Genomic DNA, 54,863 nt, shown 5'->3' with positions numbered 1-54,863 from the left:
GCTCTGGCTCTGGCTCCGGCTCGGCACTCACGGCCACAAGGTAGAGGGCCACCAGGGCAGCGACAGCCTGAGGAGATACAACGTAGTTAAAAATCCACTAAGGAGACAATAACGATGAAATTCATCTGGTTAAAATGTATACTTGAAAATATAAATGAAACCAACAATTAAAGAAATGAATAGACGTGAGATCAACATAACTTTTCTCTTGATTTCCTTGATCGTACCTCGAATGACGAATTTTGTATTTTACTATTGCTTCATCCAGACAACTTTTTTTTGCTTAGTAGAGACTTATCAAGTTGAAAGTTTAAACATAATTTCCAGTAACACCTGCACTGCAGGAATGTCCACGAAGACGAAGAAATTCATTTACCGGTAGGAAACCTAACTATAGCCTTCCGTTAATTAAACCGTGACTCACCAGGATCTTCATGTCGACCGGAGTTGTGCTGAGTCGTGTGTGATGAAGTCCCCCGCCGCCTCTCTCCTTATATACTCACAAGACGGTGGTAACGCACGCTACGAAAGTACGTCCACCTCGCTCAATGACTCCAGTTTTGTTACCCCGATATGATTCAGACAGGGGGATGCAGCTGTAGTGGTTACACTCATGTGGCTGTGTTGATACTGCTCTGATGTAGGCTGTGTTATGAACATGATGTTCATATAGTCTGTATTGGGGATACTGTTTAGATATAGGTTGCTCTGAAGACACTGCCTGGATGTTGGTGGTGTTGATGATACTATATTGCCGAATCTTTGCTGATGTACATACACACACTCACTCACACACACACACACACACACACACACACACACACACACACACACACACACACACACACACACACACACACACACACACACACACACACACACACACACACACACACACAAACATACATTTGATGTATCTTTTACTTGCTGAGATGGCTACACCCTTGACTGTTATTCCATTATGTGTTACATGAAATCTCAGATTATTCAAGATTCAGTTATATTTTTTATAGTACTTACACTGCTTGGATGTAATTAAATTATTAGGCTTTATCAATAATGATATGAATATTCTCATAAGAGACCACTGCTTTCTTTGTAATATAGTTATCATTTGAAAGAAAAAATGAAGGTAGAATGAGGCGATTTTCTACTAGACATTTCAAACTGGTTATCATCAAGAATTTTCAGGTAAGATCAACAGTGACAGTTGTACTTTGATCTCCTATATGGTAACTGGTACTTGTCATAGCGTTCTTGGATATAAGTGCAAGAAGAATTTATCAGTGAAATACCTGTGCGGCGGCTTGAGCCCGGCACCGCCACCCCAGGAGGAGGGTACAGGAAGGTGACCCCCACCCTACAAGGAGATGACTGGGAGGCTGTTTCACCTCATGAGCCTTCCAGGCAGGAACGACGTATCTCTCCCGTGACCCGACGCCCCGTTTTCCCGCTGCCAGACACCGGGTAGTGTGCAGCTGAGTGCACACACTCCAGCGGATGAAGTACTCTCCAGAATCACCGTGGGACTTGTAACTACACAGTCCCAAGCAAGCCCTTGGACGCCTTGTCCACCAGATCGGCCTCCATAACAGGAGAGGACTCTACTAGAGCCTCCAGTCTTGCTACACCCCAGGGGAGCAGCGGCACAGTAGTGCCCAACGGGTCTACTGTGGGTGGAGTGACCATCGGTTCTCCATCCTCTACCACCCACCTTCGGAAACCAGCACTTCGGCACGTCCTACGGACGACCTTTGCTGGGACTCCCCAGGAGGGAGGCGGGCCCAGGGGTAGACTGCACTGGAGCTACGTACACGGGACAGACCACAGGTCGTCCCCCAAGCTGCCCTAGCCACGACAGCCAAAGGACAGATTCCGCCGGAGCTGCTGCCTAGGCCAGGAGAGCCCACCGGGCTTTGCCCTCCCGTCGTCCCCAAGACAGGTGCCCCAGTCCCGACGGCAGAAGAACAGACTCCACCGGAGCAGTGGCAGTAGCCAGGAGAACCCACCCGGCCTCTCCTTCCTGCCGTCATCAGGTTCCACGGCACCTGGAGGAGTGCACTCAGGTTCTCCTTCCACCTCTGTCCCGAGTAGGAACTCAGGCAGTGCCCACCTGGTCTGTCTGGCCGAAGGGGCACCCACCAGGTCTCCCTCTCGCGCCCCAGGCCGGAGTTTCAGCAGGGACCGTCAGGCCCACCAAGCTGGGGAGCAGACCACCGGTCGCTCCCCCTCTGCGACCTCTGGAGTTCCTACCGAGGGCAACACCTCTTGCTCAGCCCGCCCTTCCTTTGGCAGAGCGAAGCACCCCTCTCCCTGCCTCTCTCCCCTGGAGGGTGGGAACTGCTCCCCCAAAGGTACTGTACCCTGTCAGAGACCAGCCAGGGCGAGATGATCCCAAGGCCAGGTGTCCTATCACTGCAGCCCCTCCTTCACCACCCACGGGCGTTGCCAGATTCCCCCGGAGCGAGAGGCTGCGGTCAGCTCCTGAAGGCCTCCTCCCCCAGGCGAAGCCACACTCCCCGGAGCCGAAGGAGCACCTCCGACGCCCATCGCAGCCTCCAGACCTCTCCCGGCGTAGGTGGCTGCAGCCTGCCCCTGACGGCCGTCCCTACCGAACAGGACTGCGGCCCCGCTAGGGTGCCGCCCTCACCGCAGCCGACCCTCTGCCCGGGCCAAGCCAGGTCCGCCCCTTGGACTCCGACCACGACGAAGGGCAGGCGCTGTGCTGCGCGCCTCCTGGGCCTATTCAGCACTAGTCCAGAGGGCCCCATCTCACCAAGGGTCCCTAAATAAAGAGGGCCACCCATCACGCCGCCCACCAGCTCCCGTATGATCCGTGGCGACCTCAAAGACGACCTACACCCAGAATACACTCCTGACGGCCCGCCCCCAACGCCCGGCCGCCAACTGCAGCTACTGGTGTAGGGGCCTCCTTCCCAGCGCGCCCTAGCGCCCCTCTCTGCCTGCCCCGTGAGTAGAAAAACCATGCAGTTGTTGGTTTGTCCCCTAGTGACCTAAAGACACGATCCCCAGTGAACCAGCCCCCCCCCCCAGTATCCCCAGTGCTACCCCCCTTGCCCCCCTTCCCCCTTGCAGAATAGTGAACTTGCCACCACAGGGGAAACCCACGTACAGGGTATGAGGTTAGAGGCCCCGGGCTGTCCTCCATTGTGAACCCCTTCCCCAGTGCAGTACACGACAGACTCTCTTTCAGTATCAGAGTCGTGCCCCCTCACCTGTCCCCGTAATTGTTGTATGCCCCCCCCCCCATTGACCAGTCTAATTCTGTGTACGCCGAGCTCATATAAATGAGATATACTTACTGTGACTGACCCCCGTAGAGATACTGTGTAACGATAGCTCCCCTCCGTCCCTGTCACACGAGCAGACACAAAGTGATATATTCTTCCGTTCCCTGTTACGCGCACGTAACATAAGGCATCTAGGATATCGCCCATGTCAAGCGGATGCATATAACTAGCATAGGGTGCCGTCCATGTCACGCGACCGTGTATGGGAATAAGACTATACTTTCGTGTATGTCACGCGCTGTATGTACTGAAGCAGACTGTATTGAGAATGTTATACACACGGGAACAGAGCACACCTGGTATATTGTATGAGACGTATGTGTATTACTATGTGGGAAATGTCCTGTATAAGTAGAGACATATCACAGTGTGTTGGTCAAACTCTCTATGAACTAGGTGGAGATATTTAGTGTAGAATATAGTCTTCTGTGCCATATTAATATTCTGTATCATTTAGGTTTGGTCACGGACTATAGTGTGTAAATGGTTATTGTTAATATATACGTGTGCCTTTGATCAGTCGTGTTTGGACTTCCCTTCCTTGTCTGTACAGTCTTACCCGGTCGAGAACAAAGAACCCAAGGCTGCACGATACCTGGACCCGAAGAGTTGGGGCTCAGGCAACGCTGCATAACAGTCAGGAAAAGAAAGAAACAGATAATGAAGAGAATGAATATCAATCCTTTGAATAGCAAATATTACGGAAACGACAGTAGGATAGGCAATGATAAAAGGTTCTCTAACGTGTTGGTTTACATGCTAAACAAAATGAAAAAGTTAATCTCTCTCTTTCTCTCTCTCTCTCTCTCTCTGAAGCTTAATATTTTTTATGTTGCCAATGATGTCTTCCCTAATGAACGTCATTGTCATAAATGACTTTGTGTCATAAAAGACTTTGTATTTACTTGTAGAGAAGTTATATATATATATATATATATATATATATATATATATATATATATATGACTTGTGGACGAGCGGTCTTTATATCTTGGAGTAGCTTCCCATTTGTCATGTAGTGACAGGAGAGGTAAAGAATAGTATGGGACTATTTTTATTTGTCTTGGAAATATTAACAAGTCTCTCACACGGAACGAAGTATAAGTCCCGGGTAGCTACCTCCCTGTCTCGCTATCTGTCTCTCTCTCTCAAATTGCCAAGCCCTTCTCCCCGTGACTTGTCTCCTCTAAGGCCTGTCTCCTTCTCTCTTGCCTGTTCTGTGGCTAACCTCCGTCTGCCGCTCTCTTTCCTAAATTCTGGTGTAGCAGGGGTGTGTCACGTGTGTTCCTCGTGGATGGAAAGTTCTAGCAGCCTGTGTGTATGTGTGTGTATGGTCACTAGGCGCTGTCGTGTGCCTATCAAGCATTCCTTGCATTAAGGGTGTGTAAGGATGTTTAGCATTGCTCGATTCTTGCAGACACAATACCTTCTCATCATCTGACTCCCTGCTTCTATCTGTCTCTCTATCTATCTATTTATCTATCTATCTATTATGATTTGCAATTATAATATGTAGTCCTATCATACTGCTCGGCAGCGCGAAAATGGCGTACCATCGACAGTTAATAGTCATAACATATTAATACATATTATATATACATTATAATGAACTTATAAGCTAATTAAGTGAAATACATAATATTGCAAAAGTAACATAATTGTATGAATATTGTATACATATAATATTCATAGTAAATAGTGATTATTCAGTAATATTACATTTTAAACAAGTTGTATACATATTTGAATAAATGCAATCGTTGTTGTATAACACTTTGTAAGACGTGCATGTACAACAGACGTACGCATATAATTGTGCAATGGTAATACTGCTAGGTTATACATTACATAGAGTTATCACTTTAGTAATGTCTAATATTTCACCTAACTTGTATGATGATACTGGTAATACAGAATTGTGCTATAACTGTATGACTTATGTTGTGTTAATGCATAATTGTGTTGGCCTTATATAAGTGTCTTGGCCTTATAATTGTAGTTAAAGTTACATAAAAGTTACATCTTGTTAATGCAACTGTTAATTGGCAAAGTGTAACAATGCAATCGTTTGTCGTTACATAATTGTTACATATCGTTTGTAGTTACATTATTGTAGTTAAAGTTACATAAAAGTTACATCTTGTTAATGCAACTGTCACAGAAATGGTACATATTGTTTGTAGTATTGTTTGTAGTTACATAATTGTAGTTAAGGTTACATAAAAGTTACATCTTTTTAATGCAACTTTCACATAAATTGGTACATATTGTTTGTAGTTACATAATTGTAGCAAGTGTAACATAATGTAATCGTTTGTCGTTACATAATTATAATATGGAGTTACATAATTGTAATAATTACAGTCCTAACATATGCTGCGGTCGATGATAGTGATGATGTGCCGTGCCACTTGTTTGTGGAGACAACAATTTGCTTTTTTGTTTGTAGTTTATGTGGTATTTTGACATATGTAGTAACACTTACATTTATTTTCATTTGTTTGTTATGTGATCTTACTCTATTTCTCTTTTTTCTTTCTTACTTTTCTTTCTTTCTTTTTCTTTTTTTTTTTTTTTTGTATGTATTGATTTTCTATAGTTTGTTTTTCTTCGCTTGTGTACGCTTTTTCCATGTTGTTCATGGTTGCATAATTACTGGCTAATTTCCTTGGGATACTTTATTAAAGTTTAGTGTATATTGCACAGGTATTACTGAAAATGATATTATATAGTCCCATATTTTGTTATTTTATATAAAATATATATATATATATATATATATATATATATATATATATATATATATATATATATATATATATATATATATACACTATATACAGTATTAACTATACACACTGACTTGTTGTTCACCTGTACCTATCGTGAGTAATATGTGTGTCAGCACTGTGTGGAAATCATTGTCTTCACGATTGTGTTGAAGATGTTCACTCTTGCTAACGTCATTTGTGTTGGCCATTTTTTTTTTCTAGTTTACCTTGTAACTTAATTTATATGTTTCCACTAGGTAGCTTTAATTAATAAATGTTTAATGCAGTTCTTTTAATTGCGCACTGAGTAACTGTGATGGTATATTTTCTTTATTACTTTGTAGATGCAATAATGTATAGTTGTATATATGAAACACGTATTTTATGTAGGTATAAATGGTAACACTCGTTGGTAGTAACTAAATGTTATAATAAATGAATGAATATATACAGTGTAGAGTATTTATTGTTGGTGATTATTTAGTGTTTGAGTTATGCAGATAACTGAAGTAAGTATGTGTATTTAAGCTGTAACTATACAGCACGTTTTATATGTTTGTGAAGAAGCTTATTGTCTATCACTGTGTATTGTATAAATGAAGTAATTATGTAACTCACTAATTTTTACCGTGGAGGAAATGGTGTGAGTGGTGTTGCACGTGGTGATAGCGTTGTTCTTCACGGGTTGATTGGCGTGTTGTCGTCTCAGCACATGGTGACGTCGGCTTCCCACCCTGGTAGCTGTGGTGAGTGAATGAGTAGCGATGAGTAACTTGAGTGAAGACGGGTGAGTAAGACGAGTTGTGAATATGGACTTGGTGTTTTGTTGCGTGTCTTGACCTCTGGGTCAGCATAGGCGGAAGAGAGTGGTGGGGGCTTGTGTGCTTGTTGCTTCGGCGTTTCCTCTTCTTTACTTGCTTTGTTTTATATTCTTCTTGTTGCTGCTTGAAGTTACGTGAAGATTATAGAGTTGTATCGTAGACTTGTAGACTATTTACATTGTAGGCTGTATTTTGTCGGGATTCACTGTAGACTGAAGCTAATCTTGTAGAGTCTCGCCTGCTTTTGTAGAAATTTGCTTTTAATTCGGAGACGATGTCCGTAGATTCGCTGGTTCGTCGTAGAAATTGCAAGATCGTATCAATGTTTTGTTAAACTACTTGCAAGGCGTCGTGTGATCTCTTGACCTCTGCATCAGCATGATGATCAGGGAGATGGAGGGGGCTGGTTGGAGAGAAGTGTCAGGAGCTGGTTGGAGAGAAGTGTCAGGAGCTGGTTGTAAGTTGTTGGTTGTGAGAGGTATTCTTTTTGTTTTCAATCTTGATATTTTGTAGGAATTCAATGTTGATTCGTAGACGAGGTTCGTATACGTTCGCTGCTACCAAATGTCATAAATGACTTTGTGTCATAAAAGACTGTGTAGGTTCCTTTGCGGTTGAGTTATATATATATTTTAGATTTGTGGACGAGCGGTTTTTATATCTTGGAGTAGCTTCCCATTTGTCATGTAGTGACAGGAGAGGTAAAGAATAGTATGGGACTATTTTTATTTGTCTTGGAAATATTAACAAGTCTCTCACACGGAACGAAGTATAAGTCCCGGGTAGCTACCTCCCTGTCTCGCTATCTGTCTCTCTCTCTCAAATTGCCAAGCCCTTCTCCCCGTGACCTGTCTCCTCTAAGGCCTGTCTCCTTCTCTCTTGCCTGTTCTGTGGCTAACCTCCATCTGCTGCTCTCTTTCCTAAATTCTGGTGTAGCAGGGGTGTGTCACGTGTGTTCCTCGTGGATGGAAAGTTCTAGCAGCCTGTGTGTATGTGTGTGTATGGTCACTAGGCGCTGTCGTGTGCCTATCAAGCATTTCTTGCATTAAGGGTGTGTAAGGATGTTTAGCATTGCTCGATTCTTGCAGACACAATACCTTCTCATCATCTGACTCCCTGCTTCTATCTGTCTCTCTATCTATCTATTTATCTATCTATCTATTATGATTTGCAATTATAATATGTAGTCCTACCACATCATTATTTCATATAAAACTGTACAAGAACATCTTTAAAAATCCGCAAACATCTTTATCAATTAAATTATTTACTCTCTAACAGGCAGAGGTTTACAGTAGCAAGCGTTTATTTTTTTATATTACCCCCCCTGTGGCGGGGGGGACACAACCTGGCCGCACTATGGGGTGGTACTACTACTCTGCGGCCAGGTTGTGTTAGGAAGAATACTGCCACCGTATTCCCTGCGTGTCGTAAAAGGCGACTAAAAGGGGCGGGGTGAGGGGACTAGGGACCCCCTCCTCTGTTTTTTAGTTCCTAAAAAGAGACAGGCCAGAGAAAGGGATGGGGGATGGAGTTATCCCCGTACCCTGAAGATTGGGTCTATGAATGTGCGTGGATGTAGTACGATTGAGGCTAAAAGGGAGGAGATTGGGAGAATGTTTGTGAGAAGAAAGTTGGATGTGTTAGCTTTGAGTGAAACGAAGATGAAAGGGAAGGGGGAATCTATGTTTGGAAGTGTGAATGGAAGATTGTCAGGTGTTGATAGAGGAAGGGCAAGAGAAGGTGTGGCCTTGTTAGTGAGTCCGGAAGTTCAGCAATGTGTGATTGAATGGAAGGAGGTGTCATCGAGACTGATGTGGGTGAAAGCGAAATTTGAACGTGAGTTGTGGGTGTTTGTGAGTGCATATGGGCCTGGTAGTGAAAGGGATGAACAAGAGAGGGAGTCTTTCTGGAATGATGTTGATGAGTGTCTGCAGAGTTTTGAAGCGAATGTGAATGTGGTAATGATGGGAGATCTGAATGCTAGAGTGGGAAATGTAGCAGTTGAAGGCGTAGTTGGTATGCATGGTGTGCCTGGAAGAAATGAAAATGGGGAACGAATGATAGCGATGTGTGTTGAGCGAGAGATGGTGATTGGGAATACGCTGTTTGAGAAGAAAGATATTTATAAGTATACATGGGTGAGACAGGAGGGTGGAAGGGTTGTTGATAGAGCCTTGATGGACTATGTGGTTGTGTCTAGGAATGTAATAGGAAGATTGTTGGATGTGAGAGTTCTGAGAGGGGAGGGTGGAGGTATGTCTGACCACTACCTGGTGGAGGGAAAGTTAAGAGTAGGTAAGAGATGGATGAGAGCTAGGAGGGTTAGGTGTGGCAGGGAGGTTTTGAAAGTGAGTGAGTTGGATAAAAGAGAGAAAAAGATAGAGTATCAGGAGAAATTGAAAGATGAGTGGAACGCAGTGAAAGATCGGGAAAATGGCAGCGTGGAGGAGGAATGGCAGTTGTTTAAGAGTGCTGTGGTGGGGCATGCAGAAGAGGTGTGTGGTGTGAGACGTGTGGGTGGTGGTGTAAGAAAAGGAAGTGAATGGTGGTGCGAGGAAGTAAGTATGGCTGTGGCTGAGAAGAGACGTGCATATGAAGTGTGGCTGCAGAGGAAGGATGAGATGTCATATGAAAGGTATAAGGAGAAGAGGAATAGAGCGAGAAGGGCTGTGCGTGATGCTAAAGTGGCAGCAGATGAGAGGTGGGGTAGGCGGCTGACAGAGAATTTTCAGCAGAACAAGAAAATGTTTTGGAAGGAGGTGAAAAGGGTGCGAAAGGGAGAGTCTGGGAAGGAAGAACGAGTAAAAGCAGAGGATGGAAGGATGTTAATTGAGATGGATGCAGTAAGGAAGAGATGGGCAGAGTATTTTGAAAGATTGTTAAATGTAGAGGAGGAAAGGGTGGCTGAGATTGTGGCGGATGGAAGGGTGCAAGGAATAAATGTGTTGGGAGAGTTGAATGATTCTTTGATCACGAAGGAGGAAGTGGAGAAGGCAGTAAAAGAGATGAAAGCAGGGAAAGCTGCAGGTATGGATGGGTGTGCTGTGGAATGCCTGAAGGGTGGTGGAGTGACTATTGTTGACTGGTTAGTAAGATTGTTGAATGTGTGCTTTGAGAAAGGTATGGTGCCAATTGACTGGGCAAGTGCTTGTGTGGTCCCGTTGTATAAAGGCAAGGGTGATAAGTATGAATGTACTAGGTTTAGGGGTATAAGTCTGTTGAGTGTTGTAGGTAAGGTGTATGGTAGAGTGTTAATTATGAGAGTTAGAGAGGGTACAGAGGGAGTAATTAGTGATGAGCAGTGTGGCTTTAGGAGAGGGAGGGGATGCGTTGATCAGGTGTTTGCTGTGAGACAAGTGTGTGAAAAGTATTTAGCGAAAGGCAAGGATGTGTTTTGGGCATTTATGGATTTAGAGAAAGCGTATGATAGAATTGATAGGGAGGCTTTGTGGACTGTTTTAAGATTGTATGGACTTGATGGTAGGTTACTAAAAGGGGTGAAAAGTTTTTATGTAAATAGTAGAGCGTGTGTAAGAGTGGGAAATGCTGTGAGTGATTGGTTTCCCGTGAGAGTGGGGCTGCGACAGGGATGTGTGATGTCGCCTTGGTTGTTTAATATTTACATGGATGGTGTTGTAAGGGAGGTGAATGCAAGAGTTTTAGGTGGTCTGAGTCTGGTAAATGTTGATGGAGGAGAGTGGAATCTGAAGCAGCTGCTGTTTGCAGATGATACTGCACTGGTGACTGATTCAGAGGAGAGATTAAGACAGTTGGTAGAGGAGTTTGGAAGGGTGTGTGAAAGGAGGAAATTGAAAGTAAATGAGAATAAGAGTAAAGTGATGAAGTGTACGAGGTTGATAGATGGTAGGGGGATGAATATAGTTTTGAATGGTGAGTTGCTTGAGGAGGTAGATTGTTTTAAATATCTAGGGTCACATGTTGCTGTGGATGGAAGAATAGATGCAGAAGTGAAGTTTAGAATAAATGAAGTAGGAAAGGTGCTGGGAGGAATGAAAAAAGTGTTTAAATGTCGTTCGCTTAGAATGGATGTAAAGAGAAGGCTGTATGAGGGTGTTGTGGTACCGACTGCATTATATGGGTCTGAAACATGGAATATGGGTGTAGCAGAGAGGAAAAGTTCGAATGTAATGGAGATGAGATGTCTGAGGAGTATGTGTGGAGTGACGCGTATGGATCGGGTGCGAAATGATGAAGTGCGAAGGAGAACTGGAGTTGTTCGGGAGATGGCTGGTAGAGTTGAGCAGAGGGTGTTGCAATGGTTTGGGCATATGGAGAGAATGGATAATGAGCGATTGGTGAAAAAGATAACTAGATCTGATGTGAGAGGTGTAAGGCTGAGAGGAAGACCACGAATAGGATGGATGGACAGTGTGAAGAGAGCGCTGGATGCGAGAGGGATGTCTGTTGAGCAAGGAAGAGTGGCTGTGCGTGACAGAAATAAATGGAGAGAAATTGTGAATGAATAAGTGATGACGCAGCCCTGAGGGGATATTCTCCCGCATTTGGTCTGATCAGCTAGTCAGGTCAGGTGCGGGTAAGGGGATGGGTCTGTTATGATGTGGCAGGGGTAAACCAGTTCTGCCGTCGGGCCCTGCTGCGGATGTCACTGATTGCATTGCCCAGTTGACCCTTGTGCGGTGTGGTGCGGTGAGGATCTGTCCGTTCTCCCCTTTGGGGCTAAGATGCGAATGAATGTGTTTGAATGGATGAGTAAATGGAGAGTGAGTCGTCCTGTCTCGGCTACCTCCCTTTCCTTGGGGGAAGCAGCCTAGGTATATAGATAGATAGATAGATAGTCTTACACATCTCTCTCTCTCTCTCTCTCTCTCTCTCTCTCTCTCTCTCTCTGCAGCTAAAAACAATGTTTTTTATATTCTTAGTTAAAGACTAACTTGATGCATGTCAGTATTTCATAGAATATGAAAGTGTAGAAGAATGTATTTTAAGAAAATTAAACAAAGGTTTTTCTTTATAAACTAAATAATGTAGTCTCTAAGAGGCAGAGGTTTCCAGACGCAAACAGTCGCCAACAGGTATTTCCCAAATGATGTTAATATATGTTTGTAACACCCCGGGGAGAAGATATGATAATTCTATTTCTTAATGTTGATCTGAGCCTTTTGAACTCACGACTGCGACCCAGCGCACATTCTGCACAAAATACAAACGTTTGCAACCTACTGTATTATATCTGCCATGATTAATACTAGCATGTTGTACATAGGCATGTTAATGGAGATAAAGATGAAGTGAGTATTAAAAAATAAGATCTTACCATAAACTAATTTTAAGATAAGCCAGTCCTTTATACACGAAATTATATTCCCAAGAAGCCACTTGTATTCATAATCCAGTGGGTAAATGTATTTCTTTACGTTCACGCTCAAATTTGGAAAAAATTGTATACATATGTTTTACTGTATGCATCCCGTGATATGTAAGTTAGATTTCCACACACACACACACACACACACACACACACACACACACACACACACACACACACACAGAATCAAATACGCAATGATACACACTCGCCACAGTTCACAGGATGTATTGGATGCGCTCCAGTAAGGTTGCATGCCTGACTGATATTCAACAGTGTGTTACACGAAAAATGAAATTATGCCTTTTATCTGTGATAATATTGTCTATTACCTTCGCTGCTTGAAAATAATCGAGTTATTACATTCTGTCCATAGTGTGATGAATATTTCAGTAAGACACCACAGTTTATAGGCAATATACTTTTTCAGGTAAAAGTATAATTATGTGTGGAATAAGGCGGTGCTCTGCTAGATATTTCGACACGAATGTCATAGTGAATTTTCATGTAAGATTAACAGTCACATTTGTAACTTTATCTCCTATTGGTTTTTGGTGCATGTTATACTGCTTGCTTGGTAATATGAAAAGATAATTTATCTAGAAAGGAAGGAAGAATACGAAATGGTAGCAGTAAATAAATCGGGAACGAGAGTAGGATTGGCAGTTACAGAAGGCTGTATCACGTCTCGGTTCAATCGAAATTCGAAACCAGTTTCTGCAAAATCTCTCTCTCTCTCTCTCTCTCTCTCTCTCTCTCTCTCTCTCTCTCTGAAGCTAAACAACTTTTTTTTATGTTGTCAGATGGACTTACTTGATGCAAGTCAGTGTTTCATAGGATATAAAAGTGTTCAAGAATGTGTTAGAAAAAACTGCACAAAATTGTTTATATGTCAAGTAAACTATCCAGTTTTTAACAGCCGGAGGTTTCAAATCGGAAAGATCTTGCATTTTGTTTTACCGAAATGGTGTTGAAATACATGGCATGTCACACTGGTGACCAGGTACAGTACCTACAGTACTTAGCCTACACCCGAGGCTCTCTAACTTCTCACTGATACCATACCCACATTTTGAATAAGATGCAACATTTGCAACTCATAATTTCTAAAATGATTAATAACAGCATCGTTTATACATAGCCAAGTTAATGGAGATAATGATGAATTGAATTTGAAGTAATTAGGCCTTACCATGAACTAATTATAATATATGCCGGTCGTTTATACATGGAATTATACTCCAAATAGGCCACTTATAGTCATAATCCAGTGGGAAAGAATTCCATTATGCTGATGCTCAAATTTGAAAGAAAGAAAAAACGTTCATATGTCTTTTAATTTATTTATCCAGTCATATGGAAGTTTTCACACACACACACACACACACACACACACACACACACACACACACACACACTATTTGCAGTTACTCATAGTTCTATGGTTAACTTATGATTCACGTTATAGGCAAGTCGTAGATGCAGAAGAAGTCATGCTGCTGAGAACTATATTCATCTTTCAATCAAATTTAGCTTTTTGAAATTTTCACGAAACATCCACAGCGTTCTTTTAATGCACTACGCAAAAAAAAAAACGCGTTGTATGCAGTCTATAATAAAAAAGTAGTTTTGTCACACTTCAGAAATTTCTGTCGTTATACCGGTATGTTTACAGTTTCAAACCTAAGTTAATTTATATAGATCTATATTTACAGATTCAAACAGTTCGAAAGTTAATATCTCAACAAATAATGGAGAAAATTTGTTTCCTCAAATTGTCATCTCGTAATTCCATAGCTACTAATCACTTTCCCATACTTATCATCAGTATATTACTTGCAGGAAGTAAACAGAAACCTTCGTTAACATTTCAGTTTTATTTTTGTTTGCGTGTATCGACATTAATAGTTTATGACCCATCGGTGGGGAATGACTGGACAAGAGCTCACCCGAGGTATCCATGTCGGTAGCCTCTGTAGTCACGAAAGCCACCAAAAACGGTGGCCTCCATAGCCACGAGGATAGCCAGGCTCAGGCTCAGGTTCAGCACTCCTCTTCCATCGTCCATATGTACCGTAGGCGCCAGGATACCTGCGACCGTACCCGATACCGTAAATACCATAGGGCAGGAAACCAGGCTCGGGCTCGGGTTCGGGCTCGGCGCTCCTCTTCTTGCGGCAGATGCCATAGCCTCCACCAAAGCCTCCCCTGTATAAGCCAATACCCCTATGGCCGCCACGGAGGAAACCAGGCTCTGGCTCTGGCTCCGGCTCGGCACTCACGGCCACAAGGTAGAGGGCCACCAGGGCAGCGACAGCCTGAGGAGATACAACGTAGTTAAAAATCCACTAAGGAGACAATAACGATGAAATTCATCTGGTTAAAATGTATGATTGAAAATATAAATGAAACCAACAATTATAGAAATAAATAGTCGTGAGGTCATCATAACTTTTCTCTTGATTTCCTTGATCGTCACTCGAATGACGAATTTTGTGTTTTACTCTTGCTGCATCCAAACGGCTTTTTTTTGCTTAGTAATGACTTATCAAGTAGAAGGTTTAAACATAACTTCCATTATCACCTGCACTGCAGAAATCTCCGCGAAGATGAAGAAATTCATTTACCGGTAGGAAACCTAACCACAACCTTCCGTTAGTTAAACCGTGACTCACCAGGATCTTCATGTCGAACAGAGTTGTGCTGAGTCGAGTGTGATGAAGTCCCCCGCCGCCTCTCTCCTTATATACTCACAAGACGGTGGTAACGCACGATACGAACGTACGTACACCTTGCTTAAGGACTCCAGCATTTGTTACCCCGATATGATTTCAATGAACCGTGGTCAGGCAGCGGGAAGCAGCGGCAGTGGTGGTACTGATGTGCTGGTGTCGATACTGTTTTCATGTAGGTTGTGTTGCAGACACAGTTTTCATATAGTCTGTATTGCAGATACTGTTTAGATATAGGTTGTGTTGAAGACACTGTCGGGATATCGGTAGTGTTGATGATACTGTATTGCCGAATCTTTGCTGATGTACACACACACACACACACACACACACACATTCGATGTGTCTTATACTTGTTGAGATGGCTACACCATTGACTGTTATTCTTTTATGTGTTATAAGAAATCTCTGATTATTCAAGATTGTTATATTTTTTATACTACCTACACTGCTTGGATATAATGAAATTATTAGTCTGCGTCAGCGATGTGATAAATAATCCCATAAGAGTCCACTGATTTCTTTTTAATACACGTTATCATTTGAAAGAAAAAAATTAAGGTAGAGTAAGGTGATTCTCTACTAGATACTTCAAGTTGAATATCATAGGGAAATTTCACGAAGATCAACAGTGAGAGCTGTACTTTGATCTCCTGTAAGGTGCTTGGTGCCTGTCATAGCGTTCTTGGATATAAGTGCAAGATGAATTTATCAGGAAAGGAAAGAAACACATAATGAAGAGAATGAATATCAGTCCTTTGAAGAGCAAGTTTTACGCCAACGACAGTAGGATAGGCTGTTATACAGTAGAAGGTTGTCCTACGTGTTGGTGTACAAGCTAGACAAATCGAAAAAGGTTTATATAAGAGTTAATTCGCCCTCTCTCTCTCTCTCTCTCTCTCTCTCTCTCTGAAACTAAACAACATTTTTTGATGTCAGTGACGTCTAACTTAATGAACGTCATTATATAATGGTATGTATAACTGTACAAGAATATATTTTTAAAAATCCGTAAAATTGTTTAATTATCATTTAAACTATTTACTCTTTAAACAACAATGATAACAGGCAGTTGGTTAGTACCTGTAATTCAAAATATAAATTAAGGTAATAACGAAATAAATGAACAGACGAGAGATCAATATAACTTTCCTCTTGATTTCCTTCATTTCTTCTGCAGTGAGAAAATCAGTTCTATTACACGATTCAAAATACAACCTTGCTTAACATAGCGTAAAGCGAACAAAGGCAACGCTTGTGATGTATTACTGTCAGTTTTGTACAATGAATAGCCACAGTGTAAAACAAACTCATGATCAACTTCAAGAGACTGTCACCTGCACGACAGAAATCTCACCTAAGATGAGGAAATTCATCTGCAGGTTGTAGAAATTAAGCACTGCATTCCGTGGGTTAAATTGTGACTCACCAGGGTCTTCATGTCAAACAGTGTTGTCCTGTGTCCCGTGTGATGGTGCTCCACGCCTCCTGCCTCCTTTAAATACTCATTGGACGGTGTTAACGCACGCTATGATCGAACGCCCTGCTCAAGAACCCCATTTTTTTTGGCCTAATATGCTTTCCACAAAACTTTATCGGGCAGCAGGAAGGAACCGTAGCGGTGGCATTGTTGTGATGGCAGTGTTACTGCGATGATAATTACTGTTACAGATACTGTGCTAATGCAGGCTCTGTTGCAGATGCTATTTTAATCGGCTGTGTTGCAATCGCAATTTTGATAGGCTGTGTTGTAGATACTATTAATGTAGTTGCATGGCAGATACTGTTTTCATTCGGGTATTTTAATGATACTGTTATGTTTGGGATTATTGGTAATGTAAATTCACACACACACACACACACACACACACACACACACACACGGGGTGTACTGTATTCGTGTCGATATGGCTGTGTTCTTTTCTGTTTTCCGAGGATTTATAATAAGAAATATGAATGTATTCATGATTCACTGATAATTTTTTATATTACTGTGCTTCTTGAATGTAATAGAATTATTAATGTAATGCTAGGTGTTTTAGGGTCGGCTTCCCGTCCCTCTAACGCCTAGTGTGTAGCTTGGTTCCCTTTCTAGACCGGAGCTTAGATAAATAAGAGAGAGGCAGGACACAAAAACTCAAGGCAACAACCTTACATATGTATTGCTAAATTCTACAAGTGGAACGGGTAGATGTCACAAAAGTAATTATGCTGAACAATTATAAACCTTAAGCCTAGATTGTGGGTGTTAGTATCACGCAGGATACCATTCGGGACAAGATCAGGTAAAGTGAATAGCACTATGATCAGGAGTCCTAGGGCAGGGAGACAAAATACTATCACTTAGGGGAAGTCCAGGTTTTATCTATCGGGTGGAGTTCTGTTCACTAGGGCCGTGGCACTGTTTTCACTGTTGGCAGTCTCTTGTTTATCCGTCGTGTCATTAATTATTGTTATTACACTGAAAGCCTCCGTATGATCTCGGTGTGAGGCTATATCACTAAGACGGTATCGTGTTCACTCAGACAGACACTTATTCCACTGCTTGGCCGTATTCACTGTCTCACTGTTACTTTATTTATTCCACATTTCTTTAACACTGACGCTTTTATTTCTGACTTCCCGTATTCTGATAATTCACTGTTCTGCCCTTGCTTCACTGTATCACTTTCACTGTGCTTTTACTGTCATTCACTTTCGGGACTGGGCGTAGTGGCGGTCAGGTACAAGGGCGGCTGGAACAACTCAGCCTAACTACTGACGGGGCTGAATTCCGCCGGGGGCCTCCGTATTCAGGGGCCACGGGATCACGCATAGAGGCGTCCTCTCTCGTCCGACGCTGCTGGTGGCGAAGGGTCCCGCACTCTCGGGGCTCGGGGCGGGGGTCTGGCCCTCTGGGCTGGGGCCGAACAGCTGTCTGAATCTCTAGCTCAGGCGCCTGATGGAGGACGAGGGTCTCCGGCGTCAGGGTGTAGGGATGTCTACCGGCTGTCGCAAAGGCCCGGCTACTGGCTGTGGCCTGGGGAAGGGAGCAACTACGGGCTGACTCGAGGGCACCTTCGGAGTGGCTACCGGCCGTCTCCTGACGAAGGTGGGAGCGGCTACCGGCCATCTCCTGCAGGAGGGTCGAGTGGCTACAGGCCGTCTTTCATAGGGCACCTTTGGAGGTGGCTACTGGCCGTCTCCTGACGAAGGCGGGAGCGGCTACTGGCCGTCTCCTTATTACCTCTAGAGCAGCTACCGGCCATCTCCTGTAGGAGGGTCGAGCGGCTACAGACCGTCTTTCATAGGGCACCTTTGGAGTGGCTACCGGCCGTCTCCTGAGAAAGGCAGGAGCGGCTACTTGCCGTCTCCTTATTACCCCTCAAGTGGCTACCGGCTGTCTCCTGTAGGAGGGTCAAGCGGCTATAGGCAGTCTCTGTTAGGGCACCTTCGGAGCAGCTTCTGGCCGTCTCCTGACAAAGGCGGAAGAAGCTACAGGCCGTCTCCTTATTACCTCCAGAGCAGCTGCAGGCAGTCTCCTGTAGGAGGGTTGAGCGGCTACCGGCCGTCTCAGGGGTGCTGACTAGAGCTAGAGTAATAGCTCCACCTCGATCTTTTCAGTGGTCGGCTCGCCCGGAAGGCAGTCTCGTTTTCCTGCTATGGTGGCGCCGGGCGAGTTCCGGGTCATAGGGGCACACGGCCCGGGCGGACTTATCCCTGTCGCCCAGAGTCAAGTCGCTCTCTATTCATCCCTCCGTAGGCTCCTTCTGGGGGTGTTGGGCTGTCCTCCATAAGACTATTCAGCATTTTAATTAGATTCCATCCACAATGTGATTAATAATATCGCGAGAGACAATTGTTTTAATACAATATACGTTACTACATGAAAGTGTAAATGAATGTAGAATCGGGTGGGTCTGTACTAAACATTTGAAAATGAATATCATAGTGGATTCTCGTGTAAAGTTAACAGTAACCGTTGTGCTTTGATCTCCTACATGGTGCTTGATGCATTTCATAGCTCATCTTGGTTATAAATGCAAAAAGAATTTACTGGGAAACGAAAGAAGTAGAGTTAAGGATGAGAAGGTATATCAGTCCTTGAAGAAGAAAATATTATGGAAACGATAGTAGAACAGGCAGTTATATAAGGCTGTATTACCTGTTAGTTTAAATGCTAGATAAGTTGAAACCGGTTTATATAAGTTATTCTCTCTCTCTCTCTCTCTCTCTCTCTCTCTCTCTCTCTCTCTCTCTCTCTCTCTCTCTCTCTCTTATTTATGCAACATGATTTTCGATGTTCTCAGTGATATCCATACTCAATACAAGTAAGTATTTCGCAACATGTAAAACTGAAAAAGAATGGTTTTTTTTTTTTTTTAATATTACTCGAACTTGTTTCAACTAAACTATTTAGTCTTTAACAGGCAGAGATTTCCAAGTGCAATGAGTCAGCATCTTCTCTTATTGAAATAATAATGATTTACATGTGTTTGACACCCCGGAGAGCATATACAGTAACTATATTGTTTAGTCTAGACCCAGGGTTATCTCACTTCCGACTGCAACAAAGCTCACATTACGGATAAGGTGCAACATCTGCAAACCCAGAACTTCTGACATGATTACTACTAGCATCAGTTATATCAGTGAGGAGTAGACTGTAGCACTAGTCGAGCAGGGCAGTACTCCCAAGGTGGATGAAAAGCTGATGACAGGGAGAGCTGGAGCTGCTGTTTCATCAGCCCTCGGGATTAGTTCCTGACCAGCCCCCTTTGCTGAACTTTTTCAGTGTTTCAGTAACACAGAGAGTAGGCCAGCATGCTCTCCAATTCAAGTTTCTTTAACTGTCAACACCAAAATACATGCACAGTACACACTACACTTACTCATCAAAATGAAAAAGAAAAAAAAAAAAAGATTGCACAGAATAACCAGGCTTCGGAGTCCCCAGGGGAGGAGGACCATAAATGCCCCCATCCGCCCCTCTCCTGGCGACGTCTTAGCGAGATGTCTTGAACCACTGGCTGACTCACTTCTTCATTTCTGCAACATTCGCGGCCTTTCCTCTAACTTTCTCTCTGTCGAACACCACCTCTCATCCTCTAAACCTCACCTTCTCTTCCTGACACACACTCCTCTGTTTGATGCAACTGACAGCAAACCATTTTCCGTTTCCTCCTACTTTCTCTATACTCATTTCAAAGCCAAAGGTGGCTGTTGTGTGTATGTACGCAACGACTTATCTTGCTCTCATGTTCCTGAATTTGATTCTTCTGAATTCTCAACTCTCTGGCTTCTACTTTCCTGTCATTCTCTGACTAAATATATCTGCGCAGTTTACTTAGCTCATTCTACTGACTATGAAAAATTCGACTTACTTTTATTTTTAACATGTTCGACTCTGAGCAAAGGCTTTAGGGCCTATTCTCAAGTCCCAGTAGTCTACTTGGGGCCCAGTAGTCCTCCTACATCTCCACATGTCACCACTTCGGCATTAACACCCACCATCCATACTGAATACATGCAAGGACTGTCTCATACAGGACTGGTGTATTGGTATTAGCACGGGGTACTTTTATGACATGTCGGCGGGTCATCTGGTAGATCAGAAAAGTCTGCTTTTTATTAAATTCAAACCCTCAGACTGTTCCCTGCCCCAGCCGGGATTCGAACCTGGGTCCATCAGGACTGCAGGCCGCCTCTCTACCAATTCTGCCATTTCTCCTTTCTCTGAAATCTTCATTCTAGGAGATTTCGATGTTCACCACCACCTTTGGTTCTCCTTTCCTTTCACTGATCCACCTGGTGAACAAGCCTACATCTTTTCTATCCTTAATGACCTCGAGTAGCTTATACAGCACCATACCCGTATCCCTGACTGCCTTGGAGAGAGCTCCAACATACAGTACTTGACCTCTTCCATACAACTAATCCTTCTGCTTATGCCGTTAATCTTTGCTCTCCATTGGGCTCCTCCAATAACAACCTCATTACCTTGACCTGTGCTATCGCTCCAGTACGGCCTGTGGACCCCCCCGATGAAACGTCGTCTGTGGCACTTTGGAGCTGTGGATTGAGAGGCTCTCAGGCAGTACTTCTATTGCTTCCATGGCTGGGAGCCATCTGAGTGTGCTTTGCACATTATGGAGGTTATTCTCTCGGGCATGGAAGCATACATTACCTTCTCATATCCTTTTACTAATGCAAGAAAGCCTTCATTTAATCACGCATGATCTAATGCTGTCCGCAACAGGGAGAGGGCCTATAAATGGTACCAGAGCCAAACCACCCCCGAATCACATCTTGTTTATGTTTCTGCCAGGAATCGTGCTAAGTCTGTTCTTTGCACTGCTAAAAATTATTTCATCCATACTAAATGCTCTCAACTCTCCAACTCGAACTCCTCCCACTCCTTCTGGCAACTTGCCAAAAACCTTTCTAACAACTTTAACTCATCATCCTTCCCTCCTCTTTTCTATTCTGATGGCTTTGTAGCTATTTCTTCTACTGATAAAGTAGATCTTTTTGCTCAGACTTTCTCCTCCAATTCCACCTTAGACGATTCTGGTGCTCTTCCTCCATCACTTCCCCCACTGACTTCCTCATGGCTGACATTAATAATTCTTCAGCTGATGTTTTTTCTGCCATCAATGGCCTTAATACTAACAAGGCATATGGGCCTGATAGAGTCCCTCCTGTTGTCCTCAAGAACTGTGCTTCTGTGCTTACACGCTGCCTAGGCAAACTCTTTCGCCTTTGTCTATCAACTTGAACCTTGTTGGAAGTTTGCTCTCATTCAGCCAGTCCCAAAGAAGGGTGACCACTCCCAACCCTCTAACTATTGTCCAATTGCTTTAACATCCTGTGTCTCAAAAGTCTTCGAGTCAGTTCTTAACAAAAACATTTTAAAGCATCATTCCTATCACAACCTTCCTTCTGATCGTCAGCATGTGTTCCATCAGGGACGCTCCATTGGCGATCTTCTCACCTACCTTTCAGACTCCTGGTCATCCTCCTTTCGGGACTTCGGTGAAAGCTTTGCCTTAGCATTTGACATCTCAATGGCTTTCGATCGAGTCTGGCATAAATCTTTAATTTCCAAACTGCCCTCCTATGGTTTCTGTGCTTCTATCTTTGCTTTCATCTGTAGATTACTTTCTGGTCATTCTATAGCAGCTGTTGTAGACAGCCATCGTTCTTCTAGATCTATCAAGAGTGGTGTTCCTCAGGGCTCTGTCCTTTCACCAACTCTCTTTTGTTCATCAATGATCTAAGCTGTACATCTAACCCTATCCACTCGTACACTGATGATTCCACCCTTCACCTTTCCATTCGGTTCTCCCAACGTCCATCTCACCATTTACATCAACAAACAAGGGATGAGGCTATGGCACATTTAATGTATGACTTGGCTCGTATCTCTGACTGGGGTAAAAATAATCTGGTTATTTTTAATGCATCTGAGACTCACTTCTTACACCTATCAACCAGACAAAATCCTCCACAGGTATACCCACTAATGTTTATTAATATTCAGCTTAATCCTGGATCATCCTTGAACATGCTTGGGGTTTCATTTACTCAGGACTTATCTTGGAAAGATCGTATTATATCTCTTGTAAAATCTGCTTCCAAAAGATTGGGTGTGCTAAGCCGACTCCGTTCCTTCTTTACCCCTGCACAATTGTTGACTCTATACAGGGGTTTTATCCGCCCCTGTGTGGAGTACAACTCTCATGTGCGGAGAGGCTCCCCACATACAGCTCTTCTCAATAGGGTGGAGTCAAAGGCTTTTCGTCTCAATAACTCTCCTCCTCTTATTGACTCCCTTCAACGTCTGTCTCTTCGCCGCACTGTTGCATCTCTATCTCTTTTCTATCGCTACTTTAATGGTCACTGTTCCTCTGAACTGTCTGCTTGCATTCCTCCACCTCTACGACGGGCGCGTAACACCCGACTAGCAGCAAACTCTCATCCCTTTTCTGTCCAACTCTCTAATGCAAGAGTTAACCGTTACTCCCAGCCCTTCATTTATGCAACAGGTCAACTCTGGAACAGTCTCCCTCTGTCTGTATTTCCTGCTGCCTATGATCTCCTGTCTTTCAAATGCAGTGTGTCCAGGCATCTCGAAATGATCGGATCTTGAATTTGGCTCTCTCTTGTATTTTGTTTTTCTCTTGGAGGGAACTGTTATTGTGGGCTCATGGCCTTGGTTCCTTCTTCCTCGCATAAAAAAACAAAAAAAAAAATAAAAAAAATCATTTAAATGGAACGTTTCAGCTTTTCTCCAGCCGTCATCAGCCTCAAAATTGTTATATATCATAGTTTTACAAAAGATTACAAAGAATTCTTTTATATTCATTTGTGGAACTAAATTACATTTTTATTTTTAGGCTGAGGACAGCTCGAGTAAAGCTGAAAAGATCTATCTATCTATCTATCTCTTGCCAGACGCCTCAATCCCGTTTGGGGTGGCCACAAACAAATCGCCTCCAAGTCACCCTGTCCCCCGCCATTTCACTGCCCTGCTCCCAACTCACACCCCCCTCTCTCATATACCTCTCCACCCCATCCCTCCATCTCATCCTCGGCCTCCCCCTCCCTCTTCCCCCCTCCACCTCACTCACATACACTCTCTTCGTCAGTCTTTCACCCTCCATCCTCTCCACATGGCCAAACTATGAAAGATCAATTTAAATAAACAAGATGTTCATCCACGCGCTGGTATTCATGTTTCTTAACTATTTAGTTATATCTGTACCAATATATATATATATATATATATATATATATATATATATATATATATATATATATATATATATATATATATATGTATATATATATATATATATATATCATCATCAGCCGTTTGAGTATTCACTGTAGGACCGGCCTATTCCGACCGAAGTCAGGACGATACAGCCAATGTATCTCCACCAAGTGGCTTAGGCTGTCTGGTAGAGATTGTATGTAAAGTGAGAAGTGCTTGTAAGTGTAATTGTAGTGTTGGAGTGGCTTTGGATGTGTGTGTTGTCTGTGAACCAAGTGTAATCAACCCGCGCAAGCCGACTGGGTGCAAGCATACTTTACAGTAAGCGACACTGGTTGAACCACAGCACCCCTTGTGTCCGTCAATGCAGTACGTGGCCGTGTGTGTGTGTGTGTGTGTGTGTGTGTGTGTGTGTGTGTGTGTGTGTGTGTGTGTGTGTGTGTGTGTGTGTGTAGTGTGTTTGTGTATGTATGTATGTGTGTGTGTGTGTGTGTGTGTGTGTGTGTGTGTGTGTGTGTGTGTGTGTGTGTTTTCCACGGCTAGCCGTTAGTGTCCCCCAATGTGGTACAACGCCAAACCCTGAAGGGGTGTCATTAGGGCACTTATATGAGGTGGGGCCATTAGGGCCTGGTTATAGGAAGCGTTGGGGGCAGCTTTTCTGTTAGATTTGGATAAGTCCCTCACAGGGCAGTGGTGGGTCTCCTACCTTGCCATTTAGAGGGCGGGGAGAATAGGTCCCCACTACTATAGGGCCTTTTTTTTTTTTGCCGTGTTTTTCTTTTCTTTTTTTTGTGGCATTGGGTGTCTCTGTTTTTGTGTGTGTGTGTGGCATATGTGTCTGAGTGTGAGTGTCTGTCTGTGTCATGAAGGGATTCAGAATCCCTAGGTCCTCAGGGCCTACTCGTCCCCCTCTCCCTTCTGCTAAGCCCTCCACTGCCAAGTCCGATGTCAGGGCGAAGCATGAGCGCCGACTCTCCTTGGGGATCTCGCACTCATCGTTAGGGGAATCCCCTACTGCTCCCCCATCCTCTGGGTCTAAGGGGACTGCTCCCCTCCCCCATTATGCCACCTCCACTGCTTCCTCTTTGGTCAGATCAGTTAAGGTGGCCCGAGTTAACGAGGCGATAGAAGAGGCACCTCCATCCATGTCCTCTCCTCCCTCCGTCCCTGGCACACATGCTCCTGCCAATGCCATGCACGGCAGCGCCTCTTGTTTTAGGGCGTCCCAGTACTCTACACTGCCCGTCGCTGTGCCACTTCCTGCTGCCTACCGTGCTGACGGCTCGGGCACTCCTGCCACTAGGGCACCCCTACCTCCTGCTCCACCTGCTCAGGCTACTGCCCCTGCAACTCCCACTGCTACTGCTGCTGATGATGGCTGGGTCCTGGTGACGTGAAAAACACGACGAGCGTCACCGGGAAACGCCCCATCACCAGCGCCCCCCCCAGCAGCTCCTCGGACACCACCAGCTCCTCGCCCTTCTGTTTCTGTCGCCACTCCTCCTCCACCCCATTCTGCTTTCCCTGCCCTCTGTGTCCCTTCTCAGCCAGGTTTCAGCGAGAGCTATGATGCGGTCGTCTCCCTGGAACGCCCTCTGCCAGGTCTTGCGGTGACAAACCACTACGGCCACAATGACAGTTGTGTGCTGATCCCATCGGAGGAGGACGCATATCTGCGCTTGAAAGCGTTGGCAGAGGAGGAGTCCCCGATAGTGAAGATTGTGTAGCTGCCTCGGGGGGGACAGCTGACCAAGGCAACGGTGATAGGGTATCCTCGCTGTATGCCGGTCGAGATCTTGCTCAAACATGACCTTGTTGAGGAGGCGACAAGGTGTCAAAACATGCGCACAAGGGAGGAAACACAGCAGGTATGTGTTACCCTGCGGGGTCCACTTGTTGAGAGCCTCGACCTGGGGAACTGGGGAACCTACTGGCTCTGTCCCTTCATGCCTGAGCCACTGCCGTGCTACCGCTGCCAGCGGTACGGCCACCACTGCGCCAGTTGCCATCACCCCGTTGTTTGTGGTATTTGCAGTAGGGGCCACGAGATGGAGATTTGCCTTAAAAAATTCAAGGCGAAGGAGCCTGTGACATCCCGGTGCCCCAACTGTGCAGGATCACACCACGCCTGGCAACCCGGCTGTCCTGTGCAAGTGAAGTGGGTGGAACAGGGTCAAGAGTGGCAAGCAGAGTGGGTGAGGGATTGGCAGCGAGTGAGTGCTACCCCTGCACCCCCGAGTACTTTCTTTCGTCTGGGGCCAGCAACACCACCCCACTGCCTGCACCAAGTCCCCCCTCCCCGCTCGACGAAGCAGCCTTCCCGCCCCTGCCATCATCCATAGTAAGGGGGAGAGACCACCACCGAGGTCTACCAACCGGCACCGCCTGCTTGTCAGGATGACATTCACAGCTCCACATTTCGTCCACCCTCCGGTGCCCACCAAGACGACCCTGCTCTTCTTGGTGGAGGACTTGTGGACAATTGGACAGGAACTGGCCTTGGGGATCGTCATGATGATCGCCCAAATGACAGGGTTTAAAGCTGGACACGACCCCAGCTGTGGCTTTGGTGGACCAGATCCTCGAGGCAATGTTCGAGAAGAAATGACAGATCAGCTCCCCTGGCCCCCTTCAACCTTGCGAACAGCCTTGCCAGGCTCAGGGAGCAGACAGTCAGGTTTCTTCAGTCCTGCCACCAGCTGATCGAACGCTCCACCCTCCATCACCATCTGCGATGCCCCCATCGCCATGTCACAGCAGCACAGTGACCCAGCTTCCGCTGGAGAACGCCTCAGGGTGGGCCCCGCCCACGTGCGGGATGTCAACACTCGACTCCACATCCTCCAGTGAAATCGTGTAGGGGCCAGGGGAAAGCTGCCGCTCTTACTGGAGGCTGCTATGAGGGTTCGTCCTCATGTCTTCCAACTTCAGGAGACGCTACTGCTGCAGCAGGCAGCTTTCCATATTCCTGGCTACACTACTCACCTCCTCCCGTATGTTCGTGGAGTCACACAGGGCTGTGCTGTCCTGGTTCAGGATCAAATCAAGTGCACAGATTGTGACCCTTCTCCCTTCTGTGGGGCCGGTGTGGAGGTACAGGGTGTGGTTCTCCACTTGGCAACATCGCCCCTCACAGTGTACAATGTATACCGGAGCCACAGGGGCACCTTGGAGTTGGGAGACCTGTTCTCCCAGGCTGCCAGGGGAGCCATGTATATAGGGGGCAACACCATGCCCTTCTATCTTGGCCTCTTCAGTCCAATGAAGCAGGGTGGCTCATCTCTTTGGTTCTGCAGGAGATGGGTGGTGTCTTCCTATTAAATGACATGGCAGAGCCCACCCATATAGGGGAAGGTCGCCTCGATCTCTCTTTTGTCTCAGCCGCCCTCGTGGGCTTGGCTACTTGGTCACTCCACCCCCACCTCACGAGTGACCATTTTGCCCTTACGAGAGATCAATATAATTTTCCTCTTGATTTCCTCCATTTCTGGCAAAACGAGATAATCGGTTGTATCACATGATCCAAAATACATTCTTGCTTCATACACCGCAAGGCATACAAGGGCAACACTTCTAATATTAATGTTAATTTTCGTACCACGAGTAGCCATAGTTAATAATAAACTCATGATCTCTTTCAAGACACTCACCCTCGTCACGAGAATGATGGATTTTGAATTTTATTACTGCTGCATCCAGACGACTTTAGCTTAGTTGGGATTTATGGACACATTAGATATAGCTTTCAGTACACCTGCACGACAAAAATCCCCGCTAAGATGAGGATATTCATCTGCAAGTTGTAGAAATTAAGCAATGCATTCCGTGGGTTAAACGATGACTCACCAGGGTCTTCATGTCGACCAGTGTTGTGCTGTGTCCAGTGTCATGGTCCTCCACGTCTCCTGTCTCCTTATATACCCACGAGACGGTGTTAACGACGAACGAACGTCTCGCTCAAGGACCCCATATTTTTCGCCCTATACGCTTTCCACGAAACTTTGTCAGGCAGCGGGAAGGAGCCGTAGTGGTGATATTGTTATGATGGAACTGATACTGCGATGATAATTACTGTTACAGATGGTGTGTTGATGCAGGCTGTGTTGCAGTTGATATTTTGATCTGCTGTGTTGTTGATAGAGTTAAATGTAGGCTGCGTAGCAGATACTGTTTTGATTTCGGCTGTTTTAATGATACTGGTGTGTTGCTGATTTTTTTTCCTGAAGTAAATAATTAAACACACACACACACACACACACACACACACACACACACACACACACACACACGCACGCACAAAAACTCAAAAGCACACACACACACAGGGTGTACTGTATACAGCTCGAAATGACTGTGCTATTTTCTGCTTTTCTGGTGTTACACGAAATATGAATTTACTCAAGATTCCCTGATAATTGTTTATATTACTGTGCTTCTCGATATTCATCGAAGTATTAGATTCTATCCACAGTGTGATGAATAATATCGCGAGAGACAATTGTTTTAATACAATATACGTTACCACATGAAAGTATAAATTAATGTAGAATAGTGTGGTTCTGTACTAAACATTTGAAGGTGAATATCACTGTAAATTTTCATGCAAGGTTAACAGCGACAGTTGTCCTTTGATCTCCTACATGGTGCTTGATGCATTTCATTGCTCATGTTTGTTATAAGTGCAAAGAGAATTTACCGGGAAAGGAAAGAAGTAGAGATAATGAAGAGAAGGGATATAAGTCCTTGTAGAAGAAAATATTATGGAAATGATATTAGAATAAGCAGTTATAGAAGGCTGTATTACCTGTTACATTACATGCTACATAAATCGAAACCTTTTTATATAAATTATTCTCTCTCTCTCTCTCTCTCTCTCTCTCTCTCTCTCTCTCTCTCTCTCTCTCTCTCTCTCTCTCTCTCTCTCTCTCCCTCTCTCTGAAATTAAACATGTTTCGTTTTTTCATTTTAACAGTGCTAGTCTTACTTAAATCGTCAGTTTTTCATAGCAAGTAACAGTTTAAAAGAATGTATTTGAAAAACTGTACTAACTTCATTATCTTGTAAACTATTTAGTCTGTAAAAGTCAGAGGTTTCCAATGGTAAATTAGACTCTTGTATAACCCAAATGATGTTAATATATATATATGTGGGACACGTCGGAGAATATGCTCTCTTACTTCTAACTTCGACCAACCCACATTATGGATAAGAAACATCTGCAACCCATAACGTCTAACATGATTAACACTATCATCAGTTATACATAGGCACATTAATGGAGATAATGATGAAATGCATTTGAAATAATAAGAAAGTCTTACCATAAACTAATCATAATTTTTGCCAGTCCTTTATACATGTATCGCTAATTAGACCACTGTATTCATAATCCCGTGGGTAAAGCATTCTTTACGTTCTAGCACAACTTTGCAATAATATGTACGTAAGTGTATTACTTAATGCATGCAGGCATATGTAAGTTGTTTTCACACACACACACACACACACACACACACACACACACACACACACACACACACACACACACACACACACACACACACACACACACACACACACACACACACACACACACACACACACACACACACAGAGATAGATAGATAGTTTTTGACCACAGCTAATATTAATATAACAAAACACAAATAGGATATTATGTAACAACTCTGGACTTCTCGACACTTAATGAAACGACAAAACTTCTTACACATCTGTAGTCCACCAAATAGACTTTCTTGGAACAAATAACTTTTTTAAGAGCAGTAGATGAAACTGGAGTACAGAGTCAAAATCTTGAGTTAGTAAAACATATTCCAAAGCAAAAAACATATCCATAAATACATACACACATACAAACACACATACATACACATATACATATACACATAAATATACATATACATATACCGGTACACATATTTGTGCACACACATACAAACACATACATACAAACATATACACATATACATAAATATCAACCCAAGAGAACAAATACAGGGTTAGCATCAATTATCATTCAATGAAGAGCAGATCCAATGACAACTCGAATTAAACTATAAATGTTATTTAAAACACATATTATTTAGAACACACACACACAAACACACACACACACACACACACACACACACACACACACACACACACACACACACACACACACACACACATTTATCGCAGTTACTCATAGTCCCATGGTAAACTTACGTTTTAGCTTTACAGGCAGGTAGTAGCTACCGTAGGACTCATGCTACACTTAACAATTTTCATTTTTCAGCCACGGTTTGCGTTTTCAAAACATCAGAGAACAGCCACAATGTTCCTTTTAATGTATTACGGAAAATATACGTTATTCCCAGTCTGTGAAACAAAATATACTTCGGCCATATTTCAGAAATTTGTGTTGTTATATGTTTTCATATTCATCCACGAGCTTGTTCAGTTGAAAATATAAAATCTATAAAAACAGTCTAGGAAACATCTGGGAAAATTAATAATGCAAAGCCTGTTAGAAGTCAAATATTCGATTTTATCCTGACTTTAGAGTCGCCAATTACTTTTCCATAGTTATGATAAATATATGTTTTTAGGAAGTAATCATAGGCATTCCATAACATTTCGAGAGTATTTATTTTTGTTTGTATACATCGACGTTTCTAGTTTATGACTCATCGGTGACGGACGACTGAACAAGAGCTCACCCATGGTAGCCATAGCCGTAGCCTCCATAGCCACCAAAACCTCCGAAACGGTGGCCTCCATAGCCACGAAGAAAGCCAGACTCAGGCTCGGGTTCAGCACTCCTCTTCCAGCGTCCATATCCACCGTATCCGCCACCGTACCCGACCCCGTATCTGCCACCATAGCCGCCGTAGGACAGGAAGCCAGGCTCGGGTTCGGGTTCGGGCTCGGCTCTCCTCTTATAGCGTCCATAGCCACCATAGACTCCGTAGCCTCCACGAAAGCCTCCTCTGTGGAATCCAATACCTCTATGGCCGCCATGGAGGAAGCCAGGCTCTGGCTCCGGCTCGCCACTCACAGCAACAAGGCAGAGGGCCGCCAGGCAACGACAGTCTGAGAGGAGACAGTGTATGTAACTATGCACGAATTAAATAATAACGATGACAGGCAATGTTAATATCTGTGATTCAAAATATAAATGAAACAAATAACTAAATAAATGAACAGACGAGAGATCAATATAACTTTCCTCGTCATTTCTCTCACTTTTCGTGAAATGAGATAATTCGTTGTCTCACATGATCCAAATTACATCCTTGCTTTATATAGCGTAAAGAAAACAAAGGCAACACTTCTGATATTACTGTTAAATTTCGTACCATGAATCGCCACAGTTAATAACAAACTCATGATCTCCTTCAAGGCCCTATCACCCTCGTCACATGAATGATGGATATTGTATTTTATTACTGCTCCATGCAGACTAGTTTAGCTTAGTTGGGATTTATGGAAGCATTAGATATAGCTTTCAGTAACACCTGCACGATAGAAATCCCACCTAAGATGAGGAAATTCATCTGCATGTTGTAGAAATTATGCACTGCATTCCGTGGGTTAAAATGTGACTCACCAGGGTCTTCATGTCGACCAGTGTTGTGATGTGTCCGGTGTGATGGTGCTCCACGCCTCCTGTCTTCTTATATATCCACGAGACGCTGTTAACGCACGATACGAACGAAAGTCTCTCTCAAGGACCCCACTTTTTTGGCCCTGTACGCTTTCCACAAAACTTTGTCAGGCAGAGGAAATGAACCGTAGTGGCAACATTGTTGTGATGGCACTGGAACTGCGATGATAATTATTGCTACAGTTAATGTTCTTTTGCAGGCTGTGTTGCAGATGATATTTTGATCGGTTGTGTTGTTGATACTGTTAAATTTAGGCTGCGTGGAAGATATTGTTTTGATTTCGGGTGTCTTAGTGTTACACACACACACACACACACACACACACACACACACACACACACACACACACACACACACAGGGTGTACTCTATACTTCTCGATATGGCTGTGCTATTTTCTGTTATTCAGGTATGTGTTAAACGAAATATGAATTTATTCAAGATTCACCAGTAATTGTTTATATTATACTGCTTCTCGAAATTCATCGAATTATTAGATTATATTCAAAGTGTAATTAATAATATCGCGAGAGACAGTTGCTTGGATACAATATACTTTACCACATAAAAATATAAATAAATGTAGAATAGGGTGGTTCTATACTAAACAATCGAAGGTGAATATCATTGTGAATTTTCATACAGGGTTAACAGTGACAGCTGTCCCTTGATCTCCTACATGGTGCTTGACGCATTTCATTGCTCATCTTGGTTACAAGTGCAAAGAGAATTTACCGGGAAACGAAAGAAGTAGAGATAATGAAGAGAAGACATATCAGTCCTTGTGGAAGAAAATATTATGGAAATGATATTAGAATAAGCAGTTATAGAACTCTGTATTACCTGTTAGATTACATGCTACATAAATTGAAACCTGTTTATATAAGTTATTCTCTCTCTCTCTCTCTCTCTCTCTCTCTGAAACTAAACATGTTTCGTTTTTTTTCATTTTGACAGTGATAGTCTTACTTAAATCAAGTCAGTTTTTCATAGCAAGTAACAGTTTAAAAGAATATATTTGAAAAACTGCACTAACTTCTTTATCTTATAAACTATTTAGTCTGTAACAGGCAGAGGTTTCCAATGGTAAATTAGACTCTTGTATAACCCAAATGATATTAATATATATATGTTTGGGACACGTCGGAGAATAAGTCCAGTGTCCTTTTTGCCTTCACTAGACTCGAGGTTCTGTTACTTTTAACTTGAACCAACCCACATTATGGATAAGAAACATCTGCAACCCATAACGTCTGACGTGATTAACACTAACATCAGATATACATAGGCACATTAATGGAGATAATGATGAAATGTATTTGAAATAATAAGAAAGTCTTACCATAAACTAATGATAATTTTTGCCGGTCCTTTATATATGTGTCGCTAATAGGCCACCTTATTCATAATCCCGTGGGTAAAGCATTTTTTACGTTCTCGCACAACTTTGCAAAAATATGTACGTAAGTGTATTACTTAATGCATGCAGGCATGTGTAACTTGTTTTCACACACACACACACACACACACACACACACACACACACATATATATATATATATATATATATATATATAGATAGATAGATAGATAGATAGATAGATAGATAGATATTTTCTGACCACAGGTTAAATTTATATAACGAAATATAAATAGGATATTATGTATCAACTCTGGACTTCTCGACACTGAATGAAAGGACAAAACTTGTTACACATCAGTAGTCCACCAAATACACTATCTTATAACAAATATCTTTTTTAAGTGCAGTAGATGAAACTGGAGTACAGAGTCAAAATATTAAGTTAGTAAAACATTTTCCAAAGCAAATAATATATACATAAATACATACACACATAAACACACATACATACACATATACATATACTGTACACATACATATACATATATATGTCCACACACATACACACATGCATACAAACATACACACATATACACATATATTGTACATAAATATCAACCCAAGAGAACAAATACAGGCTTGGCATCAATTATCGGTCACTGAACATCAGATCCACTGACAACTCGAATTAAACTCTACATGTTAATTAAAACACACATTATTTACAACACACACACACACACACACACACACACACACACACACACACACACACACACACACACACACACATTTATCGCAGTTACTCATAGTCCCATCGTAAACTTACGTTTTAGCTTTACAGGCAGGTAGTAGCCACCGTAGGACTCATGCTACAGGTAACAATTTTCATTTTTTAGCCACGGGTTTCGTTTTCAAAACATCAGAGAACAACCACAATGTTCCTTTTAATGTATTACGGAAAATTTACATTGTTCCCAGTATATGAAACAAAATATGCTTCGGCCGTATTCAGAAATTTGTGTTGTTATATTTTTTCATATTCAGCCACGAGTTTGTTAAGTTGAAATATAACATCTATAGAAAACTCCAGGAAACATCTGGAAAAATTAATAATGCAAAGTCTGTTTGAAGTCAAATATTCGATTTTGTCCTGACTTCATAGTCGTCAGTCACGTTTGCATACAGTTATGATAAATATATGTTTTTAGGAAGTAATCATAGGCATTCCATAACATTTCGAGAGTATTTATTTTTGTTTGTATAAATCGACGTTTCTAGTTTATGACCCATCGGTGATGGACGACTGGACAAGAGCTCACCCATGGTAGCCATAGCCGTAGCCTCCGTAGCCACCAAAACTTCCGAAACGGTGGCCTCCATAGCCACGAAGAAAGCCAGGCTCAGGCTCGGGTTCAGCACTCCTCTTCCAGCGTCCATATCCACCGTAGCCGCCACCATACCCACCACCGTACCCAATACCGTACCCGCCGTAGGACAGGAAGCCGGGCTCGGGTTCGGGTTCGGGCTCGGCACTCCTCTTATAGCGTCCGTAGCCACCATAGCCTCCGTAACCTCCGTATCCACCACCGAATGAGACGAGCCTCCTTCTGAAGCCAGGCTCGGGCTCAGGTTCGGGCTCGGCGCTTCTCTTCCAGCGTCCGTAGCCACCATAACCTCCATAGCCGCCGTATCCACCACCGATTGACAGGAAGCTCCTTCTGTATCCTGGCTCGGGCTCGGGCTCAGGATCGGGCTCGGCGCTCCTCCTCTTGCGTCCGTAGCCACCATAGCCTCCGTAGCCTCCACGAAAGCCTCCTCTGTGGAAGCCAATACCTCTGTGGCCGCCATGGAGGAAGCCAGGCTCTGGCTCTGGCTCTGGCTCGGCACTCACGGCCACCAGGCAGAGGGCCGCCAGGGCAGCGACAGTCTGAGGAGAGACAGTGTAGTTAACTATGCACTAATTGGACAATAACGATAACAGGCAATTGGTTAATACGTGAGGTTCAAAATATTCATGAAACAAATCACTAAGTAAATGAACAGACGAGAGATCAGTATACCTATCCTCTTGATTTCCTTCAGTTGTGTTACAATTAGAAGATCATTATTTTGTATTACATGAATCAAAATACAACCTTGCTTTATATCGCGTAATGGAAACAAAGACAACCCTTCTGATGTTACTGTTAATTTTCATACCATGAATACCTACAGTTAACAACAAACTCATGATCTCCTTCAAGATACTGTCATCCTCGTCACTTGAGTGATGGATTCTGTATTTTATTACTGCTGCATCCAGACGACTTTATTAAGCTTAGTTGGGATTTATGGAGACGTTAGATATAGCTTTTAGTAACACCTGCACGACAGAAATCGCACCTAAGATGAGGAAATTCATCTGCATGTTGTAGAAATTAAGAACTGCATTCCGTGGGTTAAACTGTGACTCACCAGGGTCTTCATGTCGACCAGTGTTGTGCTGTGTCCCGTGTGATGGTGCTCCACGACTCCTGTCTCCTTATATATCCACGAGACTCTGTTAACGCACGCTACGAACGAACGTCTCGCTCAAGGACCCCACTTTATTGGCCCTTATACGCTTCCCACAAAACTTTGTCAGGCAGCGGGAAGGAGCTGTAGTGGTAACATTGTTGTGATGGCACTGGTACTGTGATGATAATTATTGCTACAGTTAATGTGCTGATGGAGGCTGTGTTGCAGATCATATTTTGATCGGCTGTATTGTTGATACCCTTAAAAGTAGGCTGCGTGGAAGGTACTGTTTTGATTTCGGCTGTTTTAGTGATACTGTTGTCTTGCTGATTTTTTTGCTGATATAAATTAACACACACAAACACACATACATACACACACACACACACACACACACACACACACACACACACACACACACACAGGGTGTACTCTATTCGTGTCAATAAGGCTGTGCTATTTTCTGTTATTCAGGTATGTGTTACACGAAATATGAATTTATTCAAGATTCACTAATAATTGTTTATATTAGTATGCTTCTCGAAATTCATCGAATTATTAGACTCTATCCATAATGTGATTAATAATATCGCGAGAGGCAGTTATTTTGATACAATATACGTTACCACATGAAAATATAAGTAAATGTAGAATAGGGAGGTTCTCTGCTAAACAATCGATGGTCAATATCATTGTGAATTTTCATACAGGGTTAACAGTGACAGTTGTCCTTTGATCTCCTACATGGTGCTTGATGCATTTCATTGCTCATCTTGGTTATAAGTGCAAAGAGAATTTACCTGGAAAGGAAAAAAGTAGAGATAATGAAGAGAAGGGATATAAGTCCTTGTAGAAGAAAATATTATGGAAATGATATTAGAATAGGCAGTTATAGAAGGTTGTTTTACGTGTTAGCTTACATGCTCAATAAATCGAAACCTATTTATATAAGTTACTCTCTCTCTCTCTCTCTCTCTCTCTCTCTGAAATTAAACATGTTTCGTTTTTTTTGATTTTGACAGTGCTAGTCTTACTTAAATTAAGTCAGTATTTCCTCGCAAGTAACAGTTTAAAAGAATGTATTTGAAAAACTGTACTAACTTCATTATCTTGTAAACCATTTAGTCTTTAACAGGCAGAGGATTCCAATGGTAAATTAGACTCTTGTATAACCCAAATGATGTTAATATATATATGTGTGGGACACGTCGGAGAATAGGTCCAGTGCCATTTTTTCCTTGACTAGACTCGATGCTCTCTAACTTCTAACTTGGACCAACCCACATTATGGATAAGAAACATCTGCAACCCATAACGTCTGACATGATTAACACTATCATCAGTTATACATAGGCACATTAATGGAGATAATGATGAAATGTATTTGAAATAATAAGAAAGTCTTACCATAAACTTATCATAATTTCATCCAGTCCTTTATACATGTATCGCTAATTAGACCACCTAATTCATAATCCCGTGGGTAAAGCATTATTTACGTTGTCGCACAACTTTGCAATAATATGTACGTAAGTGTATTACTTAATGCATACAGGCATATGTAAGTTGTTTTCACACACACACACACACACACACACACACACACACACATATATATATATATATATATATATATATATATATATATATATATATATATATATATATATATATATATATATAGATAGATAGATAGATAGATAGATAGATAGATAGATAGTTTTTGACCACAGCTTCCAATTATATAACAAAACACAAATAGGATATTATGTAACAACTCTGGACTTCTCGACACTTAATGAAACGACAAAACTTCTTACACATCTGTAGTCCACCAAATACACTTTCTTCTAACAAATAACTTTTTTAAGATCAGTAGATGAAATTGGAGTATAGAGTCAAAATCTTGAGTTAGGAAAACAAATTCCTAAGCAAAAAACATATACATAAATACATACACACATACAAACACACATACATACACATATACATATACACATAAATATACATATACATATACCGGTACACATATTTGTGCACACACATACAAACACATACATACAAACATATACATAAATATCAACCCAAGAGAGCAAATACAGGGTTAGCATCAATTATCATTCAATGAACAGCTGATCCAATGACAACTCGAATTAAACTATAAATGTTATTTAAAACACATATCATTTAGAACACACACACACACACACACACACACACACACACACACACACACACACACACACACACATACACACATTTATCGCAGTGACTCATAGTCCCATGGTAAACTTACGTTTTAGCTTTACAGGCAGGTAGTAGCTACCGTAGGACTCATGCTACAGGTAACAATTTTCATTTTTCAACCACGGTTTGCGTTTTCAAAACATCAGAGAACAGCCACAATGTTCCTTTTAATGTACTACGGAAAATATACGTTATTCCCAGTCTATGAAACAAAATATACATCGGCCATACTTCAGAAATTTGTGTTGTTATATGTTTTCATATTCAGCCACGAGCTAATTCATTTGAAAATACAACATCAATAAAAACCGTCCAGGAAACATATGGGAAAATTAATAATGCAAAGCCTGTTAGAAGCCAAATATTCTATTTTGTCCTGACTTTAGAGTCGCCAATCACTTTTCAATACTTATGATAAATATATGTTTTTAGGAAGTAATCATAGGCATTCCATAACATTTCGAGAGTATTTATTTTTGTTTCTGTACATCGACGTTTCTAGTTTATGACTCATCGGTGACGGACGACTGGACAAGAGCTCACCCATGGTAACCATAGCCGTAGCCTCCATAGCCACCAAAAACCTCCTAAACGGTGGCCTCCATAGCCACGAAGAAAGCCAGGCTCAGGCTCGGGTTCAGCACTCCTCTTCCAGCGTCCATATCCACCGTATCCGCCACCGTATCAGACCCCGTATCTGCCACCATAGCCGCCGTAGGACAGGAAGCCAGGCTCGGGTTCGGGTTCGGGCTCGGCACTCCTCTTTCAGCGTCCGTAGCCACCATAACCTCCGTAGCCTCCACGAAAGCCTCCTCTGTGGAATCCAATACCTCTATGGCCGCCATGGAGGAAGCCAGGCTCTGGCTCCGACTCGGCACTCACGGCCACAAGGCAGAGGGCCGCCAGGGCAACGACAGTCTGAGAGGAGACAGTGTATGTAACTATGCACCAATTAAATAATAACGATGACAGGCAATGTTAATATCTGTGATTCAAAATATAAATGAAACAAATAACTAAATAAATGAACAGACGAGAGATCAGTATAACTTTCCTCGTCATTTCCCTCACTTTCCGTGAAATGAGATAATTCGTTGTCTCACATGATCCAAATTACATCCTTGCTTTATATAGCGTCAAGAAAACAAAGGCAACACTTCTGATATTACTGTTAAATTTCGTACCATGAATCGCCACAGTTAATAACAAACTCATGATCTCCTTCAAGACACTGTCACCCTCGTCACATGAATGATGGATATTGTATTTTATTACTGCTGCATCCAGACTAGTTTAGCTTAGTTTGGACTTATGGAAGCATTAGATATAGCTTTCAGTAACACCTGCACGATAGAAATCCCACCTAAGATGAGGAAATTCATCTACAGGTTGTAGAAATTAAACCCTGCATTCCGTGGGTTAAAATGTGACTCACCAGGGTCTTCATGTCGACCAGTGTTGTGATGTGTCCGGTGTGATGTTGCTCCACGCCTCCTGTCTCATTATATATCCACGAGACGCTGTTAACGCACGCTACGAACGAACGTATCGCTCCAGGACCCCACTTTTTTGGCCCTATACACTTTCCACAAAATTTTGTCAGGCAGCGGGAAGGAGCCGTGGTGGCAACATTGTTGTGATGGCACTGGAACTGCGATGATAATTACTGCTACAGTTAATGTGCTGATGCAGGCTTTGTTGCAGATGATATTTTGATCGGTTGTGTTGTTGATACTGTTAAATTTAGGCTGCGTGGAAGATACTGTTTTGATTTCGGGTGTTTTAGTGATACTACTGTGTTGCTGATTTTTTTCCTGATGTAAATTCACAACCACACACACACACACACACACACACACACACACACACACACACACACACACACACACACACACACACACACACACACACAGATAGATAAATAGATAGTTTTTGACCACAGCTTACATTTACATAATAAATTAGAAATAGGATATTATGTAACAACTCTAGACCTCTCGACACTGAATGAAAGGACAAAACTTTACACTTTCTTATAACAAATAACTTTTTTAAAGGCAGTAGATGAAACTGGAGTACACAGTCAAAATACTGAGTTAGTAAAACATATTCCAAAGCAAAAAAAAAAAAAAAAATCATACTACATACACACATACAAATACACATACAGATACATATACATACATAAACATATATATGTACACGGACATACATACACATACACACATACATACAAAGATAAACACATATTCACATATACATAAATATCAACCCAAGAGAACAGATAGAGGCTTGGTATCAATTATCGGTCATTGAACACCAGATCCACTGACAACTCGAATTAAAGTCTTGATGTTATTTACAACACACATTTTTTACAACACACACACACACACACACACACACACACACACACACACACACACACACACATATATAGATAGATATATAGTTTATTGACCACAGCTTACAATTATAAAATAAAATACTAATATGATATTATGTAACAGCTCTGGACCTTTCGACACTGAGTGAAACGACAAAACTTCTTACACAGCTGTAGTCCAGCAAATATATTTTCTTATAACAACAAATAACTTTTTTTAAGAGCAGTATTATAAACTGGAGTACACAGTCAAAATATTGAGTTAATAAAAAATATTCCAAGGCAAAAAGATTTATATACATACATATAGACACACATATACACGTACAGAAACATACGTACACACATAACTATACACATACATATACATACATACACATGTACATATACACACAGACATACATACACATACACGCATATATACAAACATTCACACATACACACATATACATAAATATCAGCCGAAGAGAACAAATATAGGCTTGGCATCAATTATCGGTCACTGAACAGCAGATCCACTGTCAACTAGAATTAAACTTTAAATGATATTTACTACAGAAATTATTTACAGTACAACACACACACACACACACACACACACACACACATTAAACGCAGTTACTCATAGTCCTATGGTAAACTTACGTTTTAGCTTTACAGGCAGGTAGTAGCTGCCTTAGGACTCATACTACAGGTAACACTTTTCATTTATCAGCCACGGTATGCGTTTCCAATACATCAGAGAACAATCACAATGTTCCTTTCAATGTATTACGAAAAATATACGTTGAACCCAGTCTACGAAACAAAATATACTTCGGCCAAACTTCAGAAATTTGTGTTTTTTATATTTTGTCTTATTCACCCTCGAGCTTATTCAATTGAAAATGTAAGATCTATAGAAGCAGCCCAGGAAACATCTGGGTAAATTAATAATGCAAAGTCTGTTACAAGACAAATTTTCGACTTTATCCTAACTTCATAGTCTCCAGTCACTTTTGCATACAGTTATGATAAATATATGTTTTTAGGAAGTAATCATAGGCATTCCATAACATTTCGAGAGTATTTATTTATGATTGTATACATCGACGCTTCTAGTTTCTGACCCATCGGTGACGGACGACTGGACAAGAGCTCACCCATGGTAGCCATAGCCGTAGCCTCTATAGCCACCAAAACCTCCTAAACGGTGGCCTCCATAGTCACGAAGAAAGCCAGGCTCAGGGTCGGGTTCAGCACTTCTCTTCCAGCGTCCATATCCACCGTATCCGCCACCATACCCAACCCCGTATCTGCCACCATAGCCGCCGTAGGACAGGAAGCCAGGCTCGGGTTCGGGTTCAGGCTCGGCACTCCTCTTATAGCGTCGGTAGCCACCATAGCCTCCGTAGCCTCCACGAAAGCCTCCTCTGTGGAATCCAATACCTCTATGGCCGCCATGGAGGAAGCCAGGCCCCGGCTCCGGCTCGCCACTCACGGCCACAAGGCAGAGGGCCGCCAGGGCAACGACAGTCTAAGAGGAGGCGGTGTATGTAACTATGCACCAATTAAATAATAACGATGACAGGCAATGTTAATATCTGTGATTCAAAATATGAATGAAACAAATACCTAAATAAATGAACAGACGAGAGATCAATATAACTTTCCTCGTCATTTCTCTCACTTTTCGTGAAATGAGATAATTCGTTGTCTCACATGATCCAAATTACATCCTTGCTTTATATAGCGTAAAGAAAACAAAGGCAACACTTCTGATATTACTGTTAAATCTCGTACCATGAATAGCCACAGTTAATAACAAACTCATGATCTCCTTCAAGGCCCTGTCACCCTCGTCACATGAATGATGGATATTGTATTTTATTACTACTGCGTCCAGACTAGTTTAGCTTAGTTGGGATTTATGGAAGCATTAGATATAGCTTTCCTTAACACCTGCACGATAGAAATCCCACCTAAGATGAGGAAATTCATCTGCATGTTGTAGAAATTAAGCACTGCATTCCGTGGGTTAAAATGTGACTCACCAGGGTCTTCATGTCGACCAGTGTTGTGCTGTGTCCCGTGTGATGGTGCTCCACGCCTCCTGTCTGCTTATATATCCACGAGACGCTGTTAACGCACGCTACTGACGAACGTCTCGCTCAAGGACCCCACTTTTTTGGCCCTGTACGCTTTCCACAAAACTGTCAGGCAGCGGGAAGGAGCCGTAGTGGCAACATTGTTGTGATGGTACTGGAACTGAGATGATATTTATAGGTACAGTTAATGTTCTTTTGCAGCCTGTGTTGCAGATGATATTTTGATCGATTGTATTGTTGATACTGTTAAATTTATCCTGCGTTGAAGATACTGTTTGATTTCGGGTGTCTTAGTGATACACACACACACACACACACACACACACACACACACACACACACACTGGGTGTACTCTATACTTCTCGATATGGCTGTGCTATTTTCTGTTATTCAGGAATGTGTTAAACGAAATATGAATTTTTTCAAGATTCGCCAGTAATTGTTTATATTATACTGCTTCTCGAAATTCATCGAATTATTAGATTATATTCAAAGTGTGATTAATAATATCGCGAGAGGCAGTTCCTTGGATACAATATACGTTACCATATGAAAATATAAATAAATGTAGAATAGGGTGGTTCTATACTAAACAATCGAAGGTGAATATCATTGTGAATTTTCATACAAGGTTAACAGTGACAGCTGTCCCTTGATCTCCTCCATGGTACTTGACGTATTTCATTGCTCATCTTGGTTACAAGTGCAAAGAGAATTTACCGGGAAACGAAAGAAGTAGAGATAATGAAGAGAAGGCATATCAGTCCTTGTAGAAGAAAATATTATGGAAATGATATTAGAATAAGTAGTTATAGAACTCTGTATTACCTGTTAGCTTACATGCTACATAAATTGAAACCTGTTTATATAAGTTATTCTCTCTCTCTCTCTCTCTCTCTCTCTCTCTCTCTCTCTCTCTCTCTCTCTCTGAAACTAAACATGTTTCGTTTTTTTTCATTTTGACAGTGATAGTCTTACTTAAATCAAGTCAGTTTTTCATAGCAAGTAACAGTTTAAAAGAATATATTTGAAAAACTGCACTAACTTCTTTATCCTTTAAACTATTTAGTATGTAACAGGCAGAGGTTTCCAATGGTAAATTAGACTCTTGTATAACCCAAATGATGTTAATATATATATGTTTGGGACACGTCGGAGAATAAGTCCAGTGTCATTTTTGCCTTCACTAGACTCGAGGTTCTGTTACTTTTAACTTGAACCAACCCACATTATGGATAAGAAACATCTGCAACCTATAACGTCTGACGTGATTAACACTAACATCAGATATACATAGGCACATTAATGGAGATAATGATGAAGTGTATTTGAAATAATAAGAAAGTTTTACCATAAACTAATGATAATTTTTGCCGGTCCTTTATATATGTGTCGCTAATAGGTCACCTTATTCATAATCCCGTGGGTAAACCATTTTTTACGTTCTCGCACAACTTTGCAAAAATATGTACGTAAGTGTATTACTTAATGCATGCAGGCATATGTAAGCTGTTTTCACACACACACACACACACACACACACACACACACACACACACACACACACACACACACACACACACACACATATAAATAGATAGATATTTTCTGACCACAGGTTAAATTTATATAACGAAATATAAATAGGATATTATGTATCAACTCTGGACTTCTCGACACTGAATGAAAGGACAAAACTTGTTACACATCAGTAGTCCACCAAATACACTATCTTATAACAAATATCTTTTTTAAGGGCAGTAGAAGAAACTGGAGTACAGAGTCAAAATATTAAGTTAGTAAAACATTTTCGAAAGCAAATAATATATACATAAATACATACACACATAAACATACATACATACACATATACATATACTGCACACATACAGATACATATACATATACATATATATGTCCACACACATACACACATGCATACAAACATACACACATATACACATATACTGTACATAAATATCAACCCAAGAGAACAAATACAGGCTTAGCATCAATTATCGGTCACTGAACATCAGATCCACTGACAACTCGAATTAAACTCTACATGTTATTTAAAACACACATTATTTATAACATACACACACACACACACACACACACACACACACACACACACACACACACACACACACATTTATCGCAGTTACTCATAGTCCCATCGTAAAATTACGTTTTAGCTTTACAGGCAGGTAGTAGCTACCGTAGGACTCATGCTACAGGTAACAATTTTCATTTTTTAGCCACGGGTTTCGTTTTCAAAACATCAGAGAACAACCACAATGTTCCTTTTAATATATTACGGAAAATTTACATTATTCCCAGTATATGAAACAAAATATTCTTCGGCCGTATTCAGAAATTTGTGTTGTCATATTTTTTCATATTCAGCCACGAGTTTGTTAAGTTGAAATATAACATCTATAGAAAACTCCAGGAAACATGTGGGAAAATTAATAATGCAAAGTCTGTTTGAAGTCAAATATTCGATTTTGTCCTAACTTCATAGTCGTCAGTAACGTTTGCATACACTTATGATAAATATATGTTTTTAGGAAGTAATCATAGGCATTCCATAACATTTCGAGAGTATTTATTTTTGTTTGTATAAATCGACGTTTATAGTTTATGACCCATCGGTGACGGACGACTGGACAAGAGCTCACCCATGGTAGCCATAGCCGTAGCCTCCGTAGCCACCAAAACCTCCGAAATGGTGGCCTCCATAGCCACGAAGAAAGCCAGGCTCAGGCTCGGGTTCAGCACTCCTCTTCCAGCGTCCATATCCACCGTATCCGCCACCATACCCACCACCGTACCCAATACCGTACCCGCCGTAGGACAGGAAGCCAGGCTCGGGTTCGGGTTCGGGCTCGGCACTCCTCTTATAGCGTCCGTAGCCACCATAGCCTCCGTAACCTCCGTATCCACCACCGAAGGAAACGAGCCTCCTTCTGAAGCCAGGCTCGGGCTCAGGTTCGGCCTCGGCGCTTCTCTTCCAGCGTCCGTAGCCACCATAACCTCCATAGCCGCCGTATCCACCACCGATTGACAGGAAGCTCCTTCTGTATCCTGGCTCGGGCTTGGGCTCAGGATCGGGCTCGGCGCTCCTCCTCTTGCGTCCGTAGCCACCATAGCCTCCGTAGCCTCCACGAAAGCCTCCTCTGTGGAAGCCAATACCTCTGTGGCCGCCACGGAGGAAGCCAGGCTCTGGCTCTGGCTCGGCACTCACGGCCACCAGGCAGAGGGCCGCCAGGGCAGCGACAGTCTGAGGAGAGACAGTGTAGTTAACTATGCACTAATTGGACAATAACGATAACAGGCAATTGGTTAATACGTGAGGTTCAAAATATTCATGAAACAAATCACTAAGTAAATGAACAGACGAGAGATCAGTATACCTATCCTCTTGATTTCCTTCAGTTGTGTTACAATTAGAAGATCATTATTTTGTATTACATAAATCAAAATACAACCTTGCTTTATATCGCGTAAGGGAAACAAAGACAACCCTTCTGATGTTACTGTTAATTTTCATACCATGAATACCCACAGTTAACAACAAACTCATGATCTCCTTCAAGATACTGTCACCCTCGTCACTTGAATGATGGATTCTGTATTTTATTACTGCTGCATCCAGACGACTTTATTTAGCTTAGTTGGGATTTATGGAGACGTTAGATATAGCTTTCAGTAACACCTGCACGACAGAAATCGCACCTAAGATGAGGAAATTCATCTGCATGTTGTAGAAATTAAGAACTGCATTCCGTGTGTTAAACTGTGACTCACCAGGGTCTTCATGTCGACCAGTGTTGTGCTGTGTCCCGTGTGATGGTGCTCCACGACTCCTGTCTCCTTATATATCCACGAGACTCTGTTAACGCACGCTACGAACGAACGTCTCGCTCAAGGACCCCACTTTATTGGCCCTATACGCTTCCCACAAAACTTTGTCAGGCAGCGGGAAGGAGCCGTAGTGGTAACATTGTTGTGATGGCACTGGTACTGCGATGATAATTATTGCTACAGTTAATGTGCTGCTGTAGGCTGTGTTGCAGATCATATTTTGATCGGCTGTATTGTTAATACTCTTAAAAGTAGGCTGCGTGGAAGGTACTGTTTTGATTTCGGCTTTTTTAGTGATACTGTTGTCTTGCTGATTTTTTTGCTGATATAAATTAACACACACACACACACACACACACACACACACACACACACACACACACACACACACACACACACACACACACACACACACACACACACACACACACACACACACACACACACACACACACACACACACACACACACACACACACACACACACACACACACAGGGTGTACTCTATTCGTGTCAATAAGGCTCTGCTATTTTCTATTATTCAGGTATGTGTTACACGAAATATGAATTTATTCAAGATTCACTAATAATTGTTTATATTAGTATGCTTCTGGAAATTCATCGAATTATTAGACTCTATCCACAATGTGATTAATAATATCGCGAGAGGCAGTTGTTTTGATACAATATACGTTACCACATGAAAATATAAGTAAATGTAGAATAGGGAGGTTCTCTGCTAAACAATCGATGGTCAATATCATTGTGAATTTTCATACAGGGTTAACAGTGACAGCTGTCCTTTGATCTCCTACATGGTGCTTGATGCATTTCATTGCTCATCTTTTTTATAAGTGCAAAGAGAATTTACCTGGAAAGGAAAGAAGTAGAGATAATGAAGAGAAGGGATATAAGTCCTTGTAAAAGAAAATATTATGGAAATGATATTAGAATAGGCAGTTATAGAAGGCTGTTTTACGTGTTAGCTTACATGCTACATAAATCGAAACCTGTTTATATAAGTTACTCTCTCTCTCTCTCTCTCTCTCTCTCTCTCTCTGAAATTAAACGTGTTTCGTTTTTTTCATTTTGACAATGCTAGTCTTACTTAAATCAAGTCAGTTTTTCATAGCAAGTAACAGTTTAAAAGAATGTATTTGAAAAACTGCACTAACTTCATTATCTTGTAAACTATTTAGTCTTTAACAGGCAGAGGTTTCCAATGGTAAATTAGACTCTTGTATAACCCAAATGATGTTAATATATATATGTGTGGGACACGTCGGAGAATAGGTCCAGTGCCATTTTTTCCTTGACTAGACTCGAGGCTTTGTTACTTCTAACTTCGACCAACCCACATTATGGATAAGAAACAACATCTGCAACCCATAACGTCTGACATGATTAACACTATCATCAGCTATACATAGGCACATTAATATAGATAATGATGAAATATATTTCAAATAATAAGAAAGTCTTACCATAAACTAATTATAATTTTTGCGGGTCCTTTATACACGTATCCCTAATTAGGCCACGCCACCTTATTCATAATCCCGTGGGTAAAGCATTCTTTACGTTCTCGCACAACTTTGCAAAAATATGTACGTAAGTGTATTACTTAATGCATACAGGCATATGTAAGTTGTTTTCACACACACACACACACACACACAGATAGATAGTTTTTGACCACAGCTAACATTTATATAACAAAACACAAATAGGATATTATGTAAAATCTCTGGACTTCTCGACAGTGAATGAAACGACAAAACTTCTTACACATCTGCAGTCCACCAAATACACTTTCTTATAACAAATAACTTTTTTAAGGGCAGTAGATGGAACTTCAGTACACAGTCAAAATATTGAGGTAGTAAAAAATATTCCAAAGCAAAAAATATATCCATAAATACATACACACATACAAACATACATACATACACATATGCATATACACATAGATATACATGTACATATACCAGTACACATATATGTACACACACATACATACACATACACACATACATACAAAGATGAAGACATATACATAAATATCAACCTAAGAGAACAAATACAGGCTCGAAATCAATTATCGGTCACTGAACAGCAGATCCACTGACAACTCGAATTAAACTCTAAATGTTATTTAAAACAAACATAATTTACAACACACACACACACACACACACACACACACACACACACACACACACACACATTTATCGCAGTTACTCATAGTCCCACGGTAAATTTACGTTTTAGCCTTACAGGCAGGTAGTAGCTACCGTAGGACTCGTGCTACAAGTAATAATTTTCATTTTTCAACCACGGTTTCCATTTTCAAATCATAAGAGAACAACGACAATGTTCCTTTTAATGTATTACGGAAAATATACGTTATTCCCAGTCTATGAAACAAAATATACTTCGGCCATACTTCAGAATTTTGTGTTGTTATATGTTTTCATATTCAGCCACGAGCTTAATCAGTTGAAAATATAACATCTATAAAAACCGTCCAGGAAACATCTGAGAAAATTAATAATGCACAGTCTGTTAGAAGTCAAATATTCGAATTTGTCCTGACTTCAGAGTCGCCAATCACTTTTGCATAGTTATGATAAATATATGTTTTTAGGAAGTAATCATACGCATTCCATAACATTTCGAGAGTATTTATTTTTGTTTGTATACATCGACGTTTATAGTTTAAGACCCATCGGTGACGGACGACTGGACAAGAGCTCACCCATGGTAGCCATAGCCGTAGCCTCCGTAGCCACCAAAGCCTCCGAAACGGTGGCCTCCATAGCCACGAAGAAAGCCAGGCTCAGGCTCGGGTTCAGCACTCCTCTTCCAGCGTCCATATCCACCGTATCCGCCACCGTACCCGACCCCGTATCTGCCACCATAGCCGCCGTAGGACAGGAAGCCGGGCTCGGGTTCGGGTTCGGGCTCGGCACTCCTCTTATAGCGTCCGTAACCACCATAGCCTCCGTAGCCTCCACGAAAGCCTCCTCTGTGGAATCCAATACCTCTATGGCCGCCATGGAGGAAACCAGGCTCTGGCTCCGGCTCGGCACTCACGGCCACAAGGCAGAGGGCAGCCAGGGCGACGACAGTCTAAAAGGAGACAGTGTATGTAACTATGCACCAATTAAATAATAACGATGACAGGCAATGTTAATATCTGTGATTCAAATATATAAATGAAACAAATAACTAAATAAATTAACAGACGGGAGATCAATATTACTTTCCTCTTCATGTCTCTCACTTTCCGTGAAATGAGATAATTCGTTGTCTCACATGATCCAAATAACATCCTTGCTTTATATAGCGTAAAGAAAACAAAGATAACACTTCTGATATTACTATTTAATTTTGTACCATGAATGGCAACAGTTAATTACAAACTCATGATCCCGTTCAAGACACTGTCACTCTCGTCACATGAATGATGGATATTGTATTTTATTACTGCTGCATCCAGACTAGTTTAGCTTAGTTGGGACTTATGCAAGCATTAGATATAGCTTTCAGTAACACCTGCACGATAGAAATCCCACCTAAGATGAGGAAATTCATCTACAGGTTGTAGAAATTAAGCACTGCATTCCGTGGGTTAAAATGTGACTCACCAGGGTCTTCATGTCGACCAGTGTTGTGCTGTGTCCTGTGTGATGGTGCTCCACGCCTCCTGTCTCCTTATATATCCACAAGACGCTGTTAACGCACGCTACGAACGAACGTCTCGCTCAAGGACCCCACTTTTTTGGCCCTGTACACTTTCCACAAACTTTGTCAGGCAGGGGGAAGGAGCCGTGGTGGCAACATTGTTGTGATGACACTGGAACTGCGATGATAATTACTGCTACAGTTAATGTGCTGATGCAGGCTGTGTTGCAGATGATATTTTGATCGGTTGTATTGTTGATACTGTTAAATTTAGGCTGCGTGGAAGATACTGTTTTAATTTCGGGTGTCTTAGTGATACTATTGTGTTGCTGATTTTTTTGCTGATGTAAATTAACACACACACACACACACACACACACACACACACACACACACACACACACACACACACACACACACACACACACACACACAGATAGATAAATAGATAGTTTTTGACCACAGCTTCCATTTACATAATAAAATAGAAATAGGATATTATGTAACAACTCGACCTCTCGACACTGAATGAAAGGACAAAACTTTACACTTTCTTATAACAAATAACTTTTTTAAAGGCAGTAGATGAAACTGGAGTACACAGTCAAAATACTGAGTTAGTAAAACATATTCCAAAGCAAAAAAAAAAAAAAAATTCATATTTACATACACACATACAAATACACATACAGATACATATACATACATATACATATATATGTACACGCACATACATACACATACACACATACATACAAAGATAAACACATATTCACATATACATAAATATCAACCCAAGAGAACATATAGAGGCTTGGCATCAATTATCGGTCACTGAACACGAGATCCACTGACAACTCGAATTAAACTCTAAATGTTATTTAAAACACATATTATTTACAACGCACACACACACACACACACACACACACACACACACACACACACACACACACACACACACACACACACATACACACTTGTACCTTTCCTTCTTGCTGGAAGTTTGCTCTCATTCAGCCAGTCCCAAAGAACGGTGACCACTCCCAACCCTCCAACTATCGTCCAATTGCTTTAACGTCCTGTATTTCAAAAGTTTTTGAGTCAATTCTCAATAGAAAAGTTTTAAGGCATCTTTCCTATCACAATCTTCTTTCCGATCGTCAGTACGGGTTCCGTCAGGGACGCTCCACTGGCGATCTTCTCACCTACCTTTCAGATCCCTGGTCATCCTCCTTTCGGGACTTTGGCGAAAGCTTTCCCATTGCACTTGACATCTCAAAGGCTTTCGATCGAGTCTGGCATAAATCTTTAATTTCCAAACTGCCCTCTTACGGTTTCTATCCTTCTATCTGTGCCTTCATCGCTAACTTCCTTTCTGGTCGTTCTATAGCCGCTGTTGTAGACGGCCATCGTTCTTCTCCTAGCTCTATCAACAGTGGTGTTCCTCAGGGCTCTGTCCTATCACCAACTCTCTTCCTTTTATTCATCAATGATCATCTAAGCTGTACATCTAACCCTATCCACTCAAACGCTGATGACTCCACCCTTCACCTTTCCATTCGGTTCCCGCAACTCCCATCTCAACAGTTACTTCAGCAAACAAGGGATGAGGCTATGGCACACCTAATGTCTGACTTGGCTCGTATCTCTGACTAGGGTAAAAATAATATGGTTGTTTTAATACATCTAAGACTCAGTTCTTACACCTATCAACCCGACAAAATCTTCCACAGGTATACCCACCAATGTTTAATAATATTCAGCTTAATCTTGCATCATCCTTGAACATGCTTGGGGTTTCATTTACTCGGGACTTATCTTGGAAAGATCATATTACATCTCTTGTAAAATCTGCTTCCAAGAGATTGGGTGTGCTAAGCCGACTCCGTTCTTTCTTTACCCCTGCACAATTGTTGACTCTATACAGGGGTTTTATCAGCCCCTGTGTGGAGTACAACTCTCATGTGTGGGGAGGCTCCCAACATACAGCTCTTCTCAATAGGGTGGAGTCAAAGGCTTTTCGTCTCGTTAACTCTCCTCCTCTTACTGACTCCCTTCAACCTCTGTCTCTTCGCCGCACTGTTGCATCTTTATCTCTTTTCTATCGCAACTTTAATGGTCACTGCTCCTCTGAACTGTCTGCTTGCATTCCTCCACCTCTACGACGGGCGCGTAGCACCCGTCTGGCAGCAAACTCTCATCCCTTTTCTGTCCAACTCTCTAATGCAAGAGTTAACTGTTACTCCCAGTCTTTCATTTATCCAACAGGTCAGCTCTGGAACTGTCTCCCTCTGTCTGTATTTCCTGCTGCCTATGATCTCCAGTCTTTCAAACGCAGTGTGTCCAGGCATCTCAAAATGATCGGATCTTGAATTTGGCTCTCTCTTGTATTTTGTTTTTCTCTTGGAGGGAACTGTTACTGCGGGCTCATGGCCTTTGGTTCCTTCTTCCTCGCAAAACACACACACACACACACACACACACACACACACACACACACACACACACACACACACACACACACACACACACACACACACACACACACACACACACACACACACACACACACACACACACACACACACACACATTTATCGCAGTTACTAATAGTCCCACGGTAAACTTACGTTTTGCAGGTAGTAGCTACCGTAGGACTCATGCTACAAGTGACAATTTTCATTTTTCAACCACGGTTTTCGTTTTCAAATCATCAGAGAACAACCACAATGTTCCTTTTAATGTATTACGGAAAATATACGTTATTCCCAGTCTGTGGAACAAAATATACTTCGGCCATACTTCAGAAATTTGTGTTTTTATATGTTTTCATATTCAACCACGAGCTAAATCAGTTAAAATATAACATATATAAAAACCGTCCAGGAAACATCTGGGAAAATTAATAATCCAAAGTCTGTTAGAAGTCAAATATTCGAGTTTGTCCTGACTTCAGAGTCGCCTGTCATGTTTGCATAGTTATGATAAATATATGTTTTTAGGAAGCAATCATAGGCATTCCATAACATTTCGGGAGTATTTATTTTTGTTTCCATACATCGACGTTTATAGTTTATGACGCATCGGTGACGAACGACTGGACAAGAGCTCACCCATGGTAGCCATAGCCGTAGCCTCCGTACCCACCAAAGCCTCCGAAACGGTGGCCTCCATAGCCACGAAGAAAGCCAGGCTCAGGCTCGGGTTCAGCACTCCTCTTCCAGCGTCCATGTCCACCGTATCCGCCACCATACCCACCACCGTACCCAATACCGTACCCGCCGTAGGACAGGAAGCCAGGCTCGGGTTCGGGTTCGGGCTCGGCACTCCTCTTCCAGCGTCCGTAGCCACCATAGCCTCCGTAACCTCCGTATCCACCACCGAAGGAAACGAGCCTCCTTCTGAAGCCAGGCTCGGGCTCAGGTTCGGGCTCGGCGCTTCTCTTCCAGCGTCCGTAGCCACCATAACCTCCATAGCCGCCGTATCCACCACCGATGGACAGGAAGCTCCTTCTGTATCCTGGTTCGGGCTCGGGTTCGGGTTCGGGCTCGGCGCTCCTCCTCTTACGTCCGTAGCCACCATAACCTCCGTAGCCTCCACCAAAGCCTCCTCTGTGGAAGCCAATACCTCTATGGCCGCCACGGAGGAAGCCAGGCTCTGGCTCTGGCTCGGCACTCACGGCCACCAGGCAGAGGGCCGCCAGGGCAGCGACAGTCTGAGGAGAGACAGTGTAGTTAACTAAGCACTAATTAGACAATAACGATGACAAGCAATTGGTTAATACATGTGGTTCAAAATATAAATGAAACAAATCACTAAGTAAATGAACAGACGAGAGATCAGTATACCTATCCCCTTGATTTCCTTCAGTTGTGTTACAATTAGAAAATCATTATTTTGTATTACATGAATCAAAATACAACCTTGCTTTATATCGCGTAATGCAAACAAAGGCAACCCTTCTGATTTTACTGTTAATATTCATACCATGAATACCCAAAGCTAACAACAAACTCATGATCTTCAAGATACTGTCATCCTCGTCACTTGAATGATGGATTCTGTATTTTATTACTGCTGCATCCAAATAACTTTATTTAGCTTAGTTGGGATTTATGGAGATGTTAGATATAGCTTTCAGTAACACCTGCACGACAGAAATCGCACCTAAGATGAGGAAATTCATCTGCATGTTGTAGAAATTAAGCACTGCATTCCGTGGGTTAAACTGTGACTCACAAGTGTCTTCATGTCGACCAGTGTTGTGCTGTGTCCCGTGTGATGGTGCTCCACGACTCCTGTCTCCTTATAAATCCACGAGATTCTGTTAACGCACGCTACGAACGAACGTCTCGCTCAAGGACCCCACTTTATTGGCCTTATACGCTTTCCACAAAACTTTGTCAGGCAGCGGGAAGGAGCCGTAGTCGTAACACTGTTGTGATGGCACTGGTACTGCGATGATAATTACTGCTACAGATAATGTGCTGATGCAGGCTGTGTTGCAGATCATATTTTGATCGGCTGTATTGTTGATACTCTTAAAAGTAGGCTGCTTGGAAGGTACTGTTTTGATTTCGGCTGTTTGAGTGACGCTGTTGTGTTGCTGATTTTTTTGCTGATGTAAATTAACACACACACACACACACACACACACACACACACACACACACACACACACACACACACACATACATACACACACACACACACACACACACACACACACACACACACACATACATACACACACACACACACACACACACACACACACACACACACACACACACACACACACACACACACACACACAAACTCGAACACAAGCACACAGGGTGTACTCTATACGTGTCAATAAGGCTGTGCTATTTTCTATTATTTAGGTATGTGTTACACGAAATATCAATTTATTCAAGATTCACTAATAATTGTTTATATTAGTATGCTTCTCGAAATTCATCGAATTATTAGACTCTACCCACAATGTGATTAATAATATCGCTAGAGGCAGTTGTTTTGATACAATATACGTTACCACATGAAAATATAAGTAAATGTAGACTAGGGAGGTTCTGTGCTAAACAATCGAAGGTCAATATCATTGTGAATTTTCATACAGGGTTAACAGTGACAGCTGTCCTTTGAACTCCTACATGGTGCTTGATGCATTTCATTGCTCATCTTTGTTATAAGTGCAAAGAGAATTTACCTGGAAAGGAAAGAAGTAGAGATAATGAAGAGAAGGGATGTAAGTCCTTGTAGACGAAAATATTATGGAAATGACAATAGAATAGGCAGTAATAG

At 42.1% G+C, this 54,863-nt stretch overlaps 4 protein-coding genes across 4 annotated transcripts; all 4 read right to left on the bottom strand.

Moving 5' to 3' along the window:
• Positions 1 to 34,093: 34,093 nt before the first annotated feature.
• Positions 34,094 to 35,244, bottom strand: LOC145413979 (uncharacterized). Its single transcript, XM_080283552.1, has 2 exons — positions 35,233 to 35,244; positions 34,094 to 34,705 (listed from the first exon to the last, which is right to left on the bottom strand). The coding sequence occupies exons 1-2, from the start codon at positions 35,242 to 35,244 to the stop codon at positions 34,094 to 34,096; spliced, it is 624 nt and encodes a 207-aa protein (XP_080139678.1).
• Positions 35,245 to 44,675: 9,431 nt separating this feature from the next.
• LOC145414225 (uncharacterized) lies at positions 44,676 to 45,820 on the bottom strand. The gene is made up of 2 exons (XM_080283803.1): positions 45,809 to 45,820; positions 44,676 to 45,281 (listed from the first exon to the last, which is right to left on the bottom strand). Exons 1-2 carry the CDS (start codon positions 45,818 to 45,820, stop codon positions 44,676 to 44,678), a joined length of 618 nt encoding a protein of 205 aa, XP_080139929.1.
• A 2,800-nt stretch (positions 45,821 to 48,620) lies between these two features.
• Positions 48,621 to 49,528, bottom strand: LOC145414224 (uncharacterized). The gene is made up of 2 exons (XM_080283802.1): positions 49,517 to 49,528; positions 48,621 to 48,998 (listed from the first exon to the last, which is right to left on the bottom strand). Exons 1-2 carry the CDS (start codon positions 49,526 to 49,528, stop codon positions 48,621 to 48,623), a joined length of 390 nt encoding a protein of 129 aa, XP_080139928.1.
• Positions 49,529 to 52,665: 3,137 nt separating this feature from the next.
• On the bottom strand, positions 52,666 to 53,807 carry LOC145414223 (uncharacterized). Its single transcript, XM_080283801.1, has 2 exons — positions 53,796 to 53,807; positions 52,666 to 53,271 (listed from the first exon to the last, which is right to left on the bottom strand). Exons 1-2 carry the CDS (start codon positions 53,805 to 53,807, stop codon positions 52,666 to 52,668), a joined length of 618 nt encoding a protein of 205 aa, XP_080139927.1.
• Positions 53,808 to 54,863: the final 1,056 nt, after the last annotated feature.

The sequence above is a fragment of the Coenobita brevimanus genome, chromosome 98 (genome assembly GCF_032717465.1).
Source record: "Coenobita brevimanus isolate Jiangsu-jjx chromosome 98, ASM3271746v2, whole genome shotgun sequence".
In the NCBI taxonomy this organism is placed as follows: Eukaryota; Metazoa; Arthropoda; class Malacostraca; order Decapoda; family Coenobitidae; genus Coenobita; species Coenobita brevimanus.
Note: the sequence above shows the minus strand (reverse complement) of the source record. Positions and strands in the feature narration are given on the sequence as shown.